This window comes from Electrona antarctica (assembly GCF_951216825.1).
Source record: "Electrona antarctica genome assembly, chromosome: 7".
NCBI lineage: Eukaryota > Metazoa > Chordata > Actinopteri > Myctophiformes > Myctophidae > Electrona > Electrona antarctica.
Genome location: NC_136812.1, coordinates 8,247,948 through 8,320,036, shown reverse-complemented (window position 1 = coordinate 8,320,036; position 72,089 = coordinate 8,247,948). Strand labels below are relative to the sequence as shown.

The 72,089-nt window shown below is 43.7% G+C and overlaps 1 protein-coding gene across 1 annotated transcript; it reads left to right on the top strand.

Annotated features, from left to right (window-relative positions):
• The first annotated feature begins 25,109 nt into the window (after positions 1 to 25,109).
• On the top strand, positions 25,110 to 44,068 carry LOC306926833 (thiamine transporter 2-like). The gene is made up of 7 exons (XM_079506294.1): positions 25,110 to 25,173; positions 27,140 to 27,223; positions 30,953 to 31,191; positions 33,884 to 34,649; positions 41,504 to 41,696; positions 42,361 to 42,502; positions 42,950 to 44,068. Exons 2-7 carry the CDS (start codon positions 27,160 to 27,162, stop codon positions 43,103 to 43,105), a joined length of 1,560 nt encoding a protein of 519 aa, XP_079362420.1. The 5' UTR covers positions 25,110 to 25,173; positions 27,140 to 27,159; the 3' UTR covers positions 43,106 to 44,068.
• The last annotated feature ends 28,021 nt before the right edge of the window (positions 44,069 to 72,089 follow it).

Genomic DNA, 72,089 nt, shown 5'->3' with positions numbered 1-72,089 from the left:
GTGGCGTGCGTGCGTGCGACCCGTGCGTGCGTGCGTGTTTCACTGGGTGTGGTATTTGTGGTGCAGTAAATGGCTGTGTGCACGCATCGGTATAAATCCCAAAATCGATGACAGCGTTGATGGAAACAGACTCACCCCAGGGCAGAAGGAAGGCATGACTGTGGATTACAACGTATCCCCCACTCAGTCCACCTGAACTACACAATCAATTAACAAAACAGGTTATAAACAAGCAAAAAAGAAGAAAAAAAGGTAATTGTATTTTTCCCTCAGAGAGCTCTTAACCCACTTTGGGCAGGAACCCCTTTTGGTGTTTTAAACATGTTATAATTTAGCTATTGAAAAATAGCAGATCTACAAGCTCATAGCGCGCCACCGAGTGGCGCGCTATGAGCTTGTAGGTCTGCTATTTTTGAAAAGTCGTGAAAATGTGGTGCAAATCTTTGAATATATATTTCAGAGCGAACATTTTTAACTAAAATATTTGCTTCTGGGGGGTCCCTGGAACTACATATTTTGAGATGGGGGTCCGTGTCCCAATAGAGATAATTTTGGGGGTCCTTGACATGAAAAAGGTTGAGCACAACTGACATAGAAACATGGGTTTTTCAGAAAACTATTAAGATTTAGAAGCCTTTTTTTAATCGCCATCAGTCCAAAATGGCTTAAGCTCCTGAAGGCCCACACAGGTCTCTGTATGTATAAACACAATGTGTATAGCCTATAGTGCCATAGCCGTCTTCACTCAACCTGGAGACTAATTGTTTATTTACATATACAGCCGCTACGGATTCTCAGGTGTGTTGTTTTGGTCTTTCTGGGCCCAGACGGGTTTGCGAAGATAAAGACATGAGTGGATATTTATTCTCAATTAGGGCTGACCTGCATAAAGACCCACTGGCTGTTGCCTGGCTGTTGTTTATACGGTTACATCAACATCCTCCCTCACACTGAATGTGGTGCAGACGCTCAAAGCCCCACAATGCAGTGCTCTCTGCAGAAAACTACAAAAAATAAATCCTCCCGAAAATGCCCCGACAAGTTACTTCATCATTGCTGGTATAGTTGAAACAATCCAAGTGAATTAATTCAGTGTAACATTGTTAAAACACTCTCTCTAGGTCGTCCTCAGACGAGCCCTCCATCGTCGCCTCCAGTCATCCCAGTTCTCCATACATCCGGCCAGCTAGTTGGTTGCTTTGCACTCCTGCATCTTTCTTGAGTACAGCCACATATGTTAGTATGGGACGTCCTCGTGACCGGTGCCCATGTGTTGGTTCCCACAGCACCAGTCTGCTGGCTGGGAGCTCTTGGTGTCTTTGGCAGTCTTATTGTCCTAAACACATACTGTATTACACATTGTGCTGCTATGCTACTCAAAATTGCATAACTTTTAACACATAACTTAATCATGTTAAGAGTCCAGTGTCCTATTGCTGTTGACCTCTGAGCTATCCTCGCTAAAAGAAGACGAAAAAACATGCATTAGCATGTCTCTATGCATTGCTATACTTTGACTGGCTCCTCTGGAAACACATGATGTCATCAGGCAGGAAGCAATACCTACAATTTATTCTTTCTACAATTTAACCCCGGCAATCGACAGTTTGCACATAGAGATGCTCACTGACCCAACACGATGCACCTGGTATACTGAACATAAGCTAAAAAGGGAATCTGGGCGATGCAGAACTCACTGAGCTAAAAAAAAATGACGCCCTCAGCATCGGTTCTGCTCGGAGGAGTGTCAGGAGAAGGTCACAACGCACCTCAGAGACCTGACAAGACAACACCCCCGCTGCCCTGCCCATGTATGCATTTGACTCAAGTAAACAATAATGGACAAAGTAATCAAGACAAGTGTCTACATGACTCTGGATGCCCAGAGGGGAGGTCTGTCCACAGGTCCATGAAAGCTAAACAAACCCAAACGGAACGCTGCGATGCTCTCAGTGGGGGCCCATGTTTAATTGTGTCCATCTGTAGGATGTCTGGGTCACTGACTTTTTGCTGCCTAACATGGTGGCCCAGCGTGATACTCATGGAAAGAAACAGTGCAATTCCAGGGGCAAGTGGCAGAGAAAATAAGGAGTTCAACCAGAGAGGGAGTGATGGGGCTTGTCCCATCCTGTCCTGTTTGCTCTGGTGGACACGTCGTGGCTACACTTGTCTTTGGTCTGACCCCCCCTCACATAAAAACACTTACACAGAGAGGGGCTGCGCCGTCACTGTTAAGTGATCTGTAAATAGATTTGTCATTCTCAGGTTCAGTCAACTTGCTGCCTGTGGTCTTACACACATGTTGATAGACTGATGAAAAGGTACTAAGAAATAAAGCACCTGCTGTATCAGGTGTTTGGCCCTAAAGCACCCATCAGGCGTTTGGCCCTAAAGCACCGATCAGGCGTTTGGCCCTTCCCTATGTGGAACACTGACACTGCCGGGCCTCCTCCCAACTGTCCCCATCACGTTTGAGTGTAATCTATACTGTGGTTACTGGAGGTTATGATGGCTGATTCAAAGAAATAAGTGTCTAAATTGAAAGTGTTCTATATACTATTTTGATGAGGAAGTCAGAGGACAGGAAGTCCGTTTCTGTTGTAAACAAGCTACGATGACAAGCTACAATGACAACGGAAAGGGAAAGTTATTGTGAGCTCAGCTGTAAACCACGTTAGCGACCATAATATGAAAACTATCTGTCACTTAAGCAATGCAGGTTACACACGCTGGAATTAAACATGGAACCTGCATTAGGTGCAGCATTAGGTGAGTAATTCATTGTCTCCACCAGGCCGAAGGCATGGGGAGAGAGTATGTTTTGCACTCCGTCCGTGTGTGTGTGTGTCCTTCCTTCCGTCCGTCCGTCCGTCCTTCCGTCCGTCCGTTACCAGCTAATCTCCGGTACCGTTGGCCCGATCCATGCCAAACTGTGCACACACACTCCATAGATACCAACGATGAACCTCTGCCCCAAATATTCCTCAACGGCCTGTTATAGCGCCACCATGAGGCCGATTTAGGCAAAACACATTTCTGTACATTACCCGTACACATTTTATCCATACATCACACAATTCGGTATACACTATCTACATAGTCATGTGATCAACACGGATTTGCACCATTTCCCATCTTCCATCCTGATTGGCTAATATTGGCTTCCAAAGCTCACATGAATGGTCCGTTTCGAACAAAATGCCACAAATCACAAAAACAGTGTGCAATTTCCGTGAAATTATACACGCACATTTCCACTAGGCCGAGGATGACATGCCACTCATTATTTTCCAAATCAGCCTCATGGTGGCGCTATAACAGGCCAATTCCTGTTTTTAGCTATAACTGCATCAATCTGTATACAACTTATGTATGCGCACTCCCTAGAGGCCATGGAAAAACATTTTCCCTGCATCCCTCCACATCTGCCGGTTATAGCGCCACCATGAGGCCGATTTCTGCTAAACACATTGCTTATGTTAGTCGCACAGATTTCATCCAAATCTCACGCAAATCGGTACACACGATCTCTGTAGTGATCAAGACGAGTCTGTTGGATTTCTCAAAGTTTTCAGGAGTGGCCTGTTTCGTTCAAAATGCTGCACATAAACAAACAAACAAAAAAACATGTTTATATTACATTTTGCCAAACATCACACACCGTCCTATCCTCCTGGTGGAGACCTGTGCCCAGAAGGGCACTTTTTCTAGTTGTATATGTGTTGGACGTTTGTGGTTGTGCTAGTGATAAACGGACAGCTGCTGCCAGTGGGACCTTACTGCTGCTTAACGACGACACTGTCGGTGACTACTGACTAGGTGTACTAGTGTAGCTTTGCATCTGTTGCATCTGCCCGTGTGAATGCAGCATAACGTTGTGGCAGGATACGAACGTCCGTTCCCCCCATCCCACCCCACTGTGCGCACCAAACTACATGGCCAGGTGCTCCTTTGAGTACTAGCCCAAAATAATAATGTGCACCCCTGTCTATATACGTCCCGGAACGGAAGACAGTAAGTGGAAGGGCGGATGCTTTTTTTTCTAAGGGGGGCCATATAGGTTAGGGGACAGCCGTATAGGGCCATATAGGTTAGGGGACAGCCGTGGGTTTAGCCAAGAAGAAGTTCAGAGAAACTGCAGAGTTAGTTAACTGGCAGGTTGAAGGATGGATGGCAGAGATATGGAGTTCGGCAGCATGCCAAAACAGAGGAGGGAAGGCATGCCTGTAGAGCACAGAGGAGGGAAGACATGCCTGTAGAGCACAGAGGAGGGAAGACATGCCTGTAGAGCACAGAGGCAGGTTGAAGGATGGATGGCAGAGATATGGAGTTCGGCAGCATGCCAAAACAGAGGAGGGAAGACATGCCTGTAGAGCACAGAGGGGAGCAGTTATCCACTTGGTTTTAATCAGACGGGCAATAACACCAGTGCATAAAATTTTATGCAAGTATCTGTCTTTTTTTCCCGCCCGCTCGCCACCACCTGGATTACAACTTTAACCCATTTTGGGTGGGAACCCCTTTTGGTGTTTTAAGGATTATGTTATACTTTAGCTATTGACAAATAGCAGATCTACAAGCTCATAGCGCGGCACTCGGTGCCGCGCTATGAGCTTGTAGATCTGCTATTTTTGAAAAATCGTGGAAATATGGCGCAAATCTTTGAATGTATATTCTTTCAGAGCGAACATTTTTAACTCAAATCTTTGCTTCTGGGGAGGTCCCTGAAACAACGTTCATATATTTTTTGGGGTCCTTGACATCAAAATTTTGAGAATGACATGGAAACATAGGGTTTTTCAGAAAACTTTAGAAGACATTTTTAGAATCATCCTCAGGTCTAAATGGGTTAATTTCAAGGCATCACTCATTAAGATGAGAGTGGTATACGAGGACTGGCAAAACTACAACCGCTGTGCAAAAGGTCTGTCCGTGCATGGGGTGTCTGGACAACATTAATGCATTCTTTTAAAGATAAATAATGGGTTTTGTTCTCGAACAGACCGAGAGATGAAATTAGAGATTCTTCAACATTCAACTTTTTCTTAAAATGTAATTGTCACCGTTTGTTGATTTGCACAAAATAAAGTAAGCATACACACACATACTGTAGATACACTTTCAAACGATCATTCACTCAAAAAACAAAGTACTTAATTATTATGTATGTATGTTAATTTATTTATATTGCATTACCTTGAAGAACAGCGCACTGTTCTCAGTGCAACAATGTACTGGTAATCTTTCCTTGTGAATTTCTTCCAAGAGCAAACTGATGTCCTTGTGCCAGACTGTTTGAGGTGCTGTAGATTTGTTGGCTAATTTGCACCACTGGTACGGCCAGTGGTGCCACTGGCAAATTAGCCAACAAATCTACAGCACCTCAAACAGACTTAAAATGGTCTTGGTCTGGACTCTGGATCTTGATCCTATTGAGAATTGTCTGCTTTGTGTTTCTTGTGGTCTGTGCGGTTTAGGTTCTGCAACCATTATGTCACACAAAATGCATCCAAAATTCAAAGATCTTTTTGTGCTTTGTGTTACATTTTGGGACCTTAATTACCATGAGCATTAGAAACAAGTAGATTAATAATTGGTACTCCTGAGGAGGACAGCATTTGTTTATTGTGTGATTTGGAAGAAATCACTTTGTTTTACTGTACACTATACTTGTACAATGAATTGAGGTTGAATAATATTTAGTAAAATGTCAAAAGTTTTTCGGTTAGATCATGACTATGTAAAACTTGTGTTTTAGGACATTTATTTTTGTTTTAGCAGATTTCTTATGCAAGGCTTGGGAAAAAGACAATGTTTTGTTTGTTTGAAACAGAGTTTTTATTTTTATTTTATTGTTGTACACCTATGCAATACTGATGCAAATTATCTATTTTACATGTTGTGTCCTACTGTATGTTGTTTCATATAGTTACTGACATCAGCATGCCTCAATGAATGGAGGTGAAACCTGATCACCAGTGTTAACATTTTTTTCAGAATATTTAGATTTAGTCTTTTGAACAACACACCATTTAGTCTTAGTTCTATTTTTCTGAAAAACCTTAGTATTTTAGTCTTTTAGTCTTAAAGTCTTAATGCAATGTTAATTTAGCAAGAAAATATTTAGTCTAATGCTTAGTCTTTTGAACATCACACCATTTAGTCTTATAGTCCCGTTTAGTCTTCTGAAAAACCTTTCAGTCTTTTAGTCATAGTCTTAGTCAACAAAATTAACACTATTGATCACTATATATATAGCAATGAAGTTGTCTTCTTCTGCAGTTGTTTTAAGGCGTGGCTCTGTAGGAGGCAAGCTATCCGTCTGTCTGGTCCGTCTGGAGCTTATCTCGCTTTTCCTGGACTGATCATGATGATCCGATTTGAAAATAAACGAGAGAAACAAATCGAAAATGAGAACACTTAAAACGAGAACCCGTGCGTAACCACATAGTTTTAGGAGTGACCAACCGTAGCGGAAGTAACTATTTTACCATGATACACTCCCCCCCCCCCCCCCCCCCCCCCCCCCCCCCACGGGTTCATCAGCTCGCCACTCCGAGGGGGGCCCAACCAAACACCCCTCAGTGCATTATGTGTGCCCTCATAGACGTAATTGAAACTGAAAATGTTATGTTCCACTCTGGCGCTTCCCTAATAGGCCGCCGCCACTGAGTGACCATAGCCTCGTGAGGCAATTACAAGCCTCACGCCACGAGCATAGATGAGTCTTGACAGAAAGGGGGGGGGGGGGGGGGGGGGGGGGGTGTTGGCCAGTCAAGAGCAGCACTCTTCTTATCGGGTCCACAAGCTGTGCTTCCTTCACTGGAGGAAGGTGAAGCCTGGCTGTCTATTTTTAGATACAAACCCCCCCAACACACGCACGCACGCACGCACGCGCACATGCACACACGCACACACACAGAGAGAGAGAGAGAGAAAGAGACACACACACACACACACACACACACACACACACACACACACACACAGAGAGAGAGAGAGAGAGAGAGAAAGAGAGACACACACACACACACACACACACACACACACACACACACACACACACACACACACACACACACACACACACACACACACACACACACACACACACACACACACACACACACACACACACAGAGAGAGAGAGAGAGAAAGAGAGAGACACACACACACACACACACACACACACACACACACACACACACACACACACACACACACACACACACACACACACACACACACACACACACACACACACACACACACACACACCACACACACACACAGAGAGAGAGAGAGAGAGAGGAGAGAGAGAGACACACACACACACACACACACACGCACGCGCGCACGCCTTTATGTTTCACACTGATCTATCTGCATGAGGGATCAGACCTCTGGCAGGTGTGACAGTGAGACAGGTGTGACAGTGAGACAGGTGTGACAGTGAGACAGGTGTGACAGTGAGACAGGTGTGACAGTGAGACAGGTGTGACAGTGAGACAGGTGTGACAGTGAGACAGGTGTGACAGTGAGACAGGTGTGACAGTGAGACAGGTGTGACAGTGAGAGGCTCTGCTTTACTGGCTTCGACTCTGATGCCTCTGAATCATAACAAGCTGCCGAATGAGGACAGTGAGACGAGAATGTGCCCCTTTATCCCATTCTGGGCCGGGAACCCCTTTTTGGTGTTTTAAACCATTATGTTATAATTTAGCTATTGGAAAAATAGCAGATCTCCAAGCTCATAGCGCGCCACCGAGTGGCGCGCTACGAGCTTGGAGGTCTGCTATTTTTGAAAAATCGTGAAAATGTGGCACAAACGTTTTTAACTAAAATCTTTGCTTCCGAGGGGTTCCTGGAACAACATATTTTCAGATGGGGGTCGGTGGCCAATTACATATCATTTTTGGGGTCCTTGACATGAAATATTGAGCACCACTGATAGAGAAACATGAGGTATTTCAGAAATCTGTCAAAATTTAGAAGACACTTTTTAAATTTCGACGTTAGGCCTAAATGGCTTATTCAGCTGCACGGGGAAGAAGAACACATAGACCAGCTTCAAGTTTCCCCCAATTTGCGCTTCGTGCCCAAAGCCACAGGAAGACACTTCATCGGGAGGTGAGCGCTTCGTGCCCAACGCCACAGGAAGACACTTCATCGGGAGGTGAGCGCTTCGTGCCCAACGCCACAGGAAGACACTTCATCGGGAGGTGAGCGCTTCGTGCCCAACGCCACAGAAAGACACTTCATCGGGAGGTGAGCATTTATTAACGTCTCCCGTGTAGCTACAAATAAAAGAACTGTAGGGGTTCGGGTTCGTCCGGCCCTTTGCAGCTGTACAGCTCCGTGGAGAATTAATTAGAACTAGAAGAGATGGAAAAGGTGGCCGTGGAAGAATCCAGGATACAGGTACAGTACTGTATGTGTTCTGGTTCAGAACTAACTGTTAGCCCCACTATTAATAGCACAAAAGTTAAAAACGATATTTTATAAGTTCACTAAAGTCTCCCAACCTTTTAATAATAGGCCGAGCTCTACATCTTAATGACAGCCAGATGCTCATGTTTACAAATCACACTGCCCAATGGAAGACAACATGTGATATCTTACAATTGAGAAGAATTTGCCTTTGGTGGAAGGAACACATGCAGAACATTATAAATTGCATAATACAGTAAACAAAATGGGGCACAGATATTTTAGGTAGCCTATAGACATTATTAATGTTTTTTTATATAAATAGATTAATTAAGTGTTAATTATTTTTTCGATGCCTAAAAGAACATGTGATTGAAATTAAACATGCAAAGATTCACATGATTTGATTATAGATTTAGCTTATTTTTCTGTTTTACACAGGTTTAATGTTTGTCTTTAGTTCAATGTTTGTTTTGGAAACGCCATTGACAATGAAGGGAAAAGTTATGTCATAAGGTGCCTCAATACGTCATATTGTCTCTTTATTGTTAATGGCGTTTATGGTTTGTGTTGGCACCGTTTGTTTTACATCACCATTACATCACCTAATCAACATGAGTTAGACTTTAATATATTCACTCACTTCACACGGGTGTGATTTTACATTTTTGCTTCTATACCAAGTGCAATTTAATGATTTAATTCATGTTCTTTCTGATGGCCATTAATAAAGATAGCATACAGTAAATATACTGTATCACCAAGAAAGGGCATCAACACTAAAGTGAACTTAATTAGCAAAGTTTTCTGAAATAATCACCAGTAGGCATACATGTAGCACCGTCTTCAAACCAGCAAAGAATACACTATGACTCTTAGTTAAAATGATCCCTGGCTAATGAGACAAATATGTCTTAACCCATTTTGACCTGAGATCAGATTAAAAAATAGCAGACCTACAAGCTCGTAGCGCGCCACTCGGTGGCACGCTATGAGCTTGTAGATCTGCTATTTTTCAATAGCTAAAGCATAACATAAGGGGTTCCCGCCCAAAATGGGTTAAAACATTATACTTGCCTTCTATTACTAAAAAAAAACAAAAAAAACACCTTAAATATTTTATTTCTTTCATAAATAGAGAATCTTTCACTCAATAGTGCTCCTGTCGCAAGTTGATGATGTCATGTTCATGTGTGGTCCAGCCCTATGGAATTATGGAATGCACATGCTAATACAAAATATTTTAAATATTGCTTTGATGCTCATATTAACTTTAGGAAGTATTAAGTTGTTTTGTATTAGCATATTATGCATTCTATAATTCCATAGGGCTGGACCACACATGGGCATATGACATCATCAACGTGCGACGGGAGCAGTCCCTATTCACTGAAAGATTCTTTATTTATGAAAGAAATAAAATATTTAAGGTGTTTTTATTTTTTTATTTTAGTTTTAGAGGGCAATTAAGTATAATATTTTAAGGAATATTTGTCTCATTAGCTAGTGTTCCTTTTAAGGTTTTCTCAAATTAATGTGCCTGTAGCTTGGATTGACCTTAAAGAAAACTCAAAACTAAATCCTATTTCAGTGAAATAATTAACATCAGCAACAAAATGCTTTTGTTTTGTTTTGTTTTGTTTTGCTACCCACAGTAAAATGCACCACTGATTATTTCTCCTGGACCAGAAATAATGGCAAATTAGGACATCTGCACAAATAATGTGTAATAAACACAAATGAGATGAAGCGCGTATTTTAACAGTCCCCCATGAGAGGACAGCCAGTGCTATTAAGCATCTGTGTCATTAGAAACTTTTAGTAACGGGCTATACAAAAACAGCAGATGTATAATCAAGCTCACTATACTGATTTAGAAGGCATTTGTAGAATCAGTCTCAGGTCCTAAGCATCCGTGTCATTAGAAACTTTTGGTAACGGGCTATACTCACCAGTACACGCTCCAGAGACCACATTACACCCGTCCTCCACGACCTACAATAGCATGCTTAGACTGGCGAAGAGCATCTCCTCTGACCCCTTACATGTTTTAAATGATGAATATCAACTGTTGCCCTCCATGAGGCGGAGTCCCAAAATATAAGAAAAACAGGCTAAAGAACTCTTTTGTACACCAGTCTGTTCTGCTTTTAAACCAAAATCGGTAAACCAAGAGGATATGTTCTATTGTTCTTGTTCCTGTCTGCTTCTGTGATGTGTGTCCTGTAATGTACCTTGTGTAATGTATTGTGTATGTCCTGTCTGTATCTTGAACGGTGACGTCATGGATGCAAAGCAAATTTCAGTGAAGGCTGACAATAAAGTTGTATCGTATCGTACACTGGCTCCCCGTCAAACAAAGAATTCACTACGAAATCCTGCTCACCACCTACAAAGCTCTCAATAACCTGGCTCCCCCGTACCTCTCCGATCTTCTCGAACCATATGTCCCGCTCCGCTCCCTCAGGTCCAGTGAAGCCAACCTCCTGAAGGTTCCGCAAGGCCAAGTACCGCACCTGGGGGGACAGGGCCTTCTACGTTTCGGCCCCTGAACTCTGGAATGAGCTCCCCAACCATCTCAGAGTTGCTCCCTCTCTCCTCTCATTTAAAACCTCACTCAAAACCCACCTCTTCAGGATAGCTTTCCCCAGCTGAGGTCTGGTTAGGATGTCCCCCCCTTCCCTCGTTTATTCTTTTATCTTTTTAACCTTGTACTGTTGCTGTATCCGGGTTAAAATGGGTTAAAGCTGCTATAAGCAATAATATGTCAAAATTTTAATGACCTTTTTATTTTTTTGGTAGATTTTCCTAGAAGCTTTGTCATTGGTCGATTTGCCTGTCTGCTTCCTGATTGGTTAGTCATTGCGACCTGGTTTTTTTTCGACCAATGACAAAGCTTCTAGGAACATCTTTGAATGCAGATTGTGGCCCCTAGATGTGTCACAGAGACTAAATTATTTTGGGAGCGTTTTACCCATTGCTGGCTGTCTGAATACCAAAAAAATAAAAAATAAAAAGGTCATTAACATTTTGACATAATTATTGCTTATAGCAGCTTTAAAGGAGCATACAATGTTTTTGCTTGTTTGACCTATTGATTAGTTGACCTATTGATTTAAGAAAAAGCAAGCAGAGAAATAAGTCATTTCTAATGTCCTACTGACAAGTTTCCAAAGCATGGCATGCATAGGTTTTATTCTTTTTTCCACCAAAAACTTTATTTTGTTTACTTATTTTCCAGAATGAGTTTTTCCAACCTTCCAGGAAGGAAACCATCCCCATTCTTTTCAGTGTGGTATGAAAATCATCTTGGTGAGACTTATAACCTATACTTGAGAGGTACAGTATTTTGTTTTTGTTTTTGGAGTATCAGCTTTTTCACCCCAAGTGTGGCACTCTCACATCACGTACGTGTTGCGCGGGTCAGGGTTTTTCATGACCCGCAGGTCCCGCATGTGATAATAATCGGACTCGGCTCAGCCCGCCCCGCAGCACCACATACATTTTCACAACTCGACCTGGCCCGCCATCATTAAATGCACGTCAAATATGTCTTTGAACGTGGCTTTTATTTGTCAAAAAAGGTGCTTCTAAACTGTCTTAAAGGCTAATAATATCACTGGCAAGCACGCATAGTCACGGGTGTTCCGTAACTGCAATCCTATACCGAAACGCATAACTTCTCCACCATATTGCCACTTTTCCAATCCTTCCTCCTGAGGTCTGACTGAGCCAAACACAGAATCAGGTTTAATTGTCACATCACGGGATTTTCAAAGTAAAAGAGTGGGTGAAATTAGTTTTTGTAACCCCTCCCCCTTTATCATACAACAACAGCTGTGGGGGCGGCGGCTTCAGTTCAGGTGGATCATCATCACCCATCACCACCCACCAGGCAAACCAAGCATAATGAACTGGTGGGCGTGGACATTTTAACAAATACTGTATACTCTTTTGAAAAAAATCCTTCCTCCTTATATAATAATAATACCTGATAATCATGTTTTAGGGTGGAAAAAAACCACGGCACTCCATCTTTAAGGTGCTAGACCAAAAGTCAGTGCGTTGTACATGGGATTAACGTGCAAAATGTCAGTGCGTGTCAACCGCATAATCTACATAAAAAGGCTGACAACGGTATAATCCACCAGTGGGTCCATGAGGTATAGAGCAGGGGTGGGGCAACTTTGACGATGGAGAGGGCCACTATATTTCCACACTCACTCCAGAGGGGCCACGTTGCATATTACTGTCGTGGGAAAAATAGCCGATCTACAAGCTCAAAACGCGTTGCGGTGCGACGCGTTTTGAGCTTGTAGATCGGCTATTTTTTGCTATATTTGAATTGAAATCCAAAAAAAAAAAATGGAATCCTGAAAAATAACCTTTTTTATTTAATTTCGAATAAATGTAGTTATAGTTATGTTGACTTTATGAACTAAATCCAAACATTGGACATACAACAGCGGGTCATGTTTGCATGTTTGGAATTGTAAACAGCTGAAATCATTAATATATCAGTATTCTGATATTAACCTGAGGGTCGCATTAAGTGATGGTGGTGGCCGCATGTGGCCCCCGGGGCCGCCAGTTGCCCATGCATGAGGTAGACAGCGGTTCCCAAACCTTTTTGGCGCACTACACCCCCCCACATGGAAATATAAATTGCATAAGGAATCCACATATATGAACCTGAATATGGCATAATAGATGCAGCATAGGCTATATTCTGCATTACTTGCCATATATTGGCATAATATGTTAATATATTTAAAATAAAACCATAGCACCACCATTAGACATTTCATGTCGCGCATCCCCTAGAAGGCGCTCGCGCACCACAAGGGGTGCACGCACCACAGTTTGGGAACCACTTAGGCAGAGCAAAGAAAAAGGTCAAGTCTCTTGTCCCTGCGGTATAAACCCACAGGTGGGTTCAGAACTTCAGAGACACAGAGAGAAAGTGAAAACAAAGAGAGAGCTGAAAAGGTTCTGATTAGGTGATTGCAGGAAGGAAGATGCTTGAAAGATTCCTGTAGGCTTTGGGCAGTTCAAAGCAGAGCAGAGAAGAGAGAAAGCCTCCTCTCTCTCCACCAAAGTTACTATTAAACTAATCTCCTCATCCTCCGCAATTACTCCCACAAATCTGGACCTGTCACTTTCAGCAGGATATGGAGTGAAGCAGAGAGTGATGTGGACAGAAAGGAGAGACAGAGAGAGAAAGAGAGAGAGAGAGAGAGAGAGAGAGACAGAGACAGAGGGAGAGAGAGAGAGAGACAGAGGGAGAGAGAGGGAGACAGAGGGAGAGAGAGAGACACAAATGACAGGCAATCTCTTCACAGTGCAATGGGGCAGCTGAAAAGAGAGAGAGAGAGAAAGAGAGAGAGAGAGAGGGAAGGTTTTGATTAGGTGATTGCAGGAAGGAAGACGCTTGAAAGATTCCTGTAGGCGTTGGGCAGTTCAAAGCAGCGCGCGCAGAGCACACACACACACACACACACACACACACAACACACACACACACACACACACACACACACACACACACACACACACACACACACACACACACACACACACACACACACACACACACACACACACACACGCACGCTAGATAATATTGAATTGGGGCAAAGGGGAGGACAGCTATAGCGTTTTCACAAAATGTGAATTGGGTGACTATATGACATATTTCTTTATTTTCTCCCCATGCCCTCCCCTCTCTCCCTCTCTCTCTCCCCCCCCCTCTCTCTCACCCTCCCTCTCCCCCCCACTCTCTCCCCCCCCCCTCCCCTCTCCCCCCCCCCCCCCCTCTCCCCCCCCTCTCTCTCCCCCCCCCCCCCCTCTCCCCCCCCCCCCCCCCTCCCCCCCCTCCCCCCCCCCCCCCCCCCCCCCCCCCCTCTGAACAGGGTCCGCGTGTGAAGGAACATTAGCCACCCAGCGCTCTCAGACACTCATCACTCTGAGAGCCCTCCAGCGATGGCACGGCACAGCGTCATCCCAGCGGTGACCTTGATTGATTGGAGCCAAAGACCTCGGAGCCCTTTCCTAATAAGCACTAATGACTTTTAATGCATGACTTCTAATAGATATGTTCTAACCGCAGCATGGATATATTGCCACGTCCCAAAGTCTGTTTTTCCAATTCATTTATCCGTTTAGGGAGTGCTAAATGGCGCCGGCGTTCGGTTCCGCTCCGCGCTGACAACCAGCAGCCGGGTCCACGTGTACTCCACTACTTTGGCCCGTTGTAAAGAAAAGGCCAAAGCCACAGTGTCAGCGTGACATTATCCCAGTGTGGCCTAATCAGAGCGTTGTTGCGATAGCGCTGCCCACGGGTCCGTGCGGGGCGCCGTTGACGTATTGATATTCTGTGACATTTTAATTCTGGACTCGTGTCTGCGGCTCCAGATGTACTGTGTTATGGTTTCTGTCCTTTCATTAACACATTCCGTACGGGAACCCCTTTTGGTGTTTGAAGCATTCTGTTATACTTTAGCTATTGAAAAATAGCAGATCTACAAGCTCGTAGCGCGGCACTCGGTGCCGCGCTATGAGCTTGTAGATCTGCTATTTTTTTTTTGAAAAATCGTGAAAATGTGCCTCAAATCTTTGAATATATATTCTTTCAGAGCGAAGAACATTTTTAACTCAAATCTTTGCTTCTGGGGCGGGTCCCTGGAACAACATATTTTCAGATGGTGGTCGGCGGCCATATAATCGTGGGGGTCCTTGACATGAAAATGTTTGAGAACCACTGATATAGAAACATGAGGTTTTTCAGAAAACTGTCAGGATTTAGAAGACATTCTAGAATCGGTCTCGGTCGAAATGGGTTAAACAGGTACGTCGGCGACACAATGGTATTTCTCAGAAGGTAATTTGCTTGGCCATTCACAGCGTGAATGGCCAAGCAAATCAGCTAATTAGTCTGGGCACCTCTTTGCTATGGTAGTGTCTACATTCCAATACAAGCTATAACACATCTTACATAGAAACACTTACAAGTTATTCAAAGGCTGAAACTGGTGGCCATGAAGCAGAATGTAAGATGAGTAGATGAATGCGTTGGGGGGTATATTTAATTTCCTATATCTGACTGACGGGTTTTCATGGAAAAGCGTGACCTTATCCCATTTTGGGCGGGAACCCCTTTTGGTGTTAGCATTATGTTATGCTTTAGCTATTGAAAAATAGCAGATCTACAAGCTCCTAGCGCACCACCGAGTGGCGCGCTACGAGCTTGTAGGTCTGCTATTTTTTGAAAAATCGAAGAACGACTGACATAGAAACATAGCTTTTTCAGAAAACTGTCAGGATGTAGAAGACATTTTTAGAATCTGATCTCAGGTCAGAATGCGTTATACACCACGGCTGAGTGAATCTGCCGCATGAATCACACACACCGTCTGTCCAGGTTTATACCGGTATTGATCACACACACACACACACACACACACACACACACACACACACACACACACACACACACACACACACACACACACACACACACACACACACACACACACACACACACACACCGTCTGTCCAGGTTTATACTGGTATTGATCACAGAGAAGATGTAAACCTGCGACTCGCCAATGAAGACGGACGTCATATTTCACATGCTGTTCAGTGAAAGCGAGGATACGATACGTATCTGTTCTCTCTCTCTCTCTCTCTTTTTGAAGGAATGCTTGGAGGGAGACTCTTGAATAATTTCTGTCTCGATGTCTTCAGAAATATAACCCCCCGGGATCCATAGAGAAAATGTCAGGAGGGGCTTTAGCTGTAATCCAATCATTTATTAGTTTCTGTAGGCCTATATCCCTTATTACTAGCTCGTCAATACTCTGTAGATCCTATTTACCGACTTTTCCTGACAATAATGCCCTTTTGAACTGGGCTCGCTCTGGTGTTGTAATACAATGGTGAGATGCCCCACCGCCTGTGGCGCATGGCGTAGAGAGTGCAGGCCATTTGGGAATTGGATTCTGGAAGGTTCAAGGTTCGATGTCCAGTTCTTCCTGGCTACCTTCGTGGGCGGTTGTGTTCTTGGAACAAGAACAATGAACCCAGGCGAGAAGGTTGGTATCTCGCATGGTTGCCTCCACTGTCTGGGTAAAATGGTGAAAGTAACAAAGGAAAGGTGTAATAGAAATGCAGACCATTTACCATTCCAGCAGTGTTGGCAGCGGTTCCCCAAGTGGGGTCCGCGGACCCCTAGGGGTACGTGACGCATAGCCAGGGGGTACCCGAAATAATTCCCAGAAAAAGAAAAAAAAATGTTGTTGTTGTTTTTTTTTTTAAACATTAAAATTATGTTTATCTACGTGGTCATTTCTGCCAAGTTGCGCAATAAACGTATTTTTGTGTTGTTCATTGTGTTTCTCCCAAAATGTTTGCTTTGGGCCAATAGCTGACATGATTACTAAAACTACAACATCAGTCAACCTGTCGTGACCCCAAACAGTAACAGCAGGACGCATGCTGCAGAAACAACAAAAACACTCAGGACACTTTCTGCGGCCGCTCCAGATGAGGGGGTACCTGGAAAAATGTCTACCCCAAAAAGGGGTACCTGGTCCAAAAAAGTTTGGGAACCTACAGTACAGTACTCCAGTCTCTAGCTAGCTACTTTGTAGCCTGGAACTCACCTATGCTTTCTATGGCATAGGCAGCTCCCGGCAGGATCCGCCGGCAGAAACTGTGCGCAGCTGCTGGACATGAGACTAATTAATTAGAGCGACAGAGAGAGAGAGAGGAGTGTGTGTGTGTACGGGTGTGCGTGTGTGCGTCAATTTAACAAAGGTGCAGACGATCAGAAATCAGCAGAGAGTGATCAACGTTTGCGCTACTCTATGCCGAATTGAAGTGGACTCGGACCCAGACTATTTTTTCCTCCCTGGAAATAAAAACGTCTGGGTTTCCGAGGCTAGCTACTTTGTAACTGAGGAGATTTGGTGACTGAACACGTGGCCGTGTAAATACTACAAATTAGATGGAGATGGACAATTCTCTCTGAGATGGACAATATCTCTTTGTAATGGACAACTGCAGTAGGTATGGGGCATTATCGATTAATTAATTATTTGGTAACCTTATCGATTGATTAAACGGTTAGTTTTTGTTGTTAAATAAAATCTGAGAATCTTAATTTCCCTCAATGTCTTAAAAAAAATCTACATTTTACTGATAAAGCAAGAATAGCCTACAAAAGGCATATTATATTCCTTAATCAAATATATATTTGACCATTTGAGATACAGCACTAGGCAATGACATATTTTATGGGGAATAAAAATGACATGAAAAGTCTTTTCAGTCACATCGCATGCAAAAGCAAAGATGTTTCTGTGGCTGCCAAGGTGGGGACTTTTTTAACCGGCCCACATGTGCGTTCCTCAGCCATACACACACGCTGACAGCATTACATTGACAGAAATCCGCCCAACGATAGAAACACAGATCTTTCGAATAATTGTGAATAACTGTTGAATTGAATTGAAGAATTTAACATAACTCATCTGTTGTGCTATTTTATGTTGACGTGCCACTGAACATTGCTCTGCCTTCCCTAGCGTCAGATCTTTTTGTCGAGCTATAACCAGCTACAAGAAATATTTAATAAGGAAAAAAAATCGATTCACTTCTTGAAAGCTGCTGCATCATTCAGAAAGTAGTGAAGCTAAGCTACCCACAAGCTACTGGGAAATGTAGTTAAGCTAGTAGCTTAGCTACTTATTGCCAAGCTGCAGCCCAACACTGCATTTCAGATAAGTGAGTGCATGGAATCACACGGAGAATCCTCTATACCTCCTCCTACTACTACTACTACTACAGAACAGATAGAACTGGAACATGGTGCTCTCACCGCTGCGGCTAGACTTCTAGCTATTTGCTTTACAACTCAAGCTAAAAAAAGGAAGTCCAAAGCATATGGGGCCAAAGCAATCAAACCCGCACTGCAATCTCAGAGCTCATTATCCAATTAGATCGGAATAAGCAGATGGCCATACAGGAAGGACAGCTGCTTTCAGAGTTTCCCCCACGCTTGTCTGTCTGTCTGTCTGTCTGTCTGATTGGCTGAGCACGGAATGTGATGTATGATGATAAAAGTTATTCTCTTAACTATTTATGTAGACATATATGTCATACATAAGAAACCAATAAAAAGTAGACATGGTACTGTCTTCATCATGACTTCATATCATTTACATATTCATACAGTGATTATCCTTGACGATTAGCCTTGAGAACTTGAGGAGTTGAGGATAAAAAAAAGGACTCGAGGATAAAACGTGAGATTAATTGTGATTGGCCAGAATGAGATGATGTATGATGATGTATGATGATAAGAGCGCCCCTCACTTCACACGGGTGTGATTTTTATTTATTTATTTATTATTTTTGAGGGGCACTAGCCCCTCCAATACACATGGTTAATGTTTGTCTTTAGTTCAATGTTTGTTTTGTAAACGCCATTGACAATGAAGGGAAAATCATAATGTGCCTCATTACGTATTGTCTCTGTATTGTTATTAATGGCGTTTAATGTTTGTGTTGGCACCGTTTGTTTTACATCACCATTACATCACCTAATCAACATGAGTTAGACTTTAATATATCAGCGCCCCTCACTTCACACAGGTGTGGTTTTTATTTTCTGTCTCTCTCTCCTATGCACACCTGTGTGTGTGTGTGTGTGTGTGTGTGTGTGTGTGTGTGTGTGTGTGTGTGTGTGTGTGTGTGTGTGTGTGTGTGTGTGTGTGGTGTGTGTGTGTACCACGGAATGTGATGAGTTGATTGGCTGAGCACGGAATGTGATTATGTGTGATTATTATTATTATTTTTACACTTTCACGAGTTGGTGGCTGAGATTGTCAATCTGTCATTCATGGTCTCCTGAACCTGTAGTATGTCATATGGAGACAGGACTGATGTCTGAGCTGTGCAATGAATCAAGAGCTCCATCTAGTGGTAGATGTTAATAATATATCCAACAACAGGGGTAGGTAACCTTAGGCATGGGTGCCAACATTGGCACAGGGGAGGGTGGTCACTGGCTGGCACACAGGGGAGGGTGGTCACTGGCTGGCACACAGGGGAGGGTGGTCACTGGCTGGCACACAGGGGAGGGTGGTCACTGGCTGGCACACAGGGGAGGGCGGTCACTGGCTGGCACACAGGGGAGGGTGGTCACTGGCTGGCACACAGGGGAGGGTGGTCACTGGCTGGCACATTGGCACAGGGGAGGGTGGTCACTGGCTGGCACACAGGGGAGGGTGGTCACTGGCTGGCACACAGGGGAGGGTGGTCACTGGCTGGCACACAGGGGAGGGCGGTCACTGGCTGGCACACAGGGGAGGGTGGTCACTGGCTGGCACACAGGGGAGGGTGGTCACTGGCTGGCACATTGGCACAGGGGAGGGTGGTCACTGGCTGGCACATTGGCACAGGGGAGGGTGGTCACTGGCTGGCACATTGGCACAGGGGAGGGTGGTCACTGGCACACTGGCATAAGTGTGAGACAGATAAGTGTTTTCTTTAAAATATATATATTCCAAAATGTCAGCTGTAGCGCTTTTGGCTCAAGGGCTTTCTGAGAAACTGTGTGTGTGTGTGTGTGTGTGTGTGTGTGTGTGTGTGTGTGTGTGTGTGTGTGTGTGTGTGTGTGTGTGTGTGTGTGTGTGTGTGTGTGTGTGTGTCCTTTAGTTCTGTGTGCCCCTCAGATTCAGTGTTGGTTGTCAGTAGATCAATATAAGATGGATCGTTATTTGTTAGTCATTTTTAACAAACTTACCATTACATTAAAGGACAACTTTGTTCCAACCAATGTTCATGTTTTAGGTTGTTATTAGAGACAGTAAAAAATGAGCGTGAATTTCGTTTCATTTGCAGCTTTCTTTCGTTTTAGCGATTTTAGCTATTTTTGACAGGGGCATTCGAACATGGGGCTAAATATGTATTTTTGTACAACATTTACGGCGATTTCTTTGTTATTATTTACTATAGTAGCCTACTACTAGACCCCAGGAAATTGCATCTGGCCACACAAGATCACGGGATGTGAAGTGGGGTACTATAGGAGATGCCATAGACTTTGTCACCTCCCCTTGACATTCAATAGATCCCGTGATCTTTTGTGGCCAGATTACATTTTATGGGGTCTAGTAGGACTATAGTAAAGAATAAAAAAAAATACATATTTAGCCCCATGTTCCCCCTGTGCCCCCGCCCCCCTGTCAAAAATAGCTAAAATCGCCAAAACGAAAGAAAGCAGCAAATGAAACAATGTACGCTCATCTTTTAGTTGGTTCGGGAAACAGAGAACCACACCTGTCACGATTTACTCCTATGATCTTCTTCCTTCTTCTGTCTCTCTCTGTGTCTCTTTTGATCTCTCTCTCTCTGATTTCCAACTGTCCTGGGGATTGTGATTTCTTTTTGTTATATTTTTACATTTCTTCTGTGTCAGCAACAATTAGAGTTTGAGTCTGACCTAATGCTTCTTATATAACTCATTGCACTTCTGAAGGCTATACTAGCTGACTAGATTCTCCTGTTATAAATTGGCCACCTGCAGCGCCACAACTTTCATTCTGTCTATAAACAACTCATTACAGATCTTGATGAAGTGGTTTTCTGCCTAGTGAACTGCAACCGTCAAGACTACGTGCAGTGAATACTTTTTTTTACTTTTGCCACAGCTGCACGGAATATACAGTATCCAGAAGTGGTGAATATCCTAGTGTCCGTTAAATAACAGCTTACAGATTGGCTACTCTCAGTGAAGAGATTTGGTATAGAGGGGGAAAAGTGAAGGGGCTGCATCAGGGTTCCCCAATAGGCGGCCCGCGGGCCATTTGCGGCCCGCAGAGCGCCCCCTTGTGGCCCCTGGAAGAATTTCGGGGGGAAAAAAAGTTTTGTTTTGTTTTGGGGGGGTGTCCCAGATATAAATGGCATTAAATGGGGGTCAGTAGCCTATGCATGTCAAACTGGGCACCCCCTCAAGGACCACTGGTGGTCCCCGGACCACTGGTTGAGAACAATTTTTAATTAACGAATGAAAAAATAAAAAACCCAATTTTTCGCGTGGCCCCCAGCCTGGTTCCCTAGTCAAAATATGGCCCTTGAGGAAAATTAATTGGGGAACCCTGGGCTATATAGACCATTGGTTCTCAATGTGGGATTGTGGGTCCTTGAGGGAGTTCCAGGGGGTCCCCAGATAAATGGATATAGTTACAGACCTTTGTGGGTCTGTAACTCTGAGTGTACAAATGGAGCCAAATGGACCCTAACAGTATAGCCTGGTAAACCACTACCCCTTGAAGCATGATGTCAGTCCGCTGCGCCCCCAGGTTGGCAGAGGAAGTGTAGCGCCCAGGATTACATTAGATAATTGACACTGGGTGAAAAAATGGGTTACAAAATTGTGGGATAAAACATTTAGAAAAAAAACACAAAAAAACAGGCACCCTGGTTCCATTTGTACACTCTCAGAGTAAAAATAACATTGATTTTACAATATAAGTTAGGGTCCCAGAGATATAAACGTCCATGGAATTAAAATGATTCAATGTGGATTCAATGTGGATCTCAGACAGTCACATGGCGTAAAATACACCATGTCTATTTGTTCGAACACTATGACGTAAAATTCTCCATTCATTGTCAATGGGAATTTAATGTTTGTGTAGGACGTGTGTGAACATACACTAAAAGCTGGCTATAGGAGGGACTAGCGCCCCTCAAAACACAATCACACTTGTGAGGGGCACTCTTATCATCATACATCATCACATTCCGTGCTCAGCCGATCGAATCATCACAAATGTGGTACACACAGAAACACCAAGCTTGGCATAGGAGGGGCCAGCGCCCCTCAAAAGCAAAAAAAGGTTACGTGAAATAAATGATGACATTATTATCTTCAAACACACAGCAAGTCATTGTTGTCATATGAAAACACAAGCATTAACGTGGGAACAAAACGTCTTATCAGCCTGGCGAAGCTTGATTTGAAAGCGTGCCTGCCAGCTGACCACTGAGTGGACGCTTATCTAAGGCTCACCAACACAACACTTTGTTTCAAAGTCAAACTCCATGGCTGCTGCTGCATGACTTGCCAGTATAGGAGAGGTACATTATCCCATTTTGATTCTAAATCAGATCAGATTCTAAAAATGTCTTCTACATCCTGACAGTTTTCTGAAAAAGCTATGTTTGTCAGTCGTTCTTCGATTTTTCAAAAATAGCAGACCTACAAGCTCGTAGCGCGCCACTCGGTGGCGCGCTATGAGCTTGTAGATCTGCTATTTTTCAATAGCTAAAGCATAACATAATGCTAACACCAAAAGGGGTTCCCGCCCAAAATGGGTTATGCACGAACAGAGACATTGTGGGAAGGTGGATTTGGTCTGCGATGAAGTGAAAATGAATGCCCGAGTAGTGCACGTGGTCTAGTTTGAACACTCATCCCGTCACAGATCATACGGTATACAGTTTACAGTAGTGTAAACTGGGGGCGGCGGTGGCTCAGGAGGTAGAGCAGGTCGTCCAATGATCCATGGGTTGGTGGTTCGAATCCCGGCTCCTCATGTCTACATGTCGGAGTGTCCTTGGGCAAGACACTGAACCCTATACATTGCCTCCAGTGGTTGCCACCATTAAATGGTAAATGGTGCATTTATATAGCGCCTTTATCCAAGGCGCTTTACATAGATTGTGCATTACATTCACCCATTCACACACACATTCATACACCGATTGCGGCGGAAGCCATGCAAGGTACCAACCAGCACATCGGGAGCAATTTGGGGTTCAGTGTCTTGCCCAAGGACACTTCGACATGTAGCCAGGAGGAGCCGGGATTCGAACCGCCGACCCATGGATCATTGGACGACCTGCTCTACCTCTTGAGCCACAGTCGCCCCACCATTGGTGTGTGGATGAATGAATGGACCATTGTAAGCACTTTGAGTAGGCTCGTATAGTGCATAGAAAAGTGCTATAAAAATGCAATCCATTATGTACTAGCTATATCACCATTTTGGTGATACAGTTTCATTCTGAATTATTCTAAATTGTAGAATCAATGAAAGGCATAATAATACCCAGGTCAATTGAAATGTTACAGCATCTTATGCCTGTGAACATTGCATTAGCTTAGTTGCTCTTAATAACAAAGTGGGATATGATGAGAGATGTATGCCTCGTCAAAGATGTTACAGATTGTTCTGCCTTTCCTGGCCTACAGCGACAACCACTTTCAGCTACTGGAACCAAGGACTATTTGACACAAGGCTTCCCCAATTAATATACAGTAATTTATAACAGACAGTTCAGTCAGGACAACTCACGCATAGATACGAGTTTGCTGATAAAGGAGCAGATATGTTTCTACAGTTCACCGCTACATTTATCCCTTTCAATAAAACAAAACGACTGTGTGTGTGCGTGTGCGTGCGTGCGTGTGCGTGCGTGCGTGCCGAGACTTTGGTCTGTAGTAACATATAATCCCCCAAAGGTAAAGCAGATCTGGACAGGTGGAGCTGGGAAGGTCATGCTTGAATAAAGCAGCAAATCTCTTGTGCCACACGGAGGGAGCAGTAGTGGAGAACAGCCTGACAGCCACAGCTACTACTGGGCTTGAGTAAGACATATACATTATTGACATGGCTCTTGTGTGGTTTACTCATTAAGTGCATGCTATAATATTTAGTGTTCCAATCAGATCAAACAGATTAACCACTTCACCACTTTTAATCTTCATATAATTGGTCCTCACTAATGTTCATGATAAAGCCCCCCCCGCCCACCTCGACTACCAATTCCATTTCCCATCTCTATATTTGTCTTAAATGTAACGCCAGCACCGCTACTCCAAAGCCCCCTGCAGGTACACTTAATAAACTATATTTGGGGGGGGGGGGGGGCAGCTCTCGAGTCCAAAACGTTTGGGCTCCCCTGACTTACCCTATTCTTGAGGTGCGTTGCAACCGTAGTGGAAGATTAAATTGTACTGTGGAGCTATCAAATGTATTAATTAGACAGGTTATGAGTTAGTGGTTTGTGTTGTACTGTTGCGTTGTATTAATGGTGTATTCTTTTACGATGATGTTGATTGAGACCCCAGGAAGAGAAGCTGCTGTAAGTGTACAGTAAGCTAATGGGGATCTAATGAATAAATCAAAATCATGTATGATCATATAAGAGTATAATAGAGTTAAAGCTATAGAGGCAAGAACATAAAGCTGCTGTAACTGTACAGTAAGCTAATGGGGATCTAATGAATAAATCAAAATCATGTATGATCATATAAGAGTATAATAGAGTTAAAGAACATAATTAATATTTCATGATAGAAATCCAAGCATTAATAATCAATCCACAGTACTTTACTCAACAATTTACAGATAGATTTTTAGATAGAGAGAGAGATAGAGAGAGAGATAGATAGATAGAGAGAGAGATAGATAGAGAGATAGATAGTGTCACGTCACACATTGTGTGGCCTTCTAAAAACGTACTCTTTTGCACCTCCTAGAGGCGATTGCTGTAACAGAGCCAGTAATTAGTGTCTAGTAATTTCAGATGTGTCAGCTCAGCTCAATTGTTTCCAGCACACCTGAAACCCTAATTTGTTTGTAGGCTCATGCAGTTTGTTCATGTGAGACACAGAGGCAGAGCTCCTCTTCCCTTTTTCTTCTGTTGTGCCTTGGAAAGCCTTTGCTTGTGAGTTTTCAGTGTTTAATTCTACAATTGCATTTCTGTGTTTTGTACAAGTGTGCATTTAAATAATAATGTAATTCATGTGTTTTTGAGTTTAAAATACATTTCATGATGCTGTAAAAATACTAAGCTAAGCTGAATCTAGCTTTTGTCATTATGCTAGACTACAGTAGCTTTTTGTCAACATGCACAGAGGTTATTGTATGCTGTAATTGATTATACTTTGTAAGTATGTTTTCTGACCAAGACATTGTTATGTTTATTTCAGTTTTACAAAATTAACGATTATTGGATGATGAGAAGAGGACAGTAAAGTTTGGAATGCTACCCTGGTTTTCGACTCTGATTCCATGATCATGTTCGCTATCTGTAAAGGGATGTAGAAGGGACACGCCTCTATCTGAGAGAGAGAGAGAGAGAGCGAGAGCGAGAGCGAGAGACATACATAGAGACATACATAGAGAGAGAGAGAGAGACATAGACATACATAGAGAGAGACATAGACATACATAGAGAGAGAGAGAGAGAGACATAGACATACATAGAGAGAGAGAGAGAGAGAGAGAGAGACATACATAGAGAGAGAGAGAGAGACATACATAGAGAGAGAGAGAGACATACATAGAGAGAGAGACATAGAGATAGATAGATAGATTTCCAGATAGATTTCCAGATAGATAGATTTCCAGATAGATAGATTTCCAGATAGATTTCCAGATAGATTTCCAGATAGATTTCCAGATAGATTTCCAGATAGATAGATAGATTTCCAGATAGATAGATAGATAGATAGATAGATTTCCAGATAGATAGATAGATAGATATACGGGCTAAAAAGAAAGACAAATATATTATGAACAAGCATTACAAAGAATTTAAAAGGTGTCACTATATTCCACGTAGACCCATACAAAACTAAAAGCTAGAAAGCCAATAGTCCAGTTCATAAGCCTAGCGGCTGGCCGTGGAGTTAAAGAGACTGATTGCTGTTGGTACAAAAGTTAATCGTTTGTTCTTACACGTCACAGAACGAAACCGGTTCTTGAATGGTTTGTTCTTACACGTCACAGAACGAAACAGGTTCTTGGATGGTTTGTTCTTACACGTCACAGAACGAAACAGGTTCTTGAATGGTTTGTTCTTACACGTCACAGAACGAAACAGGTTCTTGCGACCGCTTTTCTGGTGCCAAGATTTTGTGGAGAGGATGACTCACATTGTCCATTATGGCCCGCATCGTATTTTGTGTGCATCTCTCCACAACAGACTTGACAGGCCTCTCCCCCAGTACTGAGCCAGCCTTATTACAAAATCACCTGGCATTTACAAACTGATTACAATGACTGACCAAGTGTCACTATAGTCAAGATCAATTATACCACAGGTCGTTTCGAGGAAGCAATCTGATTGGTTGAAACAGCCTTCTAGCCGTGGGTTAAACCAGCACCATTCACCACCTAATCAAAACAAAGAATTCAGCTGCTCTGTTCTCCCAGAGCGCTAGCAAACTCGGTGGCTAGGCTAGCTTGTTTCTTGGGACATTTGTGGTCGTAGTGACTACATCTGTCATTAAAAAAATATATTCTTTCAGCGATTTTCTTAGTTTTAAGGGTAACTGTTGTATAATTGCAATATTACACTCGAGGGTGTGGGTTAACGTGATTATTGCCACTTCAGTGATTCTTGCGGAACTCGACTTCGTCTCGTTCCTCACCGCATCCCTGTCGTGGCAATAATCACGTTAACCCACACCCTCTCGTGTAATATTGCTTAATTTAACTATGATTATTGCTGGAAAACTAGTATAATAACAAGACCAACGCTTCTTTAAACATTGACTTGTGAAAGTGTAAAGGACATCAGGCCAGAGTGTCCAGCTGTAGTCACTAGATAGGATATGAACACAGGGGAAGCAGAACATGGAATGACTAATGTATGGATTTCATTTTTCCCTCCTGCCGACCTTCAGAATGAGAATAAAGCCACCAAATGTCTGACACTTTTAAAGCGGACCGCTCTGTTGACTCTCGCTCAGTCACGAGTCAGGACGAAGGTGAGGACGCAAATTCTAATTGGCCGTAATGAGATGATGTATATCATGTATGTATGATGATAAGAGCGCCCCTCACTTCACACAGGTGTGATTTTTGAGGGGCACTAGCCCCTCCAATATACAGCTTTTGTCCCCACGAAATGTCTGCAACACAAACATTAAATGCCATTGAATGACAAGGAAGGGAAAATGCACGTCATCTTGTCCCCACACGTCTCATATCCATGCCATCGGCAATGAAACGAGAAATTAGGTCAAATGTCCGCCAAATATGATGTAAATTTGTGGCAACAGGCATTCTGATTGGCCAGTATGAGATGTATGATCTCATACTACATGATGTATGATCTCATACTGCATGATGTATGATCTCATACTACATGATGTATGATCTCATACTGCATGATGAAAAGATGTACGATGATAAGAGCGCCCCTCACTTCACATGGGTGTGATCTTTTAATTACAGACGAGTCTCTCTCTCTCTCTCTCTCTCTCTCTCTCTCTCTCTCTCTCTCTCTCTCTCTCTCTCTCTCTCTCTCTCTCTCTCTCTCTCTCTCTCTCTCTCTCTCTCTCTCTCTCTCTCTCTCTCTCTCTCTCTCTCTCTCTCTCTCTCTCTCTCTCTCTCTCTCTCTCTCTCTCTCTCTCTCTCTACCATGCCAATAAAATAATCCTGCGCTACCCTGACTGTTGAATGAGTTTAATCTCAAATCGACAAACGTGAATGAATGTGTTTAAGAGCTACAATCTATACTGCTCCTGCAGGCTAAATGGAATGATAGAACTCAAAAGAGTGTTCATTTTAATACCACTGAGATAATTATTCTCTTGTACTGCACTTAACCCATTCTGGGCAGGAAGGGAACCCCGTTTGGTGTTTTCAGCATTATGTTATACTTTAGCTATTTTTGAAAAATCTTGAAAATGTGGTGCAAATCTTTGAATATATACTCTTTCAGAGCGAACGTTTTTTTTTTAACTGAAATCGTTGCTTCTGAAGGGGTCCCAGCTGGAACAACATATTTCCGGATGGTGGTCGGTGGCCAATTACAGCTACATATAGTTTCTGGGGTCCTTGACATGAAATATTGAGCACCAGTGATATAGAAACATGTACTGTAGGTATTTCAGAAAACTGTCAGGATTTAGAAGACAGGTCTATATGGGTTAAGACAGGTCTAGACAGGTCTATATGGATTAAGACAGGTCTATAGAGCGTCGCAGTCCCGCCTCCTACCCTGGCCCAGGAAATGAAACCCAATGCATTATTCTCATAGACATTTCGTAAAGTATTTATTTAAAGACGGTTACGCCGCGGACAAAGCCAACTCGAGTCGTGACAACTCATGACAACACAAACAATATTTTGGACCAAACAAATAATTACAAAGAAGAAAAACAACAAAAAAAGTGTTGTAACCTGCCGTTCTTTTCTTCTTTCTAATTATTTGTTTGGTCCAAAATATTGTTTGTGTTGTCATGAGTTGTCACGACTCGAGTTGGCTTTGTCCGCGGCGTAACCGTCTTTAAATAAATACTTTACGAAATGTCTATGAGAATAATGCATTGGGTTTCATTTCCTGGGCCAGGGTAGGAGGCGGGACCGCGACGCTCTATATGGGTTAAGAGGTGGAGGAAACATCCATACTGTATAAAGGTCCTTGCAGACTGAAACGGTGGAAAAACGCTGCTAAAAATCTGAAAAACACCTATAAATGTAAAAAATCACACCCGTGTGAACTGAGTGGTGTAAGGTCTTATATAGACTGATCAGCTGTGGTCTGACGTAATGAAATCACACCCGTGTGAACTGGGTGACCATAGCAACCGTGCTAATTTTTTGGTCTGAACAGACAGACAGACACGTAAACTAACAAAGCCAGTCGTAGGAGTGGTTTACACCACTCAAAAACAAATAAAGAAAAACCAAAACAGGCAAAAAAAAAAGAAGGCATATATACGACAAAAGGATATATACTGTAAGTATACTGTAAAGACAGAAAAGGTGATGATATTTATTACAACGCAGTAGTACCCTGGGGGCTCGACACCTCATATTTCATCTTAATGTTTTTATTTTTTCCTTTTTTTCATCCACCATCTCACATTTCTCTCTGTCTCACACCAGCCAGGTATAAACGTAAGTAAGTAAGTACATTTTATTTATATAGCACTTCTCACAGAGAAAACTCACAAAGTGCTTTACATACTGTGACGACCCTCTCCTACCCTGCCTAACATGGCCACTGCTAGGGCTGATTGGCAGGGTGGAGTTGGATCGTCAGTGAGATTGGACCACACCTGAGTCTGGTGTGTCCCACGCCTATATAAGTGTCAATCGGCCTTCACTCCTGAGTCTTTTCTCCTCTCTACTGGTTTGTTTGTTTGTGTGCCTTGGTTTACACCTTACAACATTCCCACTGCACATACACTCGCACACATGCATTGCTTACACACTGATGATCATTCATATTTACTGACATCTTATACTTGTGATTTAGTTAGTTAACCTTTTAAATACATATATTTGTATACACTTTTAACTGTGCCTGTGTCTCCCTTTTGTTGCAATCATGAGTCAGATTGTAACAATACAGAGAACAAAAGCAGAAATAAAACAAGGTACAGTAGTTCATACAAAACAGGAAGAGGTAACGTCACAGGAGAGAGAAACAACAATGGCAGAGCAGGTGACGCCACAGAGAGGTAACGTCACAGGAGAGAAACAACAATGGCAGAGCAGGTGACGCCACATTCACAGGAGAGAGAAACAACAATGGCAGAGCAGGTGACGCCACATTCACAGGAGAGAGAAACAACAATGGCAGAGCAGGTGACGCCACATTCACAGTCAGTCTGACCTTGGCCATATCTATAGGCCCTCCAGTATCGCAGCAGCAGATTAAACTGCTTAAAGGGGCATTCCACTCATTTTCAACATTTTACTATGTCATTAATATACCTTAGAGCTGTTGTGTGGAAATAATAAAAAAAGTCCCCCCAGTCTGTGTTTCCTAGAACTAGAGGTCTGAACAAAATCATTAACATGGTGAATCACATCTTGATGTCATCAAGATGTGTTTCACCATGTTAATGCTTTTTTTCATAATTACAGTTCTAAGAAACACAGAATGGGGGGACTTTTTTATTATTTCCACACAACAGCTCTAAGGTATATTAATGACATAGTAAAATGTTGAAAATGGGTGGTTTTCCCCTTTAACCCATTTAGGCCTGACGTCGAAATTTAAAAAATGTCAAAACAGGAAGAGGTAACGTCACAGGAGAGAGAAACAACAATGGCAGAGCAGGTGACGCCACATTCACAGGAGAGAGAAACAACAATGGCAGAGTAGGTGACGCCACATTCACAGGAGAGAGAAACAACAATGGCAGAGCAGGTGACGCCACATTCACAGGAGAGAGAAACAACAATGGCAGAGTAGGTGACGCCACATTCACAGGAGAGAGAAACAACAATGGCAGAGCAGGTGACGCCACATTCACAGGAGAGAGAAACAACAATGGCAGAGTAGGTGACGCCACATTCACAGGAGAGAGAAACAACAATGGCAGAGCAGGTGACGCCACATTCACAGGAGAGAGAAACAACAATGGCAGAGCAGGTGACGCCACATTCACAGTCAGTCCGACCTTGGCCATATCTATAGGCCCTCCTGTATCGCAGCAGCAGATTAAACTGCTTAAATTAGACTTGACTCTCCTCAGATGCAGAGAGACCTCTCTGGGGAGCGACCAGAGACGCGATGGCTTTCTCCTGGAGCTGCTGGAGGTGTAGCTGCAGTGGGCCCCGTCGCGCAGCAGGCTGCTGTGAGGCCCACTGCAGCGGATGGGTGGGCCCCACGGTGCTGCTCTGTGTCTATGGTTTCTGCTCCTTGCTGAGGCCCGTTGACCCCTTCTTGACGGAGCTTCTCACGGGGCCTCTTAAGAACCTCACCACTCATCAGGTACAGTGTTGATGAAGCTCCGTGGTTGATAGGTTGAGCCACTTTGATGTGCTTCTTGCTTTAAAACCATATGAACCAGCTATAGCGTCAATATTATGGTTTGAACATTCAATAAAAATGGAAGATCTACAAGCTCACTATGCAACAAAACGTGTTGAGTGAAAACAGGAGTGGGCAATCCATGGGATAAAGTGTATATATATATATATTTAAAAATAAATAAAATAAAAGAGTATAATTAATCATTAAATTACAGTACATGTTTGCATGGATGGTCTATATAAGTTTATGACGAATTATTATATTTTATAAATTAAGGCATTGGGTTTCTTACAGTTACATTTGCATTACTTTGCCTGCGGAATGCATAAAACATGAAGTTAAATGGCCACTATATTCTAATTTACACACAGTAATTTGTCATATGAAGAGTAGATGAGTATTTATGTTAAAAAGTTAATATTTATGGGGCGCCCCCGGTGGATCACTGATTAAGAGCACATACCACATAAATAAGGCTATATATATACTGTAGTGTGGGCCCAGGTTTGATTCCTAGTTTCCAACCCTAGGCTACATACACACTACTGCATGTTACTCCTACACTCTGTTCACTGGTTCTATTGAAATACATTAAATGCCAAAGATACATCTAAATCAAAGGTTTCTATTGGTAAGTGTACATATTTGAGCTATAGTAGTCCTGCATCTTCTATTCTCAACCCTATATGTGACCAGATTTGACTGAGACTGCCATCGCGCAAATTCCAGCTTTTCACAATTTTTTCCCCAAAATGAGTTAATAGCACAGGCAGACATACTAGAGCATGTCTGAAATAAGTGTCAGAGCTGAAATCGACATGTGAATATGAAATATATGCCCAAATGTAGCTAGGTGTAATGTTAGAGACCACATAAGTGAACCTTTCAAGCCTGTTTTCTCAACTTGCTGTTTTCTGCAAGACATTACTCTATAAGCCATATCTCCAAAACTGGTGGGTCAAACTGAACAACCAATATGTCAATTTGAAGCTATGATTCCCTGCTTTCATATGACGTGAAAAAAACAAATTCAAAAAAATCCAATGGCAGTCCCTCAGTCAAATTTAGTCATATGTTCCCTCAGGCTGAGGTCGGGGTTAGGTTTAGGGCTGAGGGAACATGCAGTATGCTAGGGTTGATTATACAACAGGTCATTTCGAGGAAGCAATCTGATTGGTGGAAACAGCCTTCTAGCCGTGCTTCAAACCTTAGTTTTAAGGGTAACTGGTGTATAATTGCAATATTATACTCGAGGTTTAACGTCATTAATGCACTTCTGCGTTGCTTTCGGGCAAGTTCCTGCAGTATCGCAGGCCTGCATTACTGACGCTAAACCACCCCCTTGAGTGTAATATTGCTTAAAGGGGCATTCCACTCATTTTCAACATTTTACTATGTCATTAATATACCTTAGAGCTGTTGTGTGGAAATAATAAAAAAGTCCCCCCCATTCTGTGTTTCCTAGAACTGCAATTATGAAAAAAATCATTAACATGGTGAAACACATCTTGATGACATCATCAAGATGTGTTTCACCATGTTAATGATTTTTTCAGACCTCTAGTTCTAGGAAACACAGAATGGGGGGGACTTTTTTATTATTTCCACACAACAGCTCTAAGGTATATTAATGACATAGTAAAATGTTGAAAATGAGTGGAATGCCCCTTTAAGTGTACATGCTCCAATTTCTCCCTCAGACGTGACCAAACAAACCACACAACTGTCAAACGATAAGTCAAATCGACCAACATTTAAGGGCACGTGATGGTATTGAGTGGCCAGCGTTAAGTAAACTCTTGGCGAGTCTTGGCTGAGGAGATCAATCACACCGCTTGCTGCAGATGGATGGGGAGCCTCGACGCCGCTGGCGTCTCTGGGGACAGACTGTGTGGACGAGGCTCTCCTAAAGTACATCTTCGGGAATGATGACAGTGTTGCTTGTTTGTACAGGTGCACTCAATGTGCACCTGGCTGTCACATGTAACAAGTGGTGGTTACAACCACTTGTTCACCATACAAAATGATATGTTCAACTCACATGTTCCCGTATACATGTTGATGATGGGCCGTGTGCAACTCAGTTGTAAGAGCAGAGACTATAAACACTGCCCGCTTGTCTTTATTTTCCAGTGGCACCATCCATTACAATACAATAAATCTCTGTAAAATAATAACGGCACTCACAACACTTTCATTCATATATATAATTCATACACAAATATATATGTATATATATAGTATGCTGCAGAACGGACAGAACAAAGTACGTGTTTCGCCGTCAAGCCTTCATCAGCGCTGTGTGCTGCGGGCAACGGAAAAGTGACGAAGTGGTCCTTTATTTTGTTGTGGGAATATGGTTGTTTGTGGACTACATGTTGTGGATTTAGAAATATGGCCATATAGGGTTTGTGTGTGTAGAGTCTACACACATAAAACCATATCCCCAAGTAGTATTTGTGCTGTGCTTATAAATGTGTGTTATGCCCCAAATAACACGCGATTGTCTTGGCTACTGTTAAATGCTTGAATTTCCTCTCAGGGATCAATAAAGTGGAATCTAATCTAATCATTAAATGGGTCTACAGTATATTATATGTCTTACATTATTGCCCACAAACCACCCCATCCGTATTTCTGTCCCACGCAGGTCACAACAGAGGTTTTCCCCATTTGGACCTACTCTAATGTCATCATGCTGATTCCAGTGTTCCTGGTGACGGACTTCCTCAGGTACAAGCCGGTCATCGTCCTCCAGGCGCTCTGTTACATCGCAGCATTTCTACTACTGCTGTTTGGCTCGGGGGTCCGCACGGCTCAGTGTGCCATCTTCATCTACAGCACCGGCTCGGCGGCCGACATGGGCTACTTCTCGTACATCTACAGCGTGATTCCGCCCCGGCACTACCAGAGAGCCACCAGTTACGTCCGGGGGGCCGTGCTGTTCGGGTACGCGGCCGGCGCCATGCTGGCTCAAATGCTGGTGTCCTGGGGCGGAGTGTCCCTCTCCTTCCTGACCGTCATCACTCTCGTCTCCCTCTGCGCGGCGTTGCTGACCTCCTTTTTCCTGCCCATGCCGGCGACACACGTGCTGTGTCCCGCACGCAAACACGGAAGTGCAGTTGAGGAAACTGGGAGCAGCGGCTCCTCGTCGCGGAGCCACGACTCGTTCGACTGGACGGGGAAGTGTAGGTCGACGGTCCGGTACGTCGGGAGGGTTCTGAAGAGGCTGCTGTGGGACTGTAGAGACTGCTACTCCACCGCCGCCATGGTGTTCGTCTGCCTGTGGCAGGCTGCAGGGAGGTGTGGCTTCTACCAGGTCACCAACTACGTCCAGGTCCTCTGGGAGTACACACAGCCTCACGTGAACTTCACGGCCTACAATGGAGGCGTGGACGCCATCGCAACGCTGTCAGGTATAAAACCTGCATGGCCACAAGTTTACTGTGCTGGTTATTTCAGAATGCACACTTTACTGATGGTTTCAATTCTGTGATTTATTTTCTTTCTATTTTTGAGGACCGCTAGCCCCTCCTATATACATCTTTTGTCCCCACAAAATGTCCGCAACACAAACATTAAATGCCATTGACAATGAAAGGAAGATTTACGTCATCTTGTCCCCACACGTCTCATATTTACCATCGACAATGAAAGGAGAAATTAGGTCAAATATGACGTAAAATGTCCGCAACACAAACATTAAATGCCATTGACAATTATGGATTGTAGTGCAGATACATTCATCTGTGTGTGTGAAGAGGATCAGAGAAGGAGATCAGACGGAGAATCAGAGCGGCAGGGGCAGTATTGCAGACGCTGTACCGCACTGTTGTGACGAAAAGAGAGTTGAGCCAGAAGGCTCTCTGTGTACCGAGCAATCTTCGTTCCTACTCTCACCTATATGGTCATGAAGTGTGGGTCATGACCGAAAGAATAAGGTCGCGAATACAAGCGGCCAAAATGAGTTTTCTCCGACGGGTGGCTGGCATCTCCCTTAGAGATAGGGTGAGAAGTTCAGACACACGAGAGAGACTCGGAGTAGAGCCACTGTTCCTTCGCCTGGAAATGAGCCAGCTTAGGTGGTTCAGGCATCTGGTTAGGATGCCTCTCGGGCGTCTCCCTAAGGAGGTCCTCGAGGCACGTCCCACTGGGAGGAGACCCCGGGGCAGACCAAGGTGCAGATGGAGGGATTACATCGACTCACTGGCCTTGGAACGTCTCGGGATCCCCCAGGAGGAAGTCACTAATGTTGCTCTGGAGAGGGAAGTCTGGAGCTCTCTGGTGGAGCTGTTGCCCCCGTGCGTGCGTGCGTGTGTGTGTATTTTGTTTTGGTGTTGTTTGGTAAGGAACACACCGAGGAATAACTCATGATGCATGTCCTCGTACAGTATATAGTTATCATTCCATATAGTCTCATGGTTTTACATGGCTGCAACTGGTTGTCCAAAAGAAATGTTTGTAAAATCAATGTAAAGTCATAAACGGCAGAGAAACACTGCTACGGCCTGTCACCCTTCCAGAATCAACAATAGCTAGAAATCGGAGAAACGGGCATCTTCCCAAATCTCACAATCTAATTTTATGGGTGCTTCACACCTTGTGTTAGAGACACCCCATTCTACTATCAGTATTTCACAGGCCCCAATGCACAGAAGACAATAAGAACGGCATTAATTAGACTGTCTAATTGCCTCCACTCGTCCCCAGATGGTTATAGCCAGCTGCCGCCATCTCGCCAGTGCACTTTTATTGATTGTAGTGCAGATACATTCCTGTATTCCCCGGAAACCAAAGGCAATTACTTTGTGTAAATCACATCCAGCTGTATGTCTTTCACTTGTAAATGCTTCCGCCAGACATGCAATCAAGCTGCATAGGGCCCACGTCTGTGATATTTCCCCAAAGAATGGTGTTGTGTCCCTCTGTATGCCAGACTCACAAAGCACCCCCTGGGGGACCACCAGTTTGGAATAGAAGCTGGGAAAAATATGAATATAGATAACCAAATTGATTTAGTGTGGGGAGCTACAGCATAATTTACTATTTTAATTCTCAGCATTTAGAAACTTTGGTCCCAGAGGTTCAAAACCACAAGTCACAAGTAGTTCATTCAGTGTTCAGATGAAACAAAATTGCACATTTGCATGATAAATATGTTATACTGCTAGACTACGTGTGAATTCCATGTCTGTCCGTCCATCCATCCATCTTCAACCGCTTATCCGTAGTCGGGTTGCAGGGGCAACAGCTCAACCAGAGAGCTCCAGACTTCCATCTCCAGAGCAACATTAGTGACTTCCTCCTGGGGCATTCCAAGGCCAGTGTGGCGATGTAAACCCTCCATCTGGTCCTTGGTCTGGCCCAGGGTCTCCTCCCAGTGGGACGTGCACCGGGGACCTCCCTAGGGAGATGCTCGAGAGGTATCCTAACCAGGTGCCCGAACCACAATTTCATGTACACAGTTCAAATTTATAATAGGTATAATTACTGAAAGACACATCAATTTGTAAAGAATTCTCATTCCCATGTGAAACCCAGGAGTGCTGTCATCCAAAGTTTGTATAGGTTTTAATTCCACAAATTTGGTTTTAATTATGCCATTCTTCTCCGTCCATCCATTCTTCCTGTCCTACATGGAAAATATGAAGAAAGAAAGAAAGAAAGAAAGAAAGAAATAAAGAAATAAAAGAGTACGCAAAAACACTGAAAGAAATAACACAGAGGGCTCCATTTTCGTCACCGCTAAACCCCTTATCCCTAAACTTCTTTGCCTTTTTTACTATTTTGCAAAACATTTTTGAATAGTTGAAATGGCCAGTCTACAAGCTCACAACGTGTCAATGTAGATTGGCTAGTTGAACTATTCAAAAATGTTTTTCAAAATAGTAAAAAAGGCAAAGAAGTTTAGGGATAAGGGGTTTAGCAGTGACGGAAATGGAGCCCAGAGACTCTATGGCTCTCACAACGCTGGCCAGCTCATACAAAACACATTACGGAAAGTAGAATGCAACTCTATTTGCATTTCGTTGAGCATTACATTATACAAATGAAAACCGCCATTGATCCAAAGCTATAAACCCATTCACCTGGCTCTGCCCCAATACGACTGCAGTTGACCCCTTTCTTTAACAGGCTAATGATCTCTCCTATACCATTCGTTTCTGTCCTGCTAATCAGACACAGGGGAAAGGATTAAATATACTCCACGTCCATGTAATGGTGTTCATCATCATACTGTGATGGATAAGAATTGATCGAGAATGTATGAAAAAAAAGAAAGAAAACCATCTAGGATTGAAGCAATTAAAGTCATGGTTTGTTTCAAGTAGATAAACAGCCATGTGTGAAGGTCCCTGTGGTTGTCGTATAGACACATTCACAGAGGGGTGCCCTGGGCGCGGCCATTACTGAAGTGTACCATTAAGCGCAGCAGCACTGATTAGCTACACCTGGCCTACGGAGCACCTGCTCCATGGATTACACCTCAGTAATGGCCGTGCCCAGGGCACCCCTCTGTGAATTCGTCTATAGACAAATTTGCGGCCATTACTGAGGTGTACCTTTAACTGATTAGCTGCATATGTTTCGGGAATCACTGCTAGAGCCGTAAAAATCCTCCCTTATCGGGGTCACTGGCATATGTTTTCAAATGGGGGGGGTCCGTGGCCTAATAAATGTTGATTTGGGGGTCCTTGACACGAAAAGGTTTGGGAACCACTGGTCTATAGACACAAGTTTCTTCTTTTATCCAACCCATATGCCAAGCACTATTATTACAGACATATAGACATTGTATACAATATGTATTCTTGGTCGTTAACATGAAGTAACTGGAATGAAAGAAGTTGGCCCTCTTGCAAAGGGCCCAATTTGTAAAAAAACTAAATTATAACTCTATATCTATCTTCATTAACACATTACGTTTAATTATCACACAGTGATTAAATCAGTGCTTAGGGCAGCAGTGGCTCAGGGGTAGAGTTACCGGTTGGCAACCGTGAGGTTCCCAGTTCGAACCCGGGCTCCCCCAGAGTTAGTGTCCAAGTGTCCTTGAGCAAGATGTGTGCAGGTTGGTGCCTTGCATGGTTTCCTCTGCCGTGTGTGTGTGTGTGTGCGTGCGTGCGTGCGTGCGTGCGTGAATGTAATGAACAATCTATGCAAAGTGCTTTGGATGATGGGACTATATAAATGCACCATTTACCATTTACCAATCTATTCTGAAGAAAACCTGGTGCAAGTCAGCCACTGTTTACAGTCCTGGCTGAAAAGACATCAATGGAGCATGGTCTACTCTAAGGCCTCTTTTAGACGGGGACGGTCTCCAGATAAAACGGCAAAGTCCCCTCATTTTTTATTGACCCTTTACACGAGAACGCACACTTTATGAAAACGCTTTAATGTCGCTAGGTGGCGGTAACGGGCTGCCAAATAGACCAGTCACCCACGTATAAGAAGAAGAACCAGGTAGCCCCCTCTTCACGCAACCCTATCGGGGTTTTGAATGATGCTTCCAGAACACAACGTGGTTGTGGCCGTCGCTCGCTGCCTGCTTTCTACTAACACATCGAGGTGACACACAGGCTGACAGGCAGCACAGAGCATGCAGGAAGAGCGCGCCACGGGATGGTTATATATTTTATAATACATTAGGCTACATAAACGCTGCTGCCGCCTTTCACAAGGCATTTTATTTACATCATGGTTTTACATTCACCATCGCTGATGAGCAGCGCTTTGTAGGCGAGGAGGGAGCTGGCTTGTTCATTGTAGGAACTCCATTATATCATATATGGCTCTGCATCATATACATATGCGTTGTGAGCCAACGTGAGCCATGATGTCATAGGTTTCGCAGATTCGCCGTTTTGCCTGTTTACACGGAGACTGGTAAACACAGCGTTCTCAAAGATTTCCACTCTGGAAGGTGGCTTCACTTTGTTGCGTTTTCACCTCCCCAAAACGCTGTTCTCATCTAACGCCAGGGCTCCACCGGACGCGTCGCGTCTCCGTCGCGTGCGTCAAAAAACGCACCGGTTCAATTTGAATGCACGCGTTAATGTCACGCAACGCGGGCAGTGGAGCCACCCTTCATTGATTAAAAAGGGAACATTCCCTGACGGTGACGGAGACGCAACGCTGACGTGCCCGGTGGAGCCCCGGCGTAAAGGGACCCCAGCAAACGATACTTTATTTTGCCGTTTCCTATGAACACCGTTCTCGTCTAAAGACCACCTACTGTAAGTCAAGTCTAAGTCTGTTTGGGATTTCAATAATGGTCTTGTCTGCAGTACAGTCCGTCAGTGCTCTCATCATCACACAATTATGAATAAAATAAGGCATAATGGGAACACAAATCAAGTGAGGGGTGCCTGGTAATGTTTGTTTAAGGTGCTGACATGTTGATGACGCCTGATCATGAATAACTTTATTGGACATTATGACAGTCAGAGATGTCGGCTTTCGATTTCGGCTTCCGGCTTCTTCTTCTTCTTCTTCCGGCTTTTCGATTTCGGCGATTAAGACCCCTGATCTGACATGTTGATGACCCCTGATCATGAATAACTTTATTGGACATTATGACAGTCAGAGATGTCAGGAGCCGATTTCGGCTTTCGATTTCGGCTTCCGGCTTCTTCTTCTTCTTCCGGCTTTTCGATTTCGGCTTCCGATTTCGGCTTTCGATTTCGGCGATTTCGACCCCTGATCTGACATGTTGATGACCCCTGATCATGAATAACTTTATTGGACATTATGACAGTCAGAGATGTCAGGAGCCGATTTCGGTAAACAGGAGGTCAAAAGCCAGGACTTTTGTTTAAAACCCCATACACACTGCTAAACTAACAGCCAAGTTTTCTTTGGAAAACATTTTCTCTTTTCAGTGACAGTACGATTAGTCACAGATGAAACCACAATGTAATGCTAATCTACGACATGTCATTCAACACGTGTTTTCAGTTGAAAATCTGTTATTCTCATTGAGCAACATGCATCGTCATCTGATGAAGAATAAATTAGGATTAAATATCTCACATTTAGTTTCAAGGACAGATTCTCTCCATACTGATATAGGGAGGAAGAGGTTTTTTTTGTATGTCAAGCTCCTACTACGCCACCTTATGGCCAAAATGTGCATACCATTTTTTCACAAAAGGTTGATATTATCTGCAGTATAGATTTGAGTCTGAATTATACAGCATTGTTGATATTTACTAAAACCCAATATAGGCTGTCTCATCCCCCTGGGAAGGAATCTTCATTCTCAAAATATGTGTGACAAAGAGCATTAATGAAAGCTGTTTGGCCACTTCTGCCTAGTGTTACTTTTTACTTGCCATAAAGCATCACCATAATCCTGAGTTATTATTCACACAAGCATGTGGTGCACCAGAAATATCTGATCTACAAGCTCACAACGCACTGCAGCGTTGTATTGTGCAAGTATGAATCACATGCACAATACATGTAGGCCTACTGTACATAATGTGTAGAATTTAAATTAATCACACTTATTTTGACCAAGATTTAATAGTAATACACTGTTCATTCTCTCAAAGATCTAGTGTATAGGCCTATTTATGACAAACAGAATGTCAGATGTCATTACACCCATCAGGAGTATACGTGCTGTTGCCCGTTACCTGTGGTGTCTTTCAGAAACGATCCAACAAAATGTATTATTGTTGTTTGACAGTAGGATTATTAACAATCAAGGGGTGAAATGCGTTTAACTTGAAAGTGAGGCCAATTATAAGCATTCTGCTAATATAATTAACACTGTAACTGCTCTATCACCTGTTATGTAATGTTTTTTTTTGTTTTAGTTTTTTTGTTCTAACTAAACTAATTAGGTGAACAAAGGGCACAAAAATGTAAGCCATCTTGAAGTTGAAGGTACCAAACACCTCTTCTAAAGTGGGAGATACTGCCTTCAGGGTACATGCTCCACATCTATGGAATATCTGTCAAAACAAGTTAAAGCTGGATATCCTTGTTTCACATGATATTTTTAAAATATTTGTAACTGACCTCACACTAGAAGAAGGCGTATGAACCTGCTTTTTGTAATATGTTTTTAAGATTCTAATTCTTTCTGTTTTCTGGTGTGTGTGTGTTTTTGTATTATATCCTTTTGTGTGTTTGTCATGTATGTAAAATCATTGCTGTAATTGTTCTTTGTTTGTATACAAGGCGCCATTGAAAAAGAGACCTTGGTCTCAATTGGATTCCCCTGAAATAAAGGTTTCAATCGTACATTTTCTTCCAGGAGCGGGAGCTTCCATCGCTGTAGGACACCTGCCTGTGAACTGGTCTGTTTGGGGGGAGTTGGTTCTGGGGGGTTTCACGGCCCTCATCGCAGGGTCTCTCTTCCTGATGGATCTGACCAATAACATCTGGCTCTGCTACGGCTGCTACGTCGTCTTCAAAACCCTTTACATGCAACTCATTACCATATGCACGTAAGGATACAAGGTTTCGTTTTGTTCCTTTGCATTATTTAGATGGAGAAGTGTACGGAGGGGCAGAGAGAGGGGAGTCATGTGGGGTATGGAGAGCGTTGGGTTCAAATTCGGGTCCTCGTTACTCACAAGGAGCAACATGGTCAGTGCACCGACTCCTTACAGCCTGATTTTTGAGTGGTGCAACCACTCCAAGGAACAGCAATGTCCCTATGTCCATCCCTATGTCTGTATGTCCCTATGTTTAGGGTACCAACAGGGGGCGCTGTTGCACCACTCACTTCAGACAGGTCTGATTTTTTTAACGTATAATGGCCGTTCATTATTGATTAAAGATGTATGAAAGTACTTTATGAGAGCATTTTGTTACATTTGAACACCATGTAAACCACAGCAACATTACACACATTAAGTTGCTTACTTAATGATCATTTACGGTGCTGTGTAGAATGTGCTAATCAGTCTGTGTAAAAAACAAACAAAAAAAAACATCTTAAATTATTCATTTATGTGCCCATTGCCAACAGATAATCCTTACTTTGCTATAAATCTGTCTTTGGGCTGGTTTCAAAGAGATGGCATAAGCCTATTCCATCTTACTTCAAATGGCTAGTGTAGGATGAGACTTAATCCGTGTCCTTGAAAACCGCCCTTTGTATTGCAGTTTTCAGATAGCCAAGAAGCTTAGCAGGGAGCGCTATGCGTTGGTGTTTGGTGTCAACAGCTTTGTGGGCACTGTCCTCCAGACTGTCCTCACTGCCATCGTCATCAACACCAAGTCACTGCAACTCACCATTATCTCACAGGTAAAGCTTCTGCGTGCGTGTGCGCGCTGTGTGTGTGTGTGTGTGTGCGCGCGTGTAGTTAAAAACTGAGATGAAACTATCATAGAAACCAATTATAATTAAAACCATTACAAGGCGCTGGTGTCCCCGAAGGGTGCTGAAAAAGGTCATGCTCTTCTCACAGCCCAGCCCATGCAGGTGTAGGGCTTTCTCCACACACACACACACACAGTCACACACACACACACACAGTCACACACGCACGCACAGTCACACACGCGCAAGCACGCACACATGCACGCACGCACACACTTTAAGTTAAAAATAAATATCTGTGATGACGTATTTATTGGTGTTGTGTATTTTCTTAAATAACTGTTTATACCCGTTCTGGGGATTGGACATTTGGATGGAGTTGGAGATAGAAGGAGCATTGTCTACAAAGCAAATCATCTCTTTTCTCTTCAGTTCTTCATCTATGCCTCCTACTTTGCTGCCATTGCCCTGGTGTTCCTGGTGAGAGGAATCTACACTGTGCTGCTCAGTGTTAAACATACACACGCAGACAGCCAGGCACAGACACCTGCTACTCAACTCCCAGGCCCAGAGGGCACACGTCTGTGAGGGGCGATTACACCAGCGGTTCCCTCTCCCCCCACATGTTGTCGGATCTACATACCCTTTTGGAAAAACAATGTAACCTTGAATTCATTTAGTTAACAGTTGGACTCCATAAAACGCGTTACCCGCTATTTCATCCAATATTCTACGCTGCCGAGATTGTTTTATTACATACGCTGAAGTATTTGCAGCTTTCAACGTAGAAAATCCGGCGAAAAATGGTCCGTCGGCATGTTTTGATCATCAGTACCAGCGGCCATTACAATGCGCTACAGGATCCGCCTCCATGAGGCATTGTAGTCCAAACAAACCCCCCGTCCACTTACATTGAGCTCAATTTCCCAGAAGCCCTAGCAGCCCAGATGATGCCTTGATTTCCGGTTTCTTCATCATAACGTTTTACGCGCGGTGGAACACTGGATTAAACAATTAGCGGCCGTCAAATTAATAAGAGTTTTCATTTAGTTGCACTGCATACTACTGTACAATATTATAATCCTTTTCTGTCTGAAAATGTAAAACATCAAAAGCTTCTCTCCCCATTGTTTGAAGATGGGGTGCCATAGTTTTGTACTTTTTCTGTTTTGTATGTGTCCATCATGTCGCACCCCCAGGTGTGGTTATAATATGCTAAATTGCAAATGTCTTCCCTGTATTTTTTTTTCTTCTTCCTGAAAGCTCAAAGCCTAAAAAGGCCCAATTGAAATACAGCCCCTCCCCTTATTATTATACAACAGCTGTATAGAGCGTCGCAGTCCCCCCCCTTTCATAACGACGCCAGGCCCAGGAAATGATTCCCAATGCATTTTTCCCATAGACATTTCAAAAATAAATTATTTAAAGACGGTTACGCCGCGGACAAAGCTCGAGTCGTGACAACTCATGACAAACAAACACAATATTTTGGACCAAACAAATAATTACAAAGAAGAAAAACAACAACAACCTGTTTTTTATTTCTAATTATTTGTTCGGCCCAAAAAATTGTGTTTGTTGTCATGATTTGTCACGACAAGAGTTGGCTTTGTCCGCGGCGTAAACGTCTTTAAATAAATACTTTCTGAAATGTCTGAGTGTGGCCACATAAAAAAACATAATTGTAACACTTTCTGTACACTTTTTTGGAGAAAATAAATGAGGGGGGGGGGGGGGGGGGGGGGGGGGTCATGGCACTCCGTCTTTAATCCATTTTGGGCGGGAACCCCTTTTAGCTCATAGTTCATAGCGCGGCACCAAGTGCACCAAGTTTCAGTTTTTAACTCAAATCTTTACTTCCGGGGGGGTCCCTGGAACAACATATTTTCAGATGGGGGTCGGCGGCATATTACATTTCTGGGGTCCTTGACATGAAATATTGAGAACCACTGATATATAAACATGAGGTTTTTCAGAAAAAAATTACATTTTAAAAAGACATTTTAAAAATTTCGCCAACCAAAAATTGGTTGGCAAATGCAGAAGTATAGAGCATTCTTCCGGGTGCTTCAAAACGCCACTGAGCGACTTCCATCCATCCATCCATCCATCCATCTTCAACCGCTTATCCGTAGTCTGGTCGCGGGGGCAACAGCTCCACCAGTGTTCCAGATGTCCCTCTACAGAGCAACTTCCACTGAAATGAATAGCGGCGGGGGGCGGGGCCGTCGCTCCCGGTCCGCTCTCCATCCTTTATAACTCGGTGGGTTTTCCAAGGTAGTGAGAAAGCTGCCTCTTTGTATGCAGGGGAGTGGTCTGAGCACTTTTATGGTGTGTGAGGCATTGCTGTGGTTCCATGAAACATATCCCCGACAAAGGTTAGAGGTGGGCTCGAGTATACAGCTCGCTACATTGACCCAAATGACATCACAGCCCCCCCCGCCTCCCTCTGTCTGTCTTCCTATTGGTTGACCCATGTGATGTCACAGCCCCCCCTCCCTCTGTCTGTCTTCCTATTGGTTGACCCCACGCGATGTCACAGCCCAGAGGAAAAACGTGAAGCTTCTCAAGCCTCACGTGACGTGACACGTCTCACGCGACGTCACAGCCCAGAGATGAAACGGCCACGGGAATAAATAAATACGATAACAATAGTGGAGGACCCCAGAAAAGAAAGGACCCCAGAAATTATATGTAATTGGCCGCCGACCCCCATCTGAAAATATGTTGTTCCAGGGAGGGACCCCCCCCCCCCCCCCCCCCCCCCCCAGAAGCAAAGATTTGAGTTCAAAATGTTCGCTCTGAAAGAATATATATTCAAAGATTTGCGCCACATTTTCGCGATTTTTGAAAAATAGCAGACCTACAAGCTCGTAGCGCGGCACTCAGTGCTGTGCTATGAGCTTGTAGATCTGCTATTTGTCAATAGCTAAAGTACAACAAAATGCTTAAAACACCAAAAGGGGTTCCCGCCCAGAATGGGATAATAATGGTAGGCTACTATGTTGACTTTCGCTTACCCAAACAGATGTCCAAATATACTCTAATATACACAGAGATAGTGAGCCGTACGTCTACTTCCCCTTGGCTGCAGATGGCTCACTATCAGCTCGCTGTGCCACTTGTCCTATGTGTGCTGTTCTTAACCGTCGATATTAGTATTTATTTTGTTGTGTTTTATGGTTGTTTGCATAGTCTGTTGAGTGTTGTACACTTGCACAGTATACTGTGGCAAGGGTGGGCAACATTGACGATGGAGAGGGCCACTATATTCACACATGCAATCATTCCGGAGGGCCACGTTGCATATTACTGTCATGGTAAAAAGTATCCGATCTACAAGCTCACAACGTGTCGCAGTGAGAAGCGTTTTGAGCTTGTAGATCAGCTATTTAAATCCAGTCATGTTTGGAAACAGCTGAAATCAATAATATATCAGTATTCTGATATTAACCAGCGAGCCGCATTAAGTGAAGGTGGGGGCCACATGCATTTTTGTTTTTGTTTTAAGATATTTTATACATTTTATAAACAAAGTAAACAAATAGAAATTCCTTAAATAAAATAATTAAAAAGGTATTGAAAATAGCAGATCTACAATTTCACAATGTGGTGCGAAGCAAGATGTTTGGAGCTTGTAGATCTGCCATTTCCACTATAGAGCCAATGTCTTATCTCTCTTGAGCTAAAAAGTTTTGGAACCACTGTCATAGTGGACGGTGGACCACAATGGAAACAACAAGCTTTGGCTTTTTCTTTGTGTTTACATCCACATTGGTGCTGTTGTGTATTGGTGACACTGTTGTTTTTTTAATTGCTTGTCAATGAGGTATTCTATTCTTACTGCGACGCGTTCGGAGCTTGTAGATCTGCTATTTTCGTCTAAAAGTGCCCTCTTACGGGATTTCAGCCCCTGCCTCTCTAACACTCTCTGCACGTCCCCTGGTACAATGTCTATGCGTGATTCTGCATACCATACCGCAGGGGTTCTCAACCCGTGGGTCGCGACCCCTCGGGGGGTCGCCAAATTATTTTAGGGGGTCCCCAATTTATTTTCAAAAAAAAAAAAAAAAAAAAAAAAGACTTTTTAAAATTTTATTTTCACGATTTTTCTAAAATAGCAGACCTACAAGCTCGTAGCGCGCCACTCGGTGGCGCGCTATGAGCTTGTAGATCTGCTATTTTTCAATAGCTAAATTATAACATAATGCTTAAAACACCAAAAGGGGTTCCCGCCCAAAATGGGTTAAGGTTATTGTAGCAGTCAATTTATATTGGGGGTCGGGAGGGGGCGGGGCGGGGGTCCCGAGACATTGCCAAAGCATTGCCGGGGGTCCCCGGCCAAAAACGTTGAGAACCCCTGCCATAACGTACCGTAGCGCACCGCACCGTACATGACATTTAAATTAAGACGTAATTCCTAACCCAGGGAGTGTGACAGAGTGACACAGAAAGATCTACAAATGCCTTCTAAATCCTGACAGTTTTCTGAAAAACCCTATGTTTCTATGTCAGTCACTCAACCTTTTTCACGTCAAGGACCCCCAGAATTATCTCTATTTGGCCACAGACTCCCATCTGAAAATATGTAGTTCCAGGGACCCCCCCATAATCAAATATTTGAGTTAAAAACGTTCACTGTGAAAAGAATATTTGGGACACATTTTCACGATTTTTCAAAAATAGCAGACCTACAAGCTCCTATGAGCTTGTAGATCTGCTATTTATCAACACACAGTTTACACACTAAATAAAACAATTTAGAAATTGGTGATCCTATTCTATATTGTATGATAAATATGTACAACAGTAAAATCATAAGTCTTTCTAGTTTTAATTTATAGTGAAAATCACACTTGTGTGAAGTGAGGGGTACAGCGAGGACATTATTTATATCAGCCAGATGTCTTACAGTACATCATCATTTACTGCCCCAAACAAACATCAAAGTCCATAGACTTGGCCTCTGACATAATTTTGGAAAGCCACGCATTGGACGGGCTAGCGCCCCTCTGTAGCCATCAATTGATTAATATTACCAGTGTTGATAGTTTATCATCATTATAATTATCAACAACATCATCATCATCATGTTTATCATCATCATCATCATTATCACCTGTTATGGGGATTTGTTACTTTCAACATCACCAAGGTTCAATGTTCAACTTCATTGTCAAAAACACCAATCCGTCTGACATCACCAACAACGACAGCAGAAGCAGCAACTCTAAATGTTTCATCTATGTGAAACATTTATTCCACAATAACAATATTATTTGTATACACCACAATTTACAGATAATTAACAGTGTGGCAGGTGGGGTTGTATATAGGAGAGCATTTATAGAATGTAGACACTAGAGGCCACTAGAACACTGTCAAACAATCCTACAATCTTCAGAATGAACTACAGACCTGTAAAGTTCCTGTTCGACATCTTAACATCCTGTTAAAGATCATCATCACCAGAGGCGTATCTACAATAAGGCGAGGGCAGGCGTCCGCCTGTCCAAATCCATTTCTGGCCTGGCCAAAATCCATACAATGAGAAGAAAGAGACAAAAACAAGACCTGAGAACTATTAAAATGGACAGCTGATTGGCCGTTGCGGTAGAGCGCGACCCTCAATCACCCATTGGAATGTAAATGCAAGCCTTTCAGCCTTTGTATCCTACTCGTCTGGCAGGTATATCTCTTTGAAAACCTTTAGTGCTACGATTGTGCGCAGGGAGACGACAATTAACACATCTTGCCTGTCCAAAATGTAATTCCTGGATACGCCACTGATCATCACACATCTCAACTTCAAAATGCATATCTTAAGGAGACATACAGGGTAAACCTTTAATCGTAAAACCTGTATAATTTGTAGTGGATGTGAAACTTGTTTATGCAGCGCGCGCGCGCGCACAGCGCGCACGCACGCACGCACGCACGCACGCACGCACGCACGCACGCACGCACGCACGCACGCACGCACGCACGCACGCACGCACGCACGCACGCACGCACGCACGCACGCACGCACGCACGCACGCACGCACGCACGCACGCACGCACGCACGCACGCACGCACGCACGCACGCACGCACGCACGCACGCACGCACGCACGCACGCACGCACGCACGCACGCACGCACGCACGCACACACACACACACACACACACACACACACACACACACACACACACACACACACACACACACACACACACACACACACACACACACACACACACACACATCGGCTACATAAATATGTCTGTTTTAATTCAATACATTGTTGAAGGTCACATGGGTTTCACATTTTTCGTTTTAAAAAGGTTGCTTTGTTCCACTGGGAAACTCATTTCCTATACACCTAAAAAAGCACCCTTGGCCAGTCCTAATGGTCTTTCTTTTACTTAAATTTTAAATACTTCCTTTTTATGTTCTACGTTTTCTTGATTTTCTTGATGTTTTCCTTTCCATTATATTCATTTTCTTACATATCTGTAATGATGAATAATTTAATTTGAAATAGTCTTCTTGATCCATATCATGGATTCATTGTGATACTGCCTTAAACATTTCTGAGTGGTGCAACCACTCCAAGGAACCTATGTGACTATGTGACTGTCCCGATGTTTAGAGTACCAATAGGGGGTGCTGTTGCACCACTCGCTTCAGACTGGTCTGATTTTTGACTGGTGCAACCACTGGGTGTCTGGGTATGAGCACGAAAACAGCATGGTTGTTTTTCACCACCTGTGCGCAACCTAACGCACACACAAACACACACGTATTAACTGTATATATGATGCTTTCGGGGGTGCCAGTACATTACAGTGACAGTACAGTACAGTAGAGGGTACAATAGAGGGACCGCCACACGGTAACTGTCATTTCTCAACCGTTTCGGACACGGCCCAGCCCCCTGGGCGCGTTCCTGGGGGTCTGGAGAACCCCGAGAAGGCGAGAACCCCCACATGGAGTTGCACCACTCACTTCACACGGGTGTGATTTTTATACATTTTGTACACATCACACTGTTGGGTGCATGCTTACAAAAAAGGTATCTTCAGAGAAAAAGACTATTTCTGCTACTAGACTGCTATTCCTTAGAAAATCAGACGAGCACTGTGATTCTCAGCAGGTCGTTGCACGTCATATTAAGTCAGTTATGAACTCAATACCCACCAACCAACCGCCCTTAGAGGGAGAAAATACCTAATGATGTAGGGAATTAATTCTGCTTTTGATGCTAAAGTGACGCATAGTTATGTGTAATCACGCCTGACCTATAATTGCCAATTATAATAACAAATTCATCATTATTCTAGGCTGGACCCGAGAGCATTATAGAAGCTATTAACTGTAGTGAGTTGGCAGACCTGTGTGCTGTTGCTGTTGCTGTACGTTTCATGGTTTTGTTTTGATGATGGATCCATTAATTATACACTGCATGTCTGTTAATTGTCAATAAGGATTGCAACTAAGTTCAAGTACATGTGGTGGGTGGCTGGGTGCATATAGTAATGTATGCAGGGCATGCCAGGAGAAGAAGTGTTCTAACTCAAGTTTAAGGAAGGATGCATGGAAATACAGTAGGTTAGTAGTTCAACAATCTGGGACTGACTTTTAATTATTAATGTTTTATTTTATAGTATGTTAATGACAATAATAATAATAGTACCTGGAATTTATATAGCGCTTTTCAACTCAGTCACTTTATATATTGTTTGTGGGGGGGCTAGGGGGGGGGGGGGGTCTAAGAGATGTGTTATGAGGGGAACAAAATAGTGAACATAACCAATACCATGGAAAATTGTGGGGTAAAGATCACGTGTTAGTGATTCGAAAGTATTCATAATGCTGTGCAAAATGTCAAAAACTAACACTGGTAAACAAATGTAGCCTGGCTAATAAGCCAGTATTTGAGTCTGGAGATGCTGTGTATGGATCTTGTTTCCCGGGGGGTGGGTTCAAACATTTTCTCTTTGACGCAATTGGTCAGAGCTACTGTCAGTCAAAGGTCTCAAGCATTGAACGTCACTGTACCAAAGCCCGCCCATATTGCATACCGTGTCCCGATTGGCCACACCAGTTCTCTGGTGTAGTAAATGGGCGTACAATTGAGCCTCTCCAGACCGTAATCCGCCGGCAGGCAATTTTTTTTTTGCCAATGGCTGATTTGGTCTGGCTTATTAGCCAGGCTAAAACAAATGCACCTGAGGGTGAATTGTTGCTGAACCAAGTCTCTCGATTATGACCTTTTATGATGTTTGAACTTCATGAGGCAAAACGTAATCACATCTTCAAGGCAGGCCACTGATCATTAATCCCAACAAGTTTCATGAAAATCGGTCAATCAAGTAGTTTTGCGTTTGCAAACAGTCAGACCTTGACCTTTGAGAAACTAAAGCTAATGATCTCTTCAGGGCAGCTTACTCAGAGTTGGAGTTTGTGCCAAAAACAAAACACATGGGTCGTAATAAACAGCAGAAATAAAGCCTGATTTCACAAAATGAGTGTCCAGCAATTGGCACCCGTGCACATCAAAGCAAAACTATAAAAAGTGGCCCTCGGGACACAGGTCTCCACCAGGATAGGAGCGTTTTAAAAGAAGTCCAGTGGCATTTCTTCCTCAGCCTAGTGGGGAAATGCAGTGTCACCACAATCAGATGCTGCCTTTTTTGTGGCATTCTGTACAAAACGGGCCACTAGTGTAAACTTTGGAAGCCAATCTTACCCAATCAGGATGGAATATGAGAAATCAAACAGACCCGTCTTGATCACATGACTATAGAGATCATGTGTACCGATTAGAAATTTTCATAATGTAAAAAAATGTGTTTTACATAAGTCGACCTCCTGGTTGCGCTATAAAGAGCAGATGTGAAAAATACAGGGCAAAGGTTTGTCCTTGGCCTCGAGAGTGTGCATATAAAGTGTTACACAGATCGGTGCAGTTATAGGTGAAATCACGAATAGGCCAGTTATAGCGCCACCATGAGGCTGATTTGAGAAGTGTCAAATGGCATTTGTTCCTAAGTCAGAAACCGTCACAGATCACAACCTTCAACCAACACAGCAGATCCACATCAGTCTTAAATTCCATTTCCTAAACTGATGGCTGTTACGTCAAAGCATAGAAAGGAAATACCAAACTCACACAGGATAATTCAAGTAACCAAGAGCCACATACACGTATAGTGTTCCTTGTAAAAAAAAAATAGGTGCTCGGATCGATCGGCCACCGATCGATGATCGGACGATTTTCACTCCCAATGACTAGATCGGTGGTCGGCAATTTACCAGATCAGCAGCCATCAGGTCTCACGATCTGCGAAAAAGGTAGTCCCGATCAAAAAACCTGATCTCACCACTAGTTAAAACCCACTACCCCCTATGGCAGACACAACACAACATGCATAGCCATTATAGCCAGAAACAGTCACTGAACAACATGTTGGGCCACACTGGGTCCCAAACAGTCACTGAACAACATGTTGGGCCACACTGGGTCCCAAACAGTTTGAATCACATTAGTATAATAAATACACACACACAGCATGTGTGAGAAGCAGCAGCAGAACACCACAAGCAGCAGCAGAACACCACAAGCAGCAGCAGAACACCACAAGCAGCAGCAGAACACCACAAGCAGCAGCAGCAAAAATAATAAGAATAAAAGTTCCTACCTTGAGCGCAGTATTGGGTTGCGGTGAAGTCCAGGGCTTGGACTGCGGTGAAGTCCTTGGGCTGCGGTGAAGTCCAGGGCTTGGACTGCGGTGAAGTCCTTGGGCTGCGGTGAAGTCCAGGGCTTGGACTGCGGTGAAGTCCTTGGGCTGCGGTGAAGTCCAGGGCTTGGACTGCGGTGAAGTCCTTGGGCTGCGGTGAAGTCCAGGGCTTTGACTGCGGTGAAGTCCTTGGGCTGCGGTGAAGTCCAGGGCTTGGACTGCGGTGAAGTCCTTGGGCTGCGGTGAAGTCCAGGGCTTGGACTGCGGTGAAGTCCTTGGGCTGCGGTGAAGTCCAGGGCTTGGACTGCGGTGAAGTCCTTGGACTGCGGTGAAGTCCAGGGGGCTGCGGTGAAGTCCAGGGCTTGGACTGCGGTGATTGATAGTACCTGGTCTGGAGTAGGTTGGGAGGAACACCATAAGCTAAGAAAGAAAGAAAGAAAGAAAGAAAGAGAGGATTTTTTTCCACACTAAAACATGATCATCAGGTATTATTATTATATAAGGAAGAAGATTCTTTTTTTTTGTTTTTTTTAGTATGGCACGAATGATTATTTTTGGTTTGTGGAGTGCTGTTGTGAGGTGGTGAGGCCACGGTGAGAGGCGTGCAGAAAATAGGAGAGCTGCAAACTCAACACGCTGTGTACTATATAATGTATATACGGTAATATAAATGAGGCTGACTAAGTTTGCAAATAACGGCCCATGGGCGCTTATACGGACGAGTAGCCTACTTGTTATTATTGTATTTGTTATTTGGCCCAAAAAGATTTTTATATAATCCGTTAATCACACAATCAAAGACCGAATCGTTTGCAGCTGGTGTTAATTACCTCGCGCTGCACAAGGGTATTCACTATAGCGCCCACACCGTCACTAACTTGTGGATTATAGTTTGGTAAACTGAAAAGTAAAAAAAAATGTAGTTGTCCTGTCCTGTCTTGAGTGGTGCGCCCGCTGCCTGTGTGTGGGGGAGGGGAGGGGAGGGGAGGGGGGGTGCGGGGAGGAGGAATATCACTGCACTCGGACTCAGTGGCAGTACACTGAGCGACACGCAGCCGCTCTATACGTGTGTGTGTGTGTTAGGCTGCACAACAGTGACACTTTGTGGTGAAAACCAACCAAACACTATTTTAGTGCTCGGACACAGCCAGGGACACACATAGCTGTCTATAGGAGTGGTTGCACTACTTAAAAAATCCACCGTAGACATGTTATGAGCTACTTCATATTGTCAAGACATTCCGTGCCGTGATATTTTGTGTTTGGAAGCACTCGTTTTTTATTAATGGGTCGTGCTGCTGCCTCCTGCATTATGTGCAAATTTGAAACAGGTACGCAGGGCCGTTCATTGACTTCGACTCCAACACAAAGAATCACCTGCACAGAATGTCTTGACAGAAAGTAGCTCATAACATGTCTGGATTTTTAATGATACAAATGCTTTGCAGTTTGAAAGAGGATAATTGCTTTCCCTACAGCTGCAATGTTGGTGAGTTTAACGTTGTTTACTACAAGTGGATCGCAAATGCAATTTGTATTTATGGGCAGTCACTGGATGGTATTGCAACTCTATAGATTCATCCCATTATTAAATAAATCTAGTGTTGCAAATTGCTCTAGGGAGTCATATACTGTATATTGTCCTTTATTGTCAAGTGACAAGGGTTGTAAAGTCTGTTGCGCTCCTCTTCAACAGACCTGGAGGAGACTAGCCCCATATGTGCCCTCTCCCTACGCTCATTCTGTAGCTCCGAGATGAGGTCACAGACAGAAACCCCTCCCACCCCGTTCAGAAACGGCGCATGTTTCCACAATTCCCCATTGCTTACCCTTTTCTTAACAATGCACCAAAACCTTGAAGTGACGTTCCGGGTTTACACTAATTTACCGTCAACAACGCCAAAGAAAATCCAACTAGCGATTTGAACCGAGCCTTTACGAAGAGAATTTTGTCAGTCGCTTCCATGTTTATCAAGGGATTGGTGCGTGTGCGCGGGCATGTCGAGTGAACTGAAGTCAGTTGGACATTTTCGACCAGGGGAGGCGCCGGGGAGGCGCTAAAGCTTTTCAACTTCCTTGAAAAACATGCTAAACAACCGCTGTAACACTCGTGTAACCGTTTAAAGTTGGATTTTCTTTGGCGTTGTTGACGGTAAATTAGTGTAAACCCGGAACGTCACTTCAAGGTTTTGGTGCATTGTTAAGAAAAGGGTAAGCAATGGGGAATTGTGGAAACATGCGCCGTTTCTGAACGGGGTGGGAGGGGTTTCTGTCTGTGACCTCATCTCGGAGCTACAGAATGAGCGTAGGGAGAGGGCACATATGGGGCTAGGAGGAGACCTGTGTTGATGCAGGCAACAACGCCTGCGTTCCTCGCGTCACGTTTAATAAACGTCAGAGCGTGACCTTTTTACATTTAAGTCACACCATGACGTAATATGTATACGATATTACGTCAATAGGTGAGGTAATGAATGTTTTGCCAAACCTTTCAAGTTGACGTAATATTATGAGAATGTGTTGAAAGTCCTCCTCTTTGGTCATCATTTGCAGACCTTTAAAAAGTGCTTTCATTCCATTAAACATATAATTAGTAGTATAATATAAACATGATTCTCTTCTCCAATCCTTACAATGTGTGTCATTTTGAGTTCCAGGGCATGGCAATTAGTACTTTAATGGCCTGTTAATTCCAGTTAAATCACTCACCTGGAGAACAAACAGTTTTAGCCCAAACATTTAAACTCTCGTAGAGGTTTTTTTTCGATTCTGACGTTTGGGCTAAAACAGTTTAGTTTGTAGTCTTTCAACTGTCAAAGATGTGACTCAGCAGATTTCACTCCAAGCAACAATTCTACTCAACTTCCGTTCCATGAGGTGGAACGTTACATTAAAAGCAGTTAAGTTAACTATTTTTTGTTTCTTAATTCCAAACAAAACGGAGCTTGTAGCCTGCAGTGTGTAATGGAGACTGTGTTTGTTTGCAGGTGTGGGGGAAGGGGGCGGGGCAACCGGGGGGTTTTAAAGAGCCGGCGTGAAGCCTGCTTAGGGAGTGTCCAACAATAACCTGAAGGCTGAATTCACGGGGTGTCTGAAGCACATTATAGCCTAATTGTGTGTCTCAATTCACTGGTTTGCATTTTTGAAGATCTGCCCCCTTGGATGTTGCTGTCCCAGACAGACAGAGAAGCATGTTGCTTCACATGCTTCTCTAAAGTTTAGATGAATGAATAACAACTAAGAGAAATACTTTGTTTGAGAATACAGTCAAGTGAAGTGAGACAAAATAAGCCATCACACTAGGCATAGGCAAGTCAATGGAGCAATAGGCTAGGTCTGCTAAAATTACATTATGTTAGATAATTGTTAAATTAAATAATCTTTGTTTAAACAGGGTATTATGATATTGTGCTGTTTTTTTAGCACATGTTTTGGTTCTATTACTCTTCCAGCGAAACATATCAAAATTACGTTTTAACTGAAAATGTTACGTGATAATAATGACATCACTTTGCACTTCAACCTATGAGGCATCTGTCAACTTTATTATTTCATGGTCAGATTATTAGAATCCCACTGATTTCCACATATCCCGCCATTGAGTAAGCCTGCAGACTACAAGTATAGTAAAGTGTAATACATTGTTTTAAATTATTCTCAAACGTGCATACTTCTTTTTTAATTATATTTATTATACCGTATTTTATTATACCGTATTTGTTTCAATTTTAGGACAGTATAGGCTAATTTACGAACAAAGATAAGCAATCACTAATCAGTACAGGTCAGGGGTGATGTCTTTAGCTTGCATTGTAAATTAAAATAGCTGCAAGCAGTGATAACAAGGCCCAAGCAATAACAAGCAATAACCAAAAAAACAATATGCAATATGCACAATAAGCCATAGAAACATAGAACAATGAAGTTCGGTGAGTGAGTAGCAAAGTAGTTTTGTTTATTTTCACTAAAGTCGGGAGCCGATACCACGGCAGTGGAATTTCCTTTCCATGTGCAGCAGAGGAGCGCTTGGCAGGGCGTTAGGGAGAACTCTCTAACACTCTGGACCAGGGCTAGGAGGGTGTCACTCGTCCCATCTGGTACCCAGGAAGGGTGGCCCTTTGGACGGGTCGAGCAGCCGAGCGAGAGCCCCCTCCCAGCCCCTGGAAGTGCACCTACAGTAACTTATGCAAATTGCTACTAGCAAATACTAGCCTAATTGTCTTTAAGATTAACTCTTATGCCCAGGCGGTGGCGTAACCGTCTGGGCACCCGACTGGTAATCCAGTCGCAGTGTGCCGCGGGTTCGACTCCCGAGCCCGACACGGCCTTTACTGCATGTCTACCCCCATCTCTCTCCCGTTTCCTGTCAGCCTACTGTCTGTCCCTTCAAAAAACCAATAAAAGGCGTAAGCCGCAAAAAAATATCTTTAAAAAAAAAAGATTAACTCTTATTATTAAGGCTGTCAAAGTTAACGCGTTAATCGTGCGTTAACTCAACGTCCTTTTAACGGCGTTAATTTAATTAACGCGCGATTAACGCACGGTGAAGTTTGACAGAACGGTTGAGAGACGCATGCATCTGAATGCAGGCAGGCAGATTCCAATAGCCCCGCCTCTCTCTCATCCCCCCCCCCACTCTCTCTCTACCATTCCCACACTCAGTCCGGACTCCGGACCGTCAGTACTATAGTATAGGGCTGCAACAGTTGAGCAGTGAGCAGAGGCTGAATGCCTCCATTCGGCTCGTTATTAATTAATTTGCTTCACAATGTGTTAGATCAGAAGCTCTTTGAAGTGGGCATTGGGCAAAAGCAAAACTCTGGCAGTTTTGGTTGACAAACATAGTTAGTTAGTTGTGGAAGCTTGATGCTAATCATGCTACACAGACCATGCTAATGAGCGCTAAAGCTAATGTTGACTTGCAGGAGAGAGGGGCAGGGGCTCTCGTGTGTGTGTGTGTGTGTGTTGAGTTGTTTCCCCCTTCCATGGCATTTGCAATAAAGCAAGCATTCTCCCATGTTGAGTATTTAAAACTTGAAAAGACCACCAGTGGTCCCTGAGGGGATTCCAGGTGGCCCACAGCTAAATGATGGAGGGTTGGTAACCAAATGAACCCTTATAGATCTTTAACTCTCAAGAGTTGAATAATTGTTAAACAAATGCATTACTTAAAGTTAATTTACAAGAAGTCTACACAATTAGAGAACTTAGAATTGTTTTTATTTTGATCAACATACAGCCTGTTATCTCTCTCATCAATACAGTTCTTTAGTTTGGGTCTGGAAGGCTAAATGTCATCAAATGGTGGTCCGTGGCTCAAATGCAGAATAAATAATGGACCTTGATATGAAAAATCTTAAAAACCACTGATTTAAGGTATATTTAGAACGGATAAAAAATATGCGATTAATTTGCGATTAATCGGCGATTAACTATGGACAATCATGCGATTAATCGCGATTAAATATTTTAATCGACTGACAGGCCTACTTATTATATGATGGTAAATATGTTGCAAAATGCAAGACCTTGTAGATTTGAGCACTTGTATAATACAACTTGAAATGTTCATACACCGGGAACCTTGCTGTTGCCAGGCATCCGGCCACTCTACCCCTGAGCCACCGCCGCCCCCTAGTGGCCACTCTACCCCTGAGCTACCGCCGCCCCCTAGTGCTACCACTCAGCCTGTGTCTCGGGGAAGGACATGTTTATCCATGGGGGATGGACCAAGAGTGAATACACTAATGACATCTACAAGTTGGACACCACCACAATGGTCTGGACTTTAATTAACGCCAGAGGAACTCCACCTCCTACTACAGAACATCACTCTGCCTCAATCATCGGGAGAGAGATCGTGTCATCCTCTTTGGAGGTGACTACATCCCTGATGACCTGTATGTCTTAGACTTCAGTCCTAACCTCAAGAGATTAGGTAAGCTAGCAGTTATTCAGTGGGATGGACTTGCAAATATCTCTTTGGTTCCATTTTTACACTCTCTGAGATACACTGACACCACGCTAGACAGGAACGCCCAAAAACGTCACATCCAGTTTTAGCCTGGGGTAAGAATTTTCTATGGCTGCCAATGCAACTTGGTCCAATCCTTAATCACATACGGACAAACATCTATGCCGATGCTATGTAACTTGCGGAGGTAGCGTGCCTTGTCCACGGGCAACAGAACGTATGGCATTGCAAAAACGTTTGATAATCGCTACTCTGCTCAATATTGTTTTTAAAATGCCGCAAATTGCATTGCAGTAAACGAGAGCAAATCACAACTTCCCCCGGAGGTGGGCGGAGTCACAGTTTGAGGCGCTGATTACGCGCTGTGGTGTCAGTGTATACAGACCCGTAACGGTTGGTTTTGGTGGACTAACTGTCAATCATTTAGCCGGGGACCCCCCCTGGAACCCCCCTGGGGGCACCTGGACCAGACGTTGAGAACCGGCGACGGAGACGCTTCATTCAGACCTTCAACATAATGTTCATCCCTCATTCGGGAGACTTTCTGAATGTTTTTTTTCCCCTCACTAGCATCGGGAAGAACGCTGCATGTCTTTCGCCGTTCATAGAGTTCTACATAAATAAACTAGAGAGCGGACATCCCCGCCCCAGCTATTCATTTCAATGGAAGTTGCTCAGTGGAGTTTGAAGCACCCGGAAGTCTTCCAGAAGTACCTCTGTTGGTACCAAGGCCCCAGTGAGGCTCTCCAACGTTGAAGCACTCTGCCCTAGTGGTAAGAGGAGGGACTGCAGGCGGACCTGTGGAGTTATGACGAGTTATTACACACACACTAAAAGCTGGTGCCTCATGACGTCACTGAACCTCCGTCCACCTCCATGAACGTCCTGCAATTCCAGCTTTGGCCAGTTGGGTGTTGGCTTCCACGTTGGCCAGCCGCTCTGGGGGCATGCCTGCTTTCGTCCCTATCTGTTGAATAAAAATCACACTTGTGTGAAGTGAGGGGCACCTGGTAATGTTGAAATGAAGCATCATTTTGACTAATATAGAAGTCGCTTTCATTCACTTCCGCTATATTCTGTACGTTACGAGACATAAATACAGTGTGTTATTGTATAAAATAAAACAAAATCAGTCACAAGATGTATTTATATTGGCTCACGTCGTCACGTCAGTGCCCTAAACAAACATTAAAAGTCCATAGACTTGGCTGTCATTCGATTTTTGTTAGAAGTGCTCTAAACAAAGTGACCCTCATAAAAGGCACTTGCTTCTCTTGGAATTTCATCCTATGCCCAGCTTTGTGTGTTTGTGTACCACTTAATGGGATGATTTGATTGGCCGAGCACGGGATGTGATGATGTATGATGATGATAAGAGCGCCTCTCACTTCACACAAGTGTGATTTTTTGAGTGGTGCAAACCACTCAAAAACAACCAGCTTTGTCTGTATGTTTGTGTACCTGTGTACGTGTCCGTGCACAGGTGAGCATGGTTACCATGGTCACTGACATTACGTCAGACCACAGCTGATCAGGCTATATAAGACCTTGCACCACTCAGTTCACACGGGTGTGATTTTTTATTAACCAGGAGGCACTTCAAATACAAAACAAAAGTTTATATAAAACGGCTACACATTTTGTCCAAACATCACAAACGTTCCTGACCTGGTGGAGACCTGTGCTCCAAGGAGCACTTTTTGATGATAAATCATCATCGTCGCAACGCATTGTGAGTTTGTAGATGTATAGGGTTAAAGTGGTTAAATTGATTGATGCATTCTGTGTTAACACATTTTCTGGGGACCCCCTGGAACCCCTCCCCCCAAGGGACACTGAGGGTCTCTAGATTCCACTTTGAGAACCATTTATTTAGAGTCGACTTCAAAGTCCTCCTACGTGTTTTGAAAGCACTGAATGGACTGGGATCAGCTTATCTCATAGACTCGCTAAAAATACACATGCCTACACATCTTAAATGGTAAATTGTGCATTTATATAGGGCCTTTATCCAAGGCGCTTTACATATATTGTGCATTATACATTCACCCATTCACACACACATTCACACACCGATGCCGGAGGAAACCATGCAAGGCACCAACCAGCACATCGGGAGCAATTAGTGGTTCAGTGTCTTGCTCAAGGACACTTCAACACTAACTCTGGGGGATCCCGGGTTCGAACTGGGAACCTTGCGGTTCCCATCGGAGTGATCAGACCACTCTACCCCTGAGCCATCGCCGCCCCTGCCGCCCCATCTTCTGCTGCAGGCTCTATACAAAGTTACAATGAAAACCCTGAAGAAAAATGGTGATTCTGCATTCATCAACTACCTTCCCGTATGTGGAATACATTACCTCAAAACCCAGGGAGGTGAGCACAGTCAACATATTAAAGGAGTGGTATTCAATATTTTTCTTATCCATTATTTATTCTGCATTTGAGCCACGGACCACCATTTTATGGGATTTAGCCTCTCAGACCCTATAGCCTAAACTTTGAATATTTTGTTTTGTCCACAACTACATGCTGTGTTGATGTGGTACTAGGCAAATGATAGTGTTGTAGTTCTCGAGACATGGTCTCGTCTCGAGACCGGTCTCGAGACCACATTTTCGTTGTCTCGGTCTTGTCTCGGTCTCGCGCCTCTCGCCTTTTTTGTCTTGCGGTCTCGTCTTGGTCTCGCCCCTCATTTGTCTTGGTCTTGTCTCGGTCTCGCGCCTCTCTCCTTTTTTGTCTTGCGGTCTCGTCTTGGTCTCGCCCTTCATTTGTCTTGGTCTCGTCTCGGTCTCGGACCAATTGTCTCGGGTCTCTTCCCCCACCGAGACCACTCGAGACGAGACAATGCAAAACGTTCTATCAACCCGATCGCAAGGACTGATCCGGTGATCCCATTAATATTAACATTAAAGACAGCTGTAGGAGCGCAGCGCAGCGCAGAAGAAGAGCAGACGTCTAATCTTAAGTCTATTGAAATTGGGTTAGAACATGTTCTGATTGTATGAAATGATATCAGGCTGGCATAAATAAAGTGTTGGCCGGGTGGTGGAGAGTTACACAGCGGCACAGCCTGACTTTTTAGGTATAGTGCGAACGGTGCGGCTTGAGAGGCCTCACGCTAGACAGCTTTTTTTAATTATTTGAAATGGGAATGGGGCTTTAAAGGTGATATAGACAAGTTTTCAGACAAAATTTAAAATATATATAAATGTATGTAAAAACAACAAAAAAAGTGTTGTAACCTGCCGTTTTTTTCTTCTTTCTAATTATTTGTTTGGTCCAAAATATTGTTTGTGTTGTCATGAGTTGTCACGACTCGAGTTGGCTTTGTCCGCGGCGTAACCGTCTTTAAATGGCGTGGAACAAACTCCCACTGTACCTTCGACAGGCAGCCTCTGTAGACATTTTTAAAGCTCAGCTCAAGACCCACTTTTACACCCTTGCTTTTAATTGATTTATCTGTCTTTTAAAAAAAATGTTATTCATGTCCTCACTGTATTGTTTATGCCCTGCTTTTCTTTTCTTTTTTGTGTAAAGCACTTTGAGCTGCATTTCATGTCATGAAAGGTGCTATACAAATAAAGTTTTATTATTATTTATTATTATTAAATAAATACTTTAAGAAATGTCTATGAGGAAAATGCATTGGGTTTCATTTCCTGGTCCAGGGTAGGAGGCGGGACTGCGACGCTCTATATGGTCACACCTCACGACATCACACCTCCAGGTCACGCCTCGTGACATCACTGTGACATCCATATATGGTCACGCCTTGTGACATCACTGTGACATCCATATATGGTCACGCCTTGTGACATCACTGTGACATCCATATATGGTCACGCCTCGTGACATCACTGTGACATCCATATATGGTCACGCCTCTCACGCCTTGTGAAACATCACGCCACCATATATGGATCTCCAATCTCCATATATGAAGATCACGACACTGACCTCATCTAACCCTGGATAACCATACATGGAGATGACTGAATCATCAGATCTAGATCTCTCTATATGGAGCCGGCCACTGCGGCCAGCAACTCTACATCTGACCTCAAACCCTTAGATCTCCATATTTGCATGCTGACCTGCACTGACATTGCATATGTTGACCCTTCCCCACCAGTCCTTCCTGTTCTGACATTCCATATGTTGATCTGACCTCATCAAACCCTGTACACTCAAGACACGCTCCATATATGGCCAGTACAGAATTCATTCCATGTTGATCTGACCCCCCCATGCCAAAGCACCAGCGGCATTCGGCCGTCACCCAGGCGGATGCGTGCACGCGACCTCACCACCAAGGTGGCTTCTCGCAGTCAGGCGTCTTACTGGTCGTAATAGAAGATTATTTTATATCAGTGTGATAAACTAACCTTTTATGCTTTTAACCTCACTTTTAAGTCACTACAAAACATAAATTATGATAAAATCTTTATCTTTGGGGTACAGACCCTGCGTAAGTGGGTATGAGGAGCTACAGCTATATGACAAATTGTAATAAAACAATTATACACTTATACCATTAATGCTGGTAGAAAATATATGTTTTGAATCTAAACCGATTAAACTAGATCTTTGGTTTCAATGGACATACGGTACTAGCGTTAAATTAAATAAACCACAACACAATTAGTTATAGATTAAAACATAATAAAATCACCAGAGAAAATCACTGCTACTTTTATGTTTTATAGGCTGCTAATTTGAATAATGCAAACGGAATAATTAAATAATTTGAAACTAACAGTAAACTAACACTAGTTTAATATGAATAAAGGCATGAATAAATCACACGCACGCACGCACATGCGCGCGTGCGCGCGCACACACACACACACACACACACACACACACACACACGATACTGGAAGAAAGAATCGAAATCTCAGTCATATGACTATCAGTGATCACTGATCAGTGATGAAATCAGTCAGTGTGAGGGGCTTCTTATGTGTCAATGTAGCCAGACCACAAACCACATTTCCATGGTGCACATACTTACACAGACGTTTGTAGCCTACGTGCGTTTGTACCTCACGTACAAACGCACGTCATACAAACCTCAGTCTACAGTTGCATTTTGGTGAGAATGGCCTGGGTGGGAACATTTGTTTCTGTCATTGTAACTGAGTGAACTGCGACCAGTAGGTTCCTGTTTCTCATACTGTATACGTGACTACAGCATAGACAAAACCAAGTTGTGAGGTTTTTTAGGCACTTACAGTATAACCACCAATAAACCACATAGCACCTTAACACTTTGATTGCTGGAAGATCTCAACAGGCCTATTTGGATGTTGCTGCCATTTAACATTGCACAAAGGCCTTGTTCGGGGGCCCACAGTAAAATGTTCTCTTATAGCGAGAATCACACGCCTACATCAAAAGAAAGCTGAACTTGTCCACTTCAATTAAAAAAATACATTTTGATTTTACCATGTTCCATTCTGGAGATATTGACCTTTTTGCAACACCTGCATTTGCCTGGAAGTGGTTATCTTGAACAGCGAGCAGAGTTATGGATGGTTTAAAGTCAGAGACATTGACAGGCAGATATAAAATTGAACCCAATAAATATCCTATACATCCTATACACCGAATGAAAGCCCTGAATGTGTACTTTTACGAGGAAAAGAGTAAACATTGATCCCATGTACAGTTAGACAGTAATTGGTTATTGAATGCAGCTTGTGCCCACCAGATAACTTCAGAGAAGACATGGACGTGAACTCCTCAATATTCACAAAATAAGGCCTATAATAAAAATCACACCCATGTGAAGTGAGTGGTGCAACTCTGACAGAGTTGCACCACTCACTTCACATGGGTGGGATTTTTATTATTACTACAGTAGAAGTTTTTTTCTTATGAAAGCAGAGAGTCTTCTGTTTCATACGGTATATAGTATTTATATGTTGCTATAGGCCTTATTTTGTGAATATTGAGTTTGGGTCCATGTCTTCTCTGCAGTTATATCTGGTGGGCGCAATGTGCATCCACCCAGTATCCAATTTATGACAAACTGTACATGGGATCAATGTTTACTCTTTTCCTCGTAAAAGTACACATTCAGGGCTTTCATTCGATGTATAGGATGTATAGCATATTTATTGTGTTTATTGTTATATCTGCCTGTCAATGTCTGACTATAAACCTTCATAACTATGCTTTCTTTTTGATGATGATTGCCGCCTCGCCTAATCTATCTCACTGCTTTCATTGTTTTGATCGCAGTAACATTGGGGGGGGGGGGGGGTCATGGGCACATTGGGCAGCAAAAGTCTTGATCCGTACGGCTATAAAAAGTCCCATTCCACCGTTCGGTTCAGAACTATAGTATAACGGTGAGACGCGTTGTCATCAGCTGATTTTGTTTTTCAAGCTAGTGTAGGGGAACATGCCTGGGCATGCTAGCCTGGCACGGCCAGACTCATAGCGAGGGTTCACTGATGTTTCCTCCGGGGAAGAATCTTCAGTGAATCCCCGCTATGAGGCTGGCCAAGCCAGGCTATGGGCATGCAGCTTGGGGGCGATGGAGGGGAAAAAAAGCGTCACCCGGCTGTGATGTCGACGAGAAGGAAAAAATGACTTCCACAGATGACAACACCACGGTTTAGGTCGCGGAAAAGTTCGTTATACATTACACCCGGGTCGATTACGTCCCCGACGCGTTCATTGCGGTCTTATCACTACAATTATAATGAATAAAAAAGCGTTACAATCACACGTCTGAGCGATCTCCGATTATGACGGCTCTGCATGGCGATACGTGATCCACCAACGGAACACTGTCTTGTCGTGGCGGCCCCTCGATACTGTGGTTAGTTCGTAGTATTGTAGGCTCGGGGATCGTTTGGTCGCTACAGTATGAAGAAGGAAACATGCATCTGTCCATGTGTGTTGCAGATGTTATGCATTTGCAATGCCGATCTGGCAGCGTTCCGTTCAGCGTTCATCATGTTTTTTTCCGAGAGACAGAGGAGAGCATGTACCCCCTCGCAAGATCCTCCTCCTGGAGAAACAGGAGGGGAGGGGGGAATCAAATGTCCGAGCCGAGGTGGAAAGCCTGGTGAGGCGAGGTTAGGTGAAATGTGATTCTTTTCACACATCGGCATGGGCGCAGCGGCATCCATTACACTGGCTTCTACACGTAAAGCGGCCCGCCCTCCTGTTTTCAGGAGGGGAGGGGGGTTTTGTTTTTTTGTTTTTTTTTCTGATCACGTGAGCGGGAGTAAGCAGCAATGATAGGGCGATGGTTCTTCATTGTCCGGGTGGGTAAAAAGATGAATGAAAGTATGCTATAAAAAAGTGATTGAAACGTATTGATACGTGATCCGCACCCGACGTTTGATTAATTGATAACGTATTGATACGCGATTCGCGTCGGCTGTGTTAACAGGGAGCTTGATGAGAAAGACAGAGACACATGAAGGAAATGTGTGTATGGAAATATAGAATACATATGTATTGTTTATCGTCACATACTGCACAATGCAGCTGGCAGCAGCATTACGTGCAGGTGGAGAAAATAATAATAATAATAATAATAATAATAAATGTAGTAATAATAATAATAATAATAAGGTCAGGTTGTGGCGTTATAACAGGCAGTTCTGGAAAATCTGGGGCAGAGGTTCATCGTTGGCATCTAGGGAGTGTGTGAGCAAAGTTTGGCATCGACCGGGTTAACTGTGCCGGAGATGACCTGGTAACCGACGGACGGACACACGGACGGACGGAGTGCAAAACATACTCTCTCCCTATGCCTTCGACCTGGTGGAGACAAACATAAAATAAGATTTAGTGTTGTAGTCTGTCAATTCCGATTCCGGTCTCGAGTCCATATTTTCATTTACTCGGTCTCGTCTAGGTCTCGTCTCGCCCTTAACCTTTGCATTGTGTTACAATCCTGTTAACACTTTTGGTGTTAGTGGATCAAATTTGACCCTTGATATAAATCAACCCCCCCCCCCCCCAATAAAGGCTTTTCTGCCTTTATTGATAGTATCAAGTGTAGATAGACAGGAAAGAGGGAGAGAGAGAAGGGGAGAGACACACAGCAAAGGTTGTCATGAACGGGACTCAAACACGTGACACGCTGTCAGGCCAAAGACTATATGTGGCATGCGCCTGGACCACTTGACCAGCGGGCGCCCCATAGCTGACTTGTTATGTATTCATAGAGATAATGCGTAGATATTAGTCTGTAACTTTGGTGTGGAAGATTAAGGGACACAAGTAGATTCCAATATCACAGCAATGACGTCTCACTTTGAATAGTGGGCTCTGATTGGTCACTCACTGGGGTGAGCAAAACGTAATTCAAACTGCGCGCGTGCGTGCGTGCGTGTGCAAGTGCAAATGCAAATTGAGGTGAAGTGTCTCTCTCAAACATTGAATATTCAATATTGATAATGTACACACATAATATCACTTTCAAATTGAGTGTGCGCGCGCGTGCGTGTGTGTGTGTGTGTGTGTGTGTGTGTGTGTGGACTTTGTCCAATTCAGAATCAGTCAGTGTGAGGGGCTTCTTATGTGTCAATGTAGCCAGACCACAAACCACATTTCCATGGTGCACATACTTACACAGACGTTTGTAGCCTACGTGCGTTTGTACCTCACGTACAAACGCACGTCATACAAACCTCAGTCTACAGTTGCATTTTGGTGAGAATGGCCTGGGTGGGAACATTTGTTTCTGTCATTGTAACTGAGTGAACTGCGACCAGTAGGTTCCTGTTTCTCATACTGTATACGTGACTACAGCATAGACAAAACCAAGTTGTGAGGTTTTTTAGGCACTTACAGTATAACCACCAATAAACCACATAGCACCTTAACAGGGAGCTTGATGAGAAAGACAGAGACACATGAAGGAAATGTGTGTATGGAAATATAGAATACATATGTATTGTTTATCGTCACATACTGCACAATGCAGCTGGCAGCAGCATTACGTGCAGGTGGAGAAAATAATAATAATAATAATAATAATAATAATAATAAATGTAGTAATAATAATAATAATAATAATAATAATAAGGTCAGGTTGTGGCGTTATAACAGGCAGTTCTGGAAAATCTGGGGCAGAGGTTCATCGTTGGCATCTAGGGAGTGTGTGTGCAAAGTTTGGCATCGACCGGGTTAACTGTGCCGGAAATGACCTGGTAACCGACGGACGGACACACGGACGGACGGAGTGCAAAACATACTCTCTCCCTATGCCTTCGGCCTGGTGGAGACAAACATAAAATAAGATTTAGTGTTGTAGTCTGTCAATTCCGATTCCGGTCTCGAGTCCATATTTTCATTTACTCGGTCTCGTCTAGGTCTCGTCTCGCCCTTAACCTTTGCATTGTGTTACAATCCTGTTAACACTTTTGGTGTTAGTGGATCAAATTTGACCCTTGATATAAATCAACCCCCCCCCCCCAATAAAGGCTTTTCTGCCTTTATTGATAGTATCAAGTGTAGATAGACAGGAAAGAGGGAGAGAGAGAAGGGGAGAGACACACAGCAAAGGTTGTCATGAACGGGACTCAAACACGTGACACGCTGTCAGGCCAAAGACTATATGTGGCATGCGCCTGGACCACTTGACCAGCGGGCGCCCCATAGCTGACTTGTTATGTATTCATAGAGATAATGCGTAGATATTAGTCTGTAACTTTGGTGTGGAAGATTAAGGGACACAAGTAGATTCCAATATCACAGCAATGACGTCTCACTTTGAATAGTGGGCTCTGATTGGTCACTCACTGGGGTGAGCAAATCGTAATTCAAACTGCGCGCGTGCGTGCGTGCGTGCGTGCGTGCGTGCGTGCGTGCGTGCGTGTGCAAGTGCAAATGCAACCCTCTCCCTCTCTCTCCCTCTCTCTCTCTCTCGTGTGCGCAATGACTGTGAGACTGTGACACAGACGCGGTCAATAATATATAGCATAAATAATAGGCCAAATATAACACTTTCCCTCTATCTGTGACTGTGATCAGCTCCTCACACACATACCTACCTGGCAGGTTAAGCACCCAGATTAGCATTTCAATGCCTGATCTGCATGTGTACAAGGGACAGGCAACGCGGTCCACCCCCCACCACCCCCGCCAGTGAGTAAAACAGACGTGTTAAGGTGCCAGACTTGGATGGTTAGAGCGGCGCGATTGTATACACAGTCAATGCAAGACGAGAATTGCGCGAACGGGCGCGATCTGATGCGGCACAAACGGGACGAACCCAGGCGAATATATATTCAGGTCCAATTCCTCATGGGGGCCGAGATCCCTGGTCCAATTCCTCATGGGGGCCCTGGCCCCCCGGCCCCCACAGACTCTACGTCGTTGCTGCCAGTCATTGTGTGGTGTGTCTGTCACAGTTGTCGATGCGACAAAACGTACAGTAAAACATTGATGCCATCCATGCTTGTGATCCAGTTTCATGCGTTTACGGTTTATTGTGGTTCCCCATTTAGCCCTCACGGCCGCAGTGAAGTCTACTCTTCCTGGGGCCGTATATGCATGGTCAGCTAATTGGCTGAGGTTTCAGTTCCTTCTTTAATTTTCTCGTCTAGGAAAAATAAATCTGAAATGAACTTGTCTTTCCAAGTTCCCTTAAAGGGGGAATGACATGCCCCGAAATTAATATTGCTGATACTGTACATCACGTGGTCTGAATGAAAACGGTTTCGATCTGCACGCGGCTGTATCTCAGGCTCTGACGTGACCTAGCATCTAGGCGAGCTGAGTGGCTAGCGCACTTCAGGCTACTAGTTTTGAGGTCACGTTTAGCTCCATACTGGGTGAAAGTGTCATTCAAAAAAATATTTTTTCGATCGAAACTCTTAGTTAGAATGCAATTGAGGGTTGCGTGGGTTTTTTTTAGGGGAAATGCAGCACAAGCGCAAATTTCGGGCTCGAGTCCCACGTTCCCCCGGTCACCAACTTGCTTCTGCCCGCTCTGAGCCCCGCAGCGGGACTACGGACTACGGACTGTCTGCTGTTGCCTCTGCCCGCTCTGAGCGCTCTCATCCCCGCAGTGCATGTCTAATGTACCACTGTTCTCTTCCCTTCCTTTCTTCCCCTCTCAGCCACAGGACGAAATGTATACCCTCTGCAATACCTTAGTTACCACAACATTGTTCAAGTGAACTTGTGTGTTTGTTTATTCATTGTAATAATCAATATTGCTATTATGAATTATCGCCCTGGTTGTCCGAGCCGCTCCGCGGGGTTGAGGCAGTCTTGCCCCGGGCCGGAGAGGCTGCGTAGCCGGGACCCCTCTCTCTCTCTCTCACACACACATTTAAATTTCTTTATTTGAGTCCACATTTATAAAATACATTATCAAGGGCACAAATATTTTCAGTTGCTTCTGATAACTCTGTGTTCTCAGAGGAGACACTGTGTAGTACAGGGGTCAGTTCCTCTTTTCGGTTTACCTTGTATACGGACGACTGTGTCAGCTCACATCCAAATCAGTTTGTTATCAAGTTTTCCGATGACACCGTGATACTTAGTCTGCTCAAGAGCGATAATAACATCCTCAGCCATACAGAGGGAGTAGACAAGTTTATAGAGTGGTGTGATCTACACCATCTGAAAATAAATGTAAACAAAACAGAGGAGGTCATAGTGGACCCCAGGTCCATAGGAGACCACAGTATGATCAGTGTCCATGACCATAACATCAAACAGGTCCCCTCGTATAAATACCTGGGAGTACAGATCGATGAGGACCTGAGCTGGCACACGCATGTTACAACACTGTGTTCTAAGATACACCTAGAGGAGTTTTGTCAAGGCTCTTTGGAGTCAGTGTAAATATCATGTTGACCTTTTACAGAGCTAGTATAGAGTCAATCCTAAAATACGGTGTGTCCAGCTGGTTTGGCAATCTAACTGTGAAGTACAAATCTCAAATAAGTAGGCTAGCAAACATGGCTGGGAAGATCATGGGCATGTCCACCACCCCCCCCCCCTCCCCCCCCATGGTGTTTTTCCTTTTTGTATGTATGCAGCTGTGACTCTGTCTCCAAGACAAATTTCTCCCAAGGGAGACAAAGACAACCTTGAACCTTGATCCCACGCACTCGAAACATCATGTGCTTGAGTACAAACAAGCCCTAAATGTACATAATATAGGCAACACATGAACTTAATCACAGCCAACATTGGTCACTTCAGTCTGTCATATTACCAACACCGAAAGTAAATCATGGGTACAAAAAGCACCTTCTCCTCCAAATAGACCGACTGCCTATAATGGAGGAGATTGAACAGTATGTTGCAAGCTGCTTTGCCTTGGACAACCCTATAATCCTCAAGCCTCTGACCACTAGCCTCAGCCTGTGGACATGGCCCAGGCTGCCAAATATAAAAACAATGAGCTGACACGTATATCCCAGTTGTATAATGGCCTGTACTAATGGTTGATATTTTACTTGTTTAGTAAGGAAAGCTTCCTCTAAACTTGAATCAAAAGCACAGCCAACTTCCAATAGAAAAACCTCTCTGCTGTTATAATTACATCTGGTGTATTTGCAGTTATATTTGCAAATACGGTTGTATTGGGTCATTGCATTGAAACATTTCTGGTTTCACACAGGAATTTTTGTGAAACACAACAGAGGAATCAAACATAGGTGACACATCTTTGGCTGTCATGCAGGCATACTATAACACACACACACACACACACACACACACACACACACACACACACACACACACACACACACACACACACACACACACACACACACACACACACACACACACATCGCGTCTTGCAAATTGTTGGTCCCGCCCCCCCATATCGGTGTGTGTGTGCGTGAGTGTGTGGGGAAGAAAGGAAGGGAAGAGAACAGCGGTACATTAGACATGCACTGCGGGGATGAGAGCGCTCAGAGCGGGCAGAGGCAACAGCAGACAGTCCGTAGTCCGTAGTCCCGCTGCGGGGCTCAGAGCGGGCAGAAGCAAGTTGGTGACCGGGGGAACGTGGGACTCGAGCCCGAAATTTGCGCTTGTGCTGCATTTCCCCTAAAAAACCCCACGCAACCCTCAATTGCATTCTAACTAAGAGTTTCGATCGAAAAAATATTTTTTTGAATGACACTTTCACCCAGTATGGAGCTAAACGTGACCTCAAAACTAGTAGCCTGAAGTGCGCTAGCCACCAAGAATGCTAAGTCGCAGCCTCGCAGGCAGTACCCGCGCCCCAGATACAAGATCAATTTTATTGGTCAAATTTTGATCTCCCAAGATGCGTCATAATCAACAGATGCTAATTTAATAGCCTTAATACCTCCCCGGGGGGGATGTCATTATCCCTTTAAATTTCTTCACGTTGCATTTGTGCCACTCACAGGATGCATTTGGATGCAAGGATGCATTTGGTTCCCAGTGGTGGAAAGTAACATTTACTTGAGTATACTGTACTGTACTTATTAAGTACAATTTTGCGATATTTGTACTTTACTTGAGTGTTTCCATTTTCCAATACTGTTACTTCTACTCCACTACATCTCAGAGGTAAATATTGTACTTTTACTCCACTACAATTACTTGAAAACTTTGGTTACTAGTTACTTAAGTGTAAGGCCTCACTCACACGGTCGTGTCATGGCCGCCCCAATGCATTTCCAATGGAGGTCACATGGTCGTATGGCTTTCAGCTGTGTTTCGACTGCCCCCCTCCCCCTCACACAACACAATGTTGTGTCAAACCATGTGACCTCCATTGGAAATGCATTGGGGCGGCCATGACACTACACAACATTCATCCAACAAGCGCAGTAAAGGTCTGAGCTCAGCCTAAGGCTGTTTGCAAAAAACAAACAAACATGTTTATATTACTCCTAA

Excerpts from the sequence above, each read along its gene's own strand:
- LOC306926833 (XM_079506294.1), top strand. The coding sequence starts at position 27,160 with ATGTCTGACACTTTTAAAGCGGACCGCTCTGTTGACTCTCGCTCAGTC. Across the intron at positions 27,224-30,952 it reads AGTCACGAGTCAGGACGAAG|ATGCAGAGAGACCTCTCTGG; the intron begins GTGAGGACGCAA and ends GACTCTCCTCAG. Across the intron at positions 31,192-33,883 it reads AGAACCTCACCACTCATCAG|GTCACAACAGAGGTTTTCCC; the intron begins GTACAGTGTTGA and ends TGTCCCACGCAG.